The sequence below is a fragment of the Bidens hawaiensis genome, unplaced genomic scaffold, assembly GCF_021521415.1.
Source record: "Bidens hawaiensis isolate Kalapana, Puna unplaced genomic scaffold, B.hawaiensis_p1.1 tig00011186_1, whole genome shotgun sequence".
Taxonomy (NCBI): domain Eukaryota; kingdom Viridiplantae; phylum Streptophyta; class Magnoliopsida; order Asterales; family Asteraceae; genus Bidens; species Bidens hawaiensis.
The window spans coordinates 255,733-327,821 of NW_027491868.1; the positions used below are offsets into that span (position 1 = coordinate 255,733).

The 72,089-nt window shown below is 38.2% G+C and overlaps 3 protein-coding genes and 2 pseudogenes across 4 annotated transcripts; 2 read left to right on the forward strand and 3 right to left on the reverse strand.

Moving 5' to 3' along the window:
• The first annotated feature begins 3,704 nt into the window (after positions 1-3,704).
• LOC143537365 (uncharacterized) lies at positions 3,705-11,878 on the forward strand. Its single transcript, XM_077031149.1, has 4 exons — positions 3,705-4,703; positions 9,949-10,051; positions 10,918-11,460; positions 11,563-11,878. Exons 1-4 carry the CDS (start codon positions 3,940-3,942, stop codon positions 11,662-11,664), a joined length of 1,512 nt encoding a protein of 503 aa, XP_076887264.1. The 5' UTR covers positions 3,705-3,939; the 3' UTR covers positions 11,665-11,878.
• Positions 11,879-14,817: 2,939 nt separating this feature from the next.
• On the reverse strand, positions 14,818-22,070 carry LOC143537387 (golgin candidate 6-like). 2 transcript variants are annotated; one of them, XM_077031170.1, is made up of 19 exons: positions 22,042-22,070; positions 21,741-21,849; positions 21,610-21,662; positions 21,401-21,528; positions 21,278-21,327; positions 20,235-20,378; positions 20,065-20,138; positions 19,931-20,000; positions 18,794-18,943; positions 18,647-18,697; positions 18,470-18,556; positions 18,274-18,387; positions 18,120-18,191; positions 17,845-18,030; positions 17,635-17,738; positions 16,707-16,755; positions 16,525-16,590; positions 15,689-16,447; positions 14,818-15,414 (listed from the first exon to the last, which is right to left on the reverse strand). In XM_077031170.1, the coding sequence occupies exons 2-19, from the start codon at positions 21,771-21,773 to the stop codon at positions 14,851-14,853; spliced, it is 2,754 nt and encodes a 917-aa protein (XP_076887285.1). In that variant the 5' UTR covers positions 21,774-21,849; positions 22,042-22,070; the 3' UTR covers positions 14,818-14,850. The 2 variants fall into 2 exon arrangements, with proteins under 2 accessions (XP_076887285.1, XP_076887284.1); XM_077031169.1 differs by lacking the exon at positions 22,042-22,070 and having other exon boundaries at positions 21,741-22,028.
• Positions 22,071-25,717: 3,647 nt separating this feature from the next.
• LOC143537405 (caffeic acid 3-O-methyltransferase-like) lies at positions 25,718-27,690 on the forward strand (annotated as a pseudogene).
• A 1,660-nt stretch (positions 27,691-29,350) lies between these two features.
• On the reverse strand, positions 29,351-33,627 carry LOC143537388 (uncharacterized). Its single transcript, XM_077031172.1, has 4 exons — positions 33,271-33,627; positions 32,404-32,536; positions 30,656-32,334; positions 29,351-30,578 (listed from the first exon to the last, which is right to left on the reverse strand). Exons 2-4 carry the CDS (start codon positions 32,440-32,442, stop codon positions 29,423-29,425), a joined length of 2,874 nt encoding a protein of 957 aa, XP_076887287.1. The 5' UTR covers positions 32,443-32,536; positions 33,271-33,627; the 3' UTR covers positions 29,351-29,422.
• Positions 33,628-43,396: 9,769 nt separating this feature from the next.
• LOC143537366 (brassinosteroid-responsive RING protein 1 pseudogene) lies at positions 43,397-44,152 on the reverse strand (annotated as a pseudogene).
• Positions 44,153-72,089: the final 27,937 nt, after the last annotated feature.

Consider the following 72,089-nt stretch of genomic DNA (forward strand, 5'->3'; position numbering starts at 1 on the left):
AATATAACCGAACCGAAACCAAAAAACCGAAAACCGAAAAACCGAAACCGATCGGTTTTTATATATGAAAAAACCGAATTTTCGGTTTCGGTTTCACCTAAAAACCGAACCAAACCGAACAGTGCTCAGCCCTAAGTGAACGTACCCCCGCTTACTTGACAATTGGCAGTGATGTAACGCTACTTTTTGTTAGATAAAGTTCGTTTACTGCACGTGGTCTCATAAAGATAACACCAAACATCTTTATATCGGTTAGTGATACGAGTACGATGTATCATGTGATAGATTTCTACTTTAGGGATTTAAACCACATACTATAATGAAATATTTTGGTGTTTAATTGGGTTTAAACCTATCTCTCTATGATTCTATCTTCATAAAGACTCGTTTGATTACAAATTTACAAGGCAATTAAATATACACTTTATTTTATTGTTCTAAGTCATACGCCCTTTTAACTAACTGAGTTACACGAAAATCAAATATACATTTTATTTTATTGTTTCGAGTTATACATCTTCTTAACCAACTGAGCTACACGACAATAAATGTAATTTATATTTATACTTTTTAATTAACATACTAGGGTTGTCCAAGTCACCGCATGATAATCTTCATGTGAGTTGGCAAAATAATAATGATGTGTCATTTGATATGACACAAAAATTAAATGATTTGTGTTTGTCTATGTACCTTTTAAATTCATTTAGTTAATTATTCCAAAATTTGGTGTATGTTTATTATTGTAAGGGGGGCGGGGTGGTACATGATGGCCACCCCATCACGCGTGATGCTTTCCCAGACACCTCCACCAGCCCCCCTTAACGCGTGATGGGGGTCCGGTCGTGATGGCTATCACGTGTAGAAGTCCAAGGAGTTGAACGTTGGAGCTTTTTTTAATATATATATATATATATATATATATATATATATATATATATATTATGGGCTGTCGGAGCTTCGCCGGAATTGATGGGTCACAAGAAAAATGTGGGAAGAAGGAGGAGCTGCTGCGTTTTGTTATTATTATTATATTATATTTTTAAATACAAATTTACACAATTAACCCTTAACTCTCACATTTCTTTTAAATAGAATTTAGTATATATTTACGAATTAAACCTTGAACTTTTGAATGCTATAAAAATGATGTAAAAGTCGGTTAAGTTGGCGGAAACGTGACGAGACGTATATCAACCATTTTTTTTATCGGTTTTTTTAATTTATTTATCTTTGTAACATTTAATCTTGTTTTATTTTTTACTTAATTTAATCTTGTTTTAGTACTTATTATATCAAATTAAAAAAAAAAACTCATCACACCATCATACCACCCCACTAAGGTTGTGTTTGTTTTTGCTTATAAGGTCTGCAATGAGCCCGCAGACATAAGCTTCTGAAGACAATTTGTTTTTTAAAAAAATAAAGATCTGAAAATTGTTTTTATGTTCTTAAAAATAAGCTAATATCACCATCTTCACACATTTTCACACTTCTTAACATCCTACTAACACTCAATGTCAACACCACCACCACCACCCACCGTCCGCCACCACCACCACAACCCACCCACCCACCGTCCGCCACCACCACCACCCACCGTCTGCCGCCACCACCGTCAACCACCACCACTACCACCGTCCATCACCACCACCACCACCCTCGTCGCCCACAACCACCGTTCACAACCACCACCACCATCCAACACCACCAACCACCGACTGTCGCCACCACCGCCCGCCGCCACCACCACCCACCGTCCGCCGCCATCACCACCCACTGTCCGTCGCCACAACCATCCACCACCACCACCCGCCACAACCATCCACCACCACCAACCACCACCACCATCGTACAACACCACCATAGTTCACAACCCACCACCACCATTCATCACCACCATCACCCATTGTCGGCATCACCGTCCACCACCCACCACAACCTTCCATCACCAACACCCACCGTTCACCGCCTACCACAATCGTCTACCACCACCCACTTCCATAGTTAGTACATCACCACCAATTATTTTAGCAGTCTACAAACGTTAAATTATTTCTATGTACTATAATATATATGATATGTAATTAATTTTCAGCTTATACAGACGATATCCAGTTTATAAAACTAACAATATTATATTTTTAGATTGCAGACCTTCAGACCACATCTTCAGTTGCAGACATTAAATCAGATGAAATCAGATTGCAGACAGTTTTTGTCTTAAAAGACAAACAACACCTAAAATTTTATCACTAGTGATGGAAAATAATAGGATAAAGTGACACACCCCCACTAGATGTTGGGTGTGATGGAAAACAACCACCCCGAGCCCCTAACTCCCTAAGAACAGACAATCCCCTGCCCCTCTTACATGCTCACCACCGACACTATTTATCCACCCACTGAGCACCGCCGACACCTTCCCCACCTCAACCTCACTCCTTCAAAGTTAACTTTACATTGACATACCATTACCCGATAACATCCACACGTGACATTTTTGGACACAAAAGTGAAAATGCTTTCACTCAATACAAGAACTAGCGGATGGAAGCATGGCACGAGTGGGCACAATTTCTTTTTAAAAGCCACTTATTAAAAAAAATGAAAAATGAGAAACTCAATGAACAACAATCCCAACAATTACCGAGTAAAATAAAAGAAAATACGGTGACTCGTAACGGGCAACAACAAAGATACTCTATAAAGAAAAATTAACAAAGTTAAATTTGCATCATTTCTCTCACTCCAATGAAGACCGTTTGCTCCTTTTTTTGTCCTATAAAAATAAAGTAATTTTAATTTCATTTTTTGTTTTCTAAATCATCCAACACATAATCGTCGAAACCACTAGCACCGCATCACATTTCTCTATATTAATGTTGTGCTTGCTTAACGGTTGATTCATCACTGTCATAAAGGTAGGGATTATAGGTATGTTATATGTTGGTTTTGGGCTCAAAGCAAACGGAAACCAAAATCTTGAAAACAAAACATTTTCGTTTTCTCATTTTATGAATGATTTTTTAGTCTATATACAAGTATACACATAAAAAACTTGAAACGCTTTATTTAATAATGATTAGACTCTCATACCACATTTTACGATCAGGCATGTGGGTTTTTCAAAAAACTGTAGATAATTTGAAGGCGCTTAAAGGCTCTATACGACTGGATTAGGCCAACTGGCGGTGACCTTTTGTCATAGGGTCTTCCCGTACGAAATAGATAGACAATTTAAACGTTAAAAAAAGAAAAATAAAATAGTTTTAAATTTTTTATACAACCACATCATTAAAATCAGTCAAACCATCCCATTAGAGCATTCTCATCCCATCCCTTGTCTTTAAACCAAAAATTACACTAAAACTTACTACATTTCTCTCTCTATTTCAATTAAATAATAGTTTTTATACATTTTATCATTACTTTTTCTCTTTCATTCACTCACAACTACTTTCAAAATATATTAAAAAAATATAAGGAATGAACAGTAACTTTTCATATATACAGAAAAATCACTATTTTTCTAAAATATAAAAACTCTTCATTCACAACACTTGAATCACTCTCCAAATTATAAAACCACTCCCTCACATAAAATAAGGGGTTAAATGAGAATGCTCTTAAACAAACATTTAACATGTCCCTGTAACTTATTCCCTAATAAAATTTATATTAATAGTCTAAAATAGTTAAATGTTAACCCTTTTTCTGTGTGTACTTCTACGGCGGCACATACAGTTTCATACCAACACACATACACACATATACATACAGATACAGATGATAGTGATACTATGACAGTGATATATGTTCACCTTAATTCATGGGTGTCTGCAAGCTGGCACCATTGCATGCTTCTGCCCTAAATCCCCAATTAAATTTTCTTGATTTAGTCAGATCTCATACATCTGACCTCAATTCACACTCACTATGAAACTAATCCAACCCAATTCAGACAAACTCATTTGGGATCAAATGAGACCCAACCTGCCACAACCCATTTTCTCAAACCGGGTCAAACCCGGCTACCGGAAATTTACTCTGTATCTCAGCATCTTCGTTTCCGCAACCTACTTAATCTGCACTCTCAATCTTCTTAACACTTCAAATTCACCCTGTGAACAACACAATTTCATAAACCCAGTTCACAATTCTATCCAAAACGTCTCAATTTTATCAAAAACCCATTCGCCGGAGAAAACAGAGCTTAAACATATAATATTCGGAATTGCAGCTTCAGCTAAGCTTTGGGATAAGCGGAAGGAATACATTATATTATGGTGGAATAAGGGTTTAAAAATGAGGGGTATTGTGTGGTTGGATAATCCGGTGGGTAATTATTCCGGCGATGATTTACCGCCGGTGAAAATTTCCGGCGAGACTGAGCATTTTGCTTATAAGAACAAACAGGGGCACCGGTCCGCGATACGGATATCGCGGATAGTATCGGAGACGGTGCGATTGGGGATGGATAATGTGAGGTGGTTTGTGATGGGGGATGATGATACCGTGTTTGTTACGGATAATTTGATTAGGGTTTTGAATAAGTATGATCATAATCAGTTTTATTATATTGGGAGTTTGTCTGAGAGTCATTTGCAGAATATATTTTTTAGTTACGGTATGGCGTATGGCGGTGGTGGGTTTGCGATTAGTTATCCGTTGGCGGTGGCGTTGGAGAAGATGCAGGATAGGTGTTGAAGAAACACTAAGTGACTCCGGCAGATTACGGATAATCTTAGGGTCAAGTAGATGTTTCCCACGAGGGTTAGGTCCGGCAAAGATGGTTATTCTTCTGATGACCTGCAAAACAGACACCGTGAGCTCGTCACTGAGAAGGGGGGGGGGTACCTCCTTGTGACCACCCTCCAGCGTGAGAATCAGACTAGATTGCTCTGAATATAAATGTATATTAAGAGAAATAGCTAGAGCAGATAAGATATGTGATGGTATAAGATAGTATATGATACCGTTCCAAGGTGTTGGAGTATTTATAGTCGAAGGTAGGTTTCCAAGCAGGTACAGCCAGCTGTATAATATTCCTTTTCTACCAACTTTGGGCTACGCACGTGCCATGCTGGTGGTTGGTGGGTAGGCAGCGGCTGATAGTGACATGGCCGGCTGTGTAATATTCCTTTTCCACCAACTGCAGGCTATCTACGTGCCACGACAAGGGTTGGTGAGTAGGCAGCGGCTGATAGTGACATTTTGTATTAGAGCGTGCTCCTCGTCGTACTGTTGTCAGTGAGCTGTCACCCTGTGATTGGTTCATGGGCTGCTTTGGTCAGATCTTGTCTATTTTGTCCATACCTTGGCAGGTATAGTACAAAAGATCCTCCAGAAACGTACGGACTGGCTCATTTGGGCGGGAGTATTCCCGCCTTGCTCATTCCTTCTTCAGGTGACTACTGAATTATTGAGAGTTAGTGCCTTGTGCGTGTAGCCTTACTATTAGTGCGGGTAGCCTTCCCTGATGGCTTGTATCCGCAGCTGCGGGAACAGGCGGGGTACTTCACCATTGGGAGGCTTTTCCTGCGGGAACAGCTGGCGTACTGCGCGTAAGGTCTTCATCTCTCTGAGCATGGTGGGTCCTGCGGAACCAGTTGGTCTTTGCGCAGACGTCCCTCTTCAAGGTGAGTCTTGCGGGTCCAACTGGGCTCTGCTGGGACCTACCTCTTCAAGTCCACCCAGTCCAATGTTCTTCTCATGAATTGTTAATAAGTGAGGTGAACTTTTGGACTTAAGCAAGGGGTTTTGAAAAGGGTTTTTAGTTTTAAGGTTTTCCGTGGGGATTCTTCCCGCGGTTTCCCTAATGTCACGTGCAGAAATTCCCGACTTTTCTGCTTGATCTTTGGGTATGATGCGGGTAGGTGTGTAACTTCCTCGCAAGTCAGGAGCGTTGAGTTTCACTTGTGTAGATTCTCCACGAGGTTTTGGTAGTTTTAGACATAGTGATCAATTATGTTAAACAACCAATTCCATCTTGGAGCTTCAAACAATCTAGTTCTCAACGTTCCCACTATGCGGGGATGTTATTTCCCTTTCCACAAGCATGGCCCAGAAGATCCTTCTTGGTTTTAATTCCCTGCAAGTGCTAAGTATGTGAAAGGTTTCGCCTTGACACTGTACCCGCACTCGTCTTATAGTTACTTGACTTCCAAGGTATTCTTGGCTTCAATTCCCTGCAGGTGCTAAGTATGTGAAGGGTTTCGCCTTGACACTGTACCCGCACTTGTCTTACGGTTTCTTGGTTACCAAGGTATTCTTGGCTTCAATTCCCTGCAGGTGCTAAGTATGTGAAGGGTTTTGCCTTGACACTGTACCCACACTTGTCTTACGGTTTCTTGGTTACCAAGGTAAGGGGGTATATTCCCTCTTATTTTTGAATCTTTGTTTCACGCATATTTTCGTTTAACTTAGCAATTTCTTTAGTTTGGATAAGTTAACCTTTCAACGTGGCAGATGATAGGTTAAAGTTTTGCTCTCTTTCGTGATTGTGCGGGTAAGACCGTCACTTTCACTTAGTAGGATGGCTAAACTTTACATATATCTGACCTGCGTGAAGGTTTTCCTCATCTTTTCCTTAGAAATTTTCTAAGTGTTTTAAATAAGTTAACCTTTCGACGCGCGTTGTCAATAAGTTGATGTTCAGTTTCCTCTATCATGATTGTGCGGGTAGGACCGTCACTTTCATTTAGTGGGATGACCAAACTTTACCTATAACTGACCTGCGTGAAGGTTTTCCTCATCTTTTCCTTAGAAATTTTTGCCGTTTCTTGTGTTTATGCGGGTTTTGCCGCCTTCCACATGCAACGACTTACTTCCCCACTTATTTATGCGGTGAATACCGGCATATCAGTGTTTTGAATAAGTTAACCTTTCGACGCGTGGTTGTCAATAGGTTAATGTTCAGTTTCCTCTATCATGATTGTGCGGGTAGGACCGTCACTTTCATTTAGTGGGATGACCAATCTTCACCTATAACTGACGTGCGTGAAGGTTTTCCTCATCTTTTCCTTAGAAATTTTTGCCGTTTTGTGTTTATGCGGGTTTTGTCGCCTTCCATACGCAACGACTTCCCCACTTATTTATGCGGTGAATACCGGCATATCAGTGTGGTCAGATCATAAGTATAAATGTAAGACCATCAGCGTCAATGTGATAAGGAGAATCATTTCCATTAGAAGTGGCTCTAGGCCTTTTCTTTACAAGTTTGGAATTGATCTACATGCAGCCTGTGTAATTGAGCTCCCTTCCATGTTCTTGGGATGGGGGTGTCATCGAGCCTTTCGAGCCGATATGCACCTGGTTCGGAATCTCGTTGTTTACGCATTATGTATTCTCCAACATTGAAGCTGCAGTTTTATCCGTGTTTTCCCCAACTGGGGTTCTACACGCATTAGCCTGCTTAGCGTCCATTACGCCACGAGGTGAGTGAGTCCCATTTCTGACGAATGCTTCGACGACGTCCTTCAAGGATACGCATTCCTCCGTGGTATGGCCTTTTGTCCTGTGGAAGTCACAGGATTTGCTCTGATCAGCGTTGTGACGCTGTCGGATTATTGGAGCCTTTGGCCATGGGAGCCTCTCGGTGGCAAATATTTCGGTGACGCTTTTGGTGAGTGGCGTCCATCTGGAGTTCCGGTTCGATGACTGCATGTTATCCCTTCCGCCTAACCGAGGGTGCGAGCCGGATGAGGTGTCAAAGTTTACCCTTGACTGCCAAATACCAAGCTTCCTCTTTTTGTTTTGTCAGGCGGTAAGGACGTTGTTTTCTCTTGTTTTTTGAGTGTAGAGGTTTGTGCTCTGGGGAAGATCTCTACCCAGTTGCTTTTCCGTTTTCGCGAAGCGTTTAGCTGCTGTCATGATGGCATCCCACGTGGATGGCATGCCATCTTTACCCGTTAAGGTGCGGATGAGCTCTGGGTCTTCCGCGCCCTGAATGAAAGCAGCGCGAACAAGATCTTCGCTAATAGTGCCGAGACTTAGCTTCTTTGAATTGAAGCGCGTGATGAAGTTTAGTAAAGACTCATCATCCTCTCGGATGCAGTTGAGGATCGTCCATTGCTCTTCAGTATACTTTCTTTGTTGACTGAAGTGTTGGCTGAACTTCTGCTGGAAGTCTGCCCAATCGTAGATGTGATGGACCGGTAGACGGTCGAACCACGCTCTGGCTGCCCCAACAAGCGTCATTTGGAACATGTAACACCACGTGGGTTCCGTCCAATTGCTGACGGTTGCCCCCGCTATGAATCTGTTCAAATGATCGTCTGGGTCAGATATATCATCATATGTGCCTATGTTGGACATTTGTTTGGCACTTTTCGGGGCAATTGCTTCCGCAATGTCCCTTGCAAATTCGGACGTTCCCGCATTTGCAACAGTTGGTCTGAAGGTTTTAGAGAAGTCACGTGTGTTTCCACCCGCGTTTTTTGGTTTAAAGGTTTCTCCAAAATTTCTTCTGTGGAAATCTGCTTGTTTACGCTTCCCTTTCGCCCTATGGCGCGGGTTTGCGTCACTGTCAGATTCTTCCCAATCTTTATCATACTCGCACTCATTACTCATGTTGAGCTGTTGTCGAGTGCTTCTGAATTCGTCAGCCTGTTGGAGTGAACGTAAGCGTTCATCCAACTCAGCTTGGAATTCCTTCTGACGTGCTTCCGCCCACGCTTTAACTTGATCAAGTGTTTGGCGGGGGAGCCTCGTCTGTTGTCTCTCCAACTGGGTATCGGTGAATCCCAGGGGAGGATTATTTACTGCACTTGCCCCGGCTTGGGTAACTGGGGTAGTGTTCGTAAAAATTGTGTACTCGCCGGTGTTCCCCCCAGTAGCTGGGGTTGTGGTTACCGGAGTTTCTTGGTCACTCTGATGGCCTTGGCGTCGGAGTAACCTTAACCATCTTTCCAGAGGTTTTGAAAAAACTGAGAAAATTAGTTCTAGCTTTTATGCACGGATGACGCCAATGAAGAAACACTAAGTGACCCCGGCAGATTACGGATAATTTTAGGGTCAAGTAGATGTTTCCCACGAGGGTTAGGTCCGGCAAAGATGGTTATTCTTCTGATGACCTGCAAAACAGACACCGTGAGCTCGTCACTGGGGGGGGGTACCTCCTTGTGACCACCCTCCGGCGTGAAAATCAGACTAGATTGCTCTGAATATAAATGTATATTAAGAGAAATAGCTAGAGCAGATAAGATATGTGATGGTATAAGATAGTATATGATACCGTTCCAAGGTGTTGGAGTATTTATAGCCGAAGGTAGGTTTCCAAGCAGATACAGCCAGCTGTATAATATTCCTTTTCTACCAACTTTGGGCTACGCACGTGCCATGCTGGTGGTTGGTGGGTAGGCAGCGGCTGATAGTGACATGGCCGGCTGTGTACTATTCCTTTCCACCAACTGCAGACTATGTACGTGCCACGACAAGGGTTGGTGAGTAGGCAGCGGCTGATAGTGACATTTTGTACTAGAGCGTGCTCCTCGTCATACTGTTGTCAGTGAGCTGTCACCCTGTGATTGGTTCATGGGCTGCTTTGGTCAGATCTTGTCTATTTTGTCCATACCTTGGCAGGTATAGTACAAAAGATCCTCCAGAAGCGTACGGACTGGCTCATTTGGGCGGGAGTATTCCCGCCTTGCTCATTCCTTCTTCAGGTGATTACTGAATTATTGAGAGTTAGTGCCTTGTGCGTGTAGCCTTACTATTAGTGCGGGTAGCCTTCCCTGATGGCTTGTATCCGCAGCTGCGGGAACAGGCGGGGTACTTCACCATTGGAAGGCTTTTCCTGCGGGAACAGCTGGCGTACTGCGCGTAAGGTCTTCATCTCTCTAAGCATGGTGGGTCCTGCGGAACCAGTTGGTCTTTGCGCAGACGTCCCTCTTCAAGGTGAGTCTTGCGGGTCCAACTGGGCTCTGCTGTGACCTACCTCTTCAGGTGTATTCAGAGGTACCCGGGACTTTGTGAGTCGGATGATCGGATGCAGGCGTGTATGGCGGAGATCGGTGTGCCGCTTACTAAAGAAGTTAGATTTCACCAGGCTAGTAAAACTGCGGTTAAAACCTTGTGAGCGTCGTTAAAAAAAGGTAAAAGTGTTAAACTATGAATAGGTTGTACACTGTGCTAGTTTAGTTGCACACTTGTACATGTGTTCTAGAAACAGTATATCTAGAATGTTGTTAACATGTTTAATTTTTGATTATTTGTTAGATTGCAGCTTGTAAGTCAATAAGTCATGCTTGTATGCTTGTATTTAGTGATTAAGAAGGGGTTTACTTGGTGAACACATCACATTGCTGTGGCTCGGTTGGTTTTGATGTGAATTCTAAGTTGGTTTAGGGTCTAGAGTTTAGGGTTTATAGTCAGACTAGCGAGTTGTGACAGTCTAAACATGTTTTGTCATAACCATGAGTTTCTATTAAAATATTTAGAAAATGAAAATGTTAGTAACTAATAAATGTAGTACATATACATATATTTACAATAAATTCCAAATATGCAAAACAACATATAAGAGGATTAGACGGCTGTTTCTAAGTTTTAAACTATTTTGCTGGACTGTTTAATCGTCAAATAATCAAATCCGAAATGTTGATCGCTCAAACCGACAGACTTCCTTTGGTTTAGACGATTCCGACGGTTTAAAATGTTTTGTAGGACCATAAGCTTAGCTAAGGTCCATGGTAGGTAGGGGTAGACAATATTATTATTTGTAGTTTTGTACATCAATAATATTTGACTAGTTCTCTCTTTTTAAAATGTTTTGTGGTGGGAAAAGCCTTGATTCTTTTTTCATTTATTTTTTAGAATTATACATGTTATTTACATTTTAAATCAACAGTCGTTGCACATGGTAACACACATAATCCTAAAGTATTAACTTCTACTATTGTTGTTGGGTTTCAGTATGATGTGTACGGTAACTTATTCGGGCTACTTGCAGCACACCCCATAGCACCACTCGTCTCATTGCACCACTTGGATGTGGTCGAGCCCATATTTCCAGACGTGACACGGGTTGGAGCCCTGCAAAGACTAATGATACCCATGAAACTTGACTCGGCCGGGCTCATACAACAATCAATATGTTACGACTCCTCAAAGGGTTGGACCGTTTCAGTTTCATGGGGGTTTGCAATCCAAGTTTTTAGAGGAATATTATCACCCCGTGAAGTGGAAATGCCATCAAGAACTTTCTTGAATTGGTACCGAAGAGCGGATTACAAGGCGTATGCATTCAACACACGGCCTGTTGCCCGAAACCCGTGTCAAAAACCTTTTGTGTTTTACATGACCGGGGTAAGGTTAAACTCAACAACGAGTGTGACGGTTAGCGAATACGCACGTCATCGGGTGGATCATCCCACTTGCAAGTGGAAAATGGTTGATCCTTCAAGTCTTGATAAAGTTTATGTGTATAAAAGACCGGATCCACAATTATGGGATAGGGTAAGTACAATATGTTTTAATTATATGTTCTTTGATTCACTTAAAAGCGTGTTATAGTCACAAATATTATTTAATGATTATTTTTATTTTTATTTTTTGCAGTCACCTAGGAGAAATTGTTGCAGGGTTTTGGAGTCAAAGAAGACACATTTGGTTGTAGATGTTGGATTATGTGGTGAAGGTGAGATAAGTGAATTAGTATAATAGCAATATTCTTTTTTGCTTTTTGTTCTTTTCAAGTTTACCAACACAAGTAGTCAAATAGACTATAGATTATGTTAATGTATAGACTTTTGTGGCTTACATGTAATAAACATGATTATTGAGTGTGTATTACTCTCGCTAACCTTGCCATTGCCATCTTTATGTGTTCGTTAATACCATTTCTTAGTCTTGTTAAATCGACTAGCGGTTACATATTCGTGTTGATTTCTCCCAGAGTATAAGTGTGACGCATATCTTATAGCTTAAGTCGGTATAAGTGTGACGCATATCTTATAGCTTAAGTCTTGAATGCATTCTTGAAGTTGTCACAATACATGTTTTGGGGAAGAATAATTGTGCCTGTAATGTTACTGGAGATCCTTTTTTGCCTAAGTGCTAGGCATCCATCATTAATGTCTTGGATTTACATAATTATAGTAAGTAAACTGAGTTGACCATATATTTGACATTTATTCACATATTTAGACACAATCAATTAATATTTTATTGTGTTATTTTTATAGCTATCGAACCTTGACAACGTTTAGTTGAAACAACCCAATGTCTTGTGAAAGAGTGTCAATTGGCATCAAATTCCGGTCATTGTCAAGAGGAACTTTATCATGATGTTATTGTTTAGAGGCTGATTGTTGCTGATAGCCTAGGTGTTGATCGTCTTGCTGCTGTTACCATAGTTACTACTGATCATGCAGTTGTTGCTGAACATTATATGTTCCTATAAACAGATCAATTTCAAATGATAAAAAAACTGATGACCATTTTCAACAGATGGATAAAGCAACTGCCATAGACGCTGCACCTTTCAAACCTTGAGGGTTCTTATGCCACACTTGTATGTAAACAAAACTGTTCAAAGTTAATCAAAACAACTTTTGATACTGTGATATTCTATTCTTCGACATTTATATTTGTTAGAATTCTTGGTTATAAACCTTTTTTCCAACACTTCTTATTCTTACGATCTTATTCTTATGATCGAGGCTTTAAAACATAACCAAACAATATATAGATTATAGACACAAACATCACAATTTTTTTTGCTACAAATAACACCTTTATACATCAATTTCATAGTGCACAATCTACTAATCTAAAACTACAAACATAACTGTAGTATTCAAACATATGTAAACGCTCAAAATACATCATACTAATCCAAAACTACAAACATAACTGTAGTATTCAAACATATGTAAACACTCAAAATACATCATCTTCACCCAACTGCACTTAACTTCTCAACTTCACTCTGTTCTTGACCGCAAACAAATAAGCAAATCACCGGGCTCAGTTTCCAGACGGTCTCATTTTTCCCATCTAATTAAATGCCATATGCAGAGAGTAAGCAGGTGTTTCTTACAACATTTACAAGAGCCTAGCTCATATAATATTCATTTTTATTAATGTTACCTCATCAACAAGATTCTTGTCACTTGTAGAAGTAGTCTTGAATGATTTTAGTATCAGCGTTGATCTTTTGATATAAATTCAAAGCTTTTAATTTTTTTAAAATAATACCAAACAAGATCCAACACTAAAAGTATATGACCAGATAATTTCCCACGCCAAAAGTTCTCAAACTTGTTCTTTCATCAAAAAACAACTTAGAGACTGTCTGCGTGAGAAATTGTCAGGTCTTAGTCTTCTAGTATTGGATGATGTGTGGTATGATTCATATATTAAAAACTTCAAATTTGACATCAAATAATACACCGACTACTAGATGGTCAGATCTTTCGTAATAGTATTCAAACCATCAAACTACTGAAACAAGCAAATTATAATAACCTTTAATTTGAGGATCATTGGCTAGCATAATAACAAGAAAAAAAACTCCGATCATCAAGAATCATGTAATGTTGAGCAACACATACTATTTTCTAAAGTAGGAAAACAACACGAACCTGTGAATGGATGGATCGAAGACGGCGATCTGTTGTTGTAAATGTAACTGGTGTGAACCCTAAACACACAAAGCCAATAAATAATGAGCCATTGGGCCTTATAATTCACGGGCCACAGTGTGTAACACACGGCCCAAATGCCCGAAATACATATAAAGAAACTCTAACTAGGGATTTTCACGTAGATTTGCTCGTATCTGGTTTGGTTTGAAAGCGAACGGATTGAATTCAAATAAACAAGCGATACTTTTATGCTTGAACAGATTGAATTTAACTCTTTTTTAATTGTATAAAGATACGTTTCCATAAAATATTTAAAATAAAATAAAAGATTATATAAACATAATTAGATCATATATTACAACTATAGTAAATATGATAAAAGATAGAATACAATAATTATTATCATACAATAACGTACGCGACATCCAACTCCACTGATTTTAAAAGAACACGAAACCCCTAAATCAAACGCTCCTCCATCACCATCGATCTCCTCCGCCAATCCATCTCCACCAATCGCTGGCATCAACACTCCCTCGTCACCATCACCGGCATCGACAGCGAGTGTTCGGCAAGGAAAAACGCAGCTATGTACCCTTTGTTCATAGGTTTGTTTTAAGCAATTGTTTTAGCAATTGATCAATTAAACTTCAAAATTGACAAATTAATCATCAATTCATCCAAACAAACACATCTTCAGTTGAATCAATTTTTGACCTGAGCATAATTGGTTTTTCCTTATCCTTGAGCGTATTATGGTTTAGAATTCAATTGAACGTTTTTTTTTTTATTTGTGTTTTTGGCTTTGAGCGTTTTGTTCTTGACCAAAGCGTGATTCGTGTCGTTTTTGTACGATAAGGATTATAGTACGATAACTTAACCTAGTAAATATAACAACAATAAATCTTACATGCCTATGCTATAGGAGAGCAAATTTCTAAGATACCGGAAATCAATCAGGAGGCGTCACGTGTAGTCCAATAAAAGACGAAAATCTGGACGCGAAGACAAAATCCTAACACACCATTATAAAAATTAATCCTTAAACTTAGGATTTTGAGGCTTTTTAACATAACCAACTACATAGAGACACAAACATCACAATTTTTTACCACCAAATAACACCATTATACATCAATTTCAATAGTGCAGTGTCTACTAATCTAAAACCATAAATATAACTATAGAAATTCTAACAAATATTTTAGATTTCAACTTAAATATTCAAACATCCGTACACACTCAAAATACATCAACTTCATTTATCATCTTCGTCATCTTCATCGTCATCATCTTCGGCTGCACCCATATCATCACCAATACCTTCAAGCAATGCATCCACATCTTCACCTAACTCCATTAATCTAGCACTCAACTTCTCCACTTTACTCTGTTCTTGACCCAAACAAACAAGCAAATCACCGAGCTCGGCTTCACTCTCTTTCTGAGCTTCTTCCTTTGCTTCTGCTTTTATAGCCTCGATATCCAAACCCGATGTTGACCCACTGCTTTTCAATGCTTTGACTTCGTTTTCTAAATGATAGTTTGCTTGTTCTAGACTACTGTAAGCGTCTGACAAGCTTTTTAGATCATTTTCGATTTTGGCTGATAATGTTTTGTAAGAAGAAACCTCGTTTTCCAGCTTGGAATTCTCGTTTTTGAGATTATCGACCCGTTGAGATGCTTCTAGAAGTTCTCGTTTTAGTTTTTCTATTTGGACACGCTCCGAGCCACTACTGAGTCTAGGTTCGGTTTGAGATGAATCACCTCCGCTCGTTTTAGCTAGGTCCTCCGCTAATATTGTATTTCTGTTTAGGAGGTCCTGTTGAAACAGAGAAAAGGTTCAAATGTCAAAAGAGATCAAATCAAAAACTTTGCTTTCTGTTTCATCTCAAACGAGTCACATCAATATATTAAGCGAAAAGGGAAACACTTCAAATCTCAAACGGGTCAAATCAAATAGGCCAAATAATAACATTTGCTTTCTGTTTTATCTCAAAGGTGTCGAATAAAAAAAAATAAGCAAAAAGGGGAACATGTCAAAACGAGTCAAATCTCAAACAGTTCAAACGGGTTAAAAGTCAACAAAAATTTACCTGTATCTCGGAACACTGTTTCTCCAAAAACAATTTAAGCCGCTTGATATAATCCACGTCAGCTTCATACTTTCTCTGTTCCAACTCAGCAGGAATGACAGAGACATCACTCTTGGGGTGACTGTAAATATTTACAACCCCATCTCTAATACTAGATTCCAAATTCTTGATGAAGTTGACAAACTGAGAGTCAAACATTTCAGCAAGCATAGGGTGGTCCTCGTTTTTCCGGTCACCTTCCACGTCATCCTCAATATCTTCAACATCCGACATACTGTTATTGTTGGCTTTAGTCAACGGGTTGTGGGACTCAACAGGTTTTTCAGATGAAAACAAAGAGCTATTCTGCATCTCATCTAGTCTTTGAAAGTAAGACGTGAGTCCAACTTTTTGACTTATCGAGTCAACTATGCTAAAGGCGTCTTTTCCCGACTCGATTGACTTGTTAAAAATAACGCATTCCCCTAAAAGAACAGCTGCTAATCCTCTTACACAAACAGTTGTATCACTGTTTGATATCAACTCGATTATATACGTTAGATGTGGGCGTGAAGATAGAAACGAATGCACTGCATTCGGGTAATTATAGAGCCACGTGACGAGAAGTTTTAATATTATCGGTTGAATGTATGAATTTGTTGAATTTCCATCTTTACCCTTCTTGGAAAATGCAAGAGCCAGGTATTTTACCATACGGTGCAAAAGTGGTTCAGGGGCTCCCAATGAAGGTGTTGGTGACTCGATTTCAATTTGTAAAACCTGCATGAATTTGAACAGTGAAAAGGCTTATTTAGTGAGTTGAATGTTTAATGTTTGGTATGCAAATATGTGATTACCTTTTCCTTGCACTGAATATTATCTTTTAGGACATAAGAAAGAACACTAGCAGCTCTGCAAGTAGTCTGCATATAACACATCATCGGATGAGGTTGTAATATTATTTTGAATGTCGTCAGAAACTTAAAATAAAGAAAATGTAAAAGCAGATTTATTTAGAGTTTGTAGGTTTTTACAGCACCTCGAGGTCACCATCATGTTCACTCAAGGCAAGACCATGTAAAAGCATGCTGCAAAAAAGAGTAACAAAAGAGAATATTTAAATTTATAATCCAATTTCTTATGAATGCAATTCTGGGCGTGCATGAAACCGAAATAACCGAAATAACCAAACCCAAAAGTGATGGTTTGGTATTGTACTTTTTTCAAAAACTGAATGTCCGGTTCGGTTTCGCATGTACCAAAAACGGAAAAAACCCTTTATAACCATACCTAAAAAACGCGACTTTTGTTATTGAATTTAACGATTATAATTTTAACTTTTTAATGTTATGTAATTTATAAAGCATTGATAAACGTTATGTAGCTGGAAAATTTTAGACTTAAATGTATACTAATCAATTAAACAATAACTAACAAAAGAATTTAGGTACAAATTCATTATTTTGGGCTATCTTTTACGAACCAAGATTTCAAGCCCAGATGGCAAAACCAAAAAAGCCTAACCCAACCCATCGTGAAAATTGAATACCGAATCGAAACAAAACCGAATTTGCATTTTTCTTTCAGTTTTGAGACTAAAACCGCCCCATGCACACCCTGATTCTGGCTCTGTCCTATCTCAAACGGGTCAAATGTCTTTTCAACACGTAAAATAGGTGAAAGTCGCAAAATCTATCTCTAATGCATAGTCATACAACCTCCTAAATTATTTAATTCAAATTTTTAGATGACTGCAATAGCATTGTTTCTTCAGTCATGATTATCAAATTAATCATTTACAAGTTACAACAATAAAATACATGTATGTAAAAAGTGTTTGCGGCTCAGCAGTCACCCCAACCCGACCCTTAACTGTTTTGATCCTTTACACAGCATGCTTGACCCCCTCGTCTTGCCACTTATAAGCAAGAGACTTGTATAAATTTAATAAAAAAAACTAAAAATACCTTCCAAATGACATATTCACATCCTCCTCAAATGGAGCATGAGTCAATGACAAGGGTTGAGGAATTAAAGTAGATGCTAGCATTTTTTGACCATCTGCATTTCCCTGTTCAAGCAAATGAACTCATTTTAGCATCCTACAAAATCAATATTTATACCAAAAAGTAAAAAAAAAAAAAAAACTATTGACAGATAATGTTTGAATTAAGAACCTCACAAAAGCTCTTAAAAACATAATCAGCCGCAATAAACTCTTGCATGCTAGAAGTCCGTAAGATGATTCTCAGAATCGAATTCAGAGCAGGCTCCAGTTGTAGCTCATCACCAAGAAATTTGCTTGCAAGTGTGTCAAGATTCTGACGATGCCCAAATATTAAATCACCAATGCATCTAAAAGCCTGAAATATAATAAAAGTAATACACATCAATATTATTCACGTCTTCAACTAAAATAAAGCAAAACGATATTTTAAGTTCATTATCTTACTGCACAACGAACGGCAACCGATGCCCGTTGACTTTCAACTCCTAGCATTAGCAGATGATCCAAAACATTTCTCTGCAATATTACAAACGAAATAAGAAAAATGATGAATATATATTTTATTTCATTAACTGACCGTGTGATTTATGAAAAATACCTGAGCGAGAACTGTTTTGTTGGTCGATTTTTCAATTTGTTTTGCGGGATCAACTTCGGAGCCTCCATTTATCAGTAACCTGATTGTTTCTAAAACACACAGTAGATTTATTGTCTACTGAAACAACAATAAGCAGTCAAACAACCATCTATATAAAAGATTTGTTAAAATAATTGTTAAATATCTTAAGACTAACCTTTTGTTGAGAAAAGCTGTATGTGCTTCCTCTAAGTTTCAAAATAGATATTATTGAGTCAAACCCTATAGTCTCCCTCAGTAACACCTATAGCACGTTTAAACGCCAACATAATAGTATTAATATATACAAGGCCTCAACCCAATAAACCTTTTTCTAAGAAAAATAAAACAAAACCTGATTGGATGCGTTGCTGCGAATGAGATTGTTCAACAATTCAAGGCAATCCTGTGAGGTGATGAACATATTAGTGGATCAGGATTTGTAAAAAAACTTAGTACCAAATAAAGATATAGACATAAAAAAAAATGTGAACATTATCACCTGCACAACAACGCCACCATCCGAACCTCCCTCTTCCTTAATAATACTGAAAATCTTCTCAAAAGCGCCTTCAAATACCAATATTTTTTGAATTTCCTCAGCTTCACGGGTCAAGTAAGTTAGAAGTAACAATGCCTCATTTCTTATGACCTACAAAGAAACCAGTGTTATTTTTTAGAGATAATATCGCACAAATTCTTTATGCCCTCTATAGTTTATGGTAGGGGTGTGCATGAAACCAAAATAACCGAACCATACCCAAAACCGACCGTTTAGTTTTTTTTTTTCATAAACCAAAATTTTGGTTCAATTTCAGTCTTGTGTATACAAAAAACAGGGGAAAAAAATACCAAACCGTAAAATTTGAACCAGCTTTTATGACAGAACCAACCCAAAAAAAAACAACATTTGTTATTGAATTTATGGATTACAAATTTTTTTCCCTTGTGAAAATAACGTTAAAAATGCCCTGCTTGCGGTGCGCGCATATAATGTATATATGTGTGAACACTCGGGTGGGCAAAAGTGAAGTTGCACTAATTTTGACGTTATTTTACTAATCTTGTGAAAATAACGTTAAATGTGGCGGAAGGTTAATCAGGCATCATGTGGTGGCGTTGATAGCCGAAAGACAAGGGTACATGCACTAATCGGTCAGTGTCCCGATAGTTGAGTGTTATGTGTCTTTTGTCCAAGGCTTAATGCAAAACTACTATCGAGCCAGGGTTCTCACCGGAAGCAGCCTCTCTATCCCTATGGGGTAGAGGTAAGGCTGTCTACATCTCACCCTCCTCAGACCCTACCATAGCTTTGCTATTGGTGGGATATACTGAGTACGATGATGATGATGATGAAATTTTTTCCCTTGTGAATGTTACGCAATTTATTAAAAAAACAATAAATGTTGTAGGCCAAAATATGTAATTAACAAACGATATAAGAACAAATTCTTTATTTTGGGTCATTCAGCACACAAGTTTCAAGCCTGGAAAGCAAAAATGAAAAAACCAAAATCAAACCGGACCCATTCTGGAAACCCAAAACTGAACTGTTTTCAAAAACCCAAAAACCAAAATTTTAGATTTTGGTTCGGTATGGGCCCCCATGCACACACATCCCTTGTTAATAAGTTTATACCTCTCGATCCATAAGCATATCCACTAGCCGGGTTATACCACGAGGGATTGTAAGAATCGCTTCCTGTAACCTGAACAAAACCTCAGTACATATTTCTAACAAAATGAAAAAACTAAAGTATAGTGAGAGAATACCTAACATGGGAGTTTGTTAATAGTGCAGTCAAAAGTTGAAGTGTATAATATCGTACATAGAAGTCATCTTCCGACTACAAAAATTATAAGTTGCCAATTGTAGAAAATTAGCAAATGTATATATGTTTTTATTATGGCATAATTGGATCAAGATATAAAAGAAGGCTTACCAACAGGTTTAGAAGAAGAGAGATATTTTGTTCGTCTCTTGATAAAAGATCTGCATTCATCAAAGCAGGCTGTACCTCATTTTTGTGTGACTTTGATTGTGTAGGTGTTAATGCACTCAAAAGAGTTTCAACAGCCCCACGCACCTTCAACAATCCATGAATATAAAACATTATTAAATGTTATATATTATATGTATAAAATGATTAAAGAAGAAAGTCAAAACAGATTTAAACTAGTTTATTAAGACCTAAGAATGCTTGGACTGTAAATCCGATTGGCAGGCCTGTAAAGCATTAGTTAGCCATTCGGCGGGGAGTTCGTTATTAAATAAACAAACAATCAAAATAAAAAAATTGTTAATTTAGTTAAAAAGAGTGATCGCGAACAAAAACGTTTGTTTATCCAGTTAAACGAACGAACATGAACAAATTCCATATTCGTTCATTTACATTCGTGAACGCTCATTTACGTTTGTATATGTGTGTTCATTTTGTTCGTTTGCTTAATGTTTACATATTTATTTAAACTTACTTATTATTTATTAGGAATTCCAATTGACCATCATGCATTAATCCATCACCCAAATTAAAATCTCGAACCAAGCCTTGGGTAATCAGCAAACGAATTGAAAGAACAAATACACTCATTTTCTTCGTTCTGTTACGTTTTTATTTTGGTTAATCTTTGTTCACTTACATCCATTGATGTTTGTTTAGAATATAAACGAACAAACAAGAATATGTTCATTTTCTAACTAACGAACATGAACAAGAAAATTTGTTTGTTTAAATGTTCGTTTGTTCGATTAAGGTTAAACAACTGAACATGAACAACCTTCATTCGTGTTCATACCTGTTGGGACTTAAATTTAAAAAGAAAAAAAGCATAAAAATAATCTAGTCTTGAGAAAATATTTTTAAGGGAGTGGGATTTTAGTGGGTAAGTTTGTTAGCCTTAAGAAATAATAAAAGCATAAAAACTATCACATAACTACATATCTATATACTATGAAGAAAAATGTAGTTAAAAGAAGCCTTCAAACCATTTCTACATCCTCACGTTCCTGCAGAACTCCAAACAGTACAGGAAATCCTGCAATAGAAGAAACCTATTACATTACACATAAGAACATAAAATAAACACTATCTAACCGATTTATACGCACCCATTGTCCCAAAAGCAAGCTGTGCAGAATGACTGTCTGCAACGACAGCCTGCAGTTCAGCCATAGCATTCCTTCTATCCTCCACCAGCTTACCATTCTTTATACAATCTAGCAACCGCTCAACGTAACTATCATCATGCATAAAATGATGCACATCAGTCACAAACACAGAATCAATAATAATAATAAACGTGGACCGACCGACCTACCTATCTTCATTAGAATTAGAATCTTCATTCCCAAACATAAGTCCAACAACTCCCTACACATTAAGTCAAGTCATTAACATTAAGCAAATAATCAATCATCCTTTACCACATTAAAACTCAATGATTATTACCTTATAACCAGACACTAGATCCATCTTCTTCATCTTAATTGGTCACACTTTACAGTCCGATCGAAAACTAGAAACAAATTAATAATCCGCAAAATGGATCACGAACAGTCTGGTCAAAACAAACTTAATCAGAACTAGAAATTGAATCAATATGTTAAATTAACCGAATTGAAACACTGATCATGAATCGATATATTGATAGTATATGTATTCCAGTAGAATTGAACAAGTACGAATTTGATTATAGGATGAATCGATAAATAGAAAAGCCCTAATTTTCTACAATTGACCAAATACGTACCTGTCAACACAGAGAGAGAGAGTGAGTCGAAAATGTTTTGTTTTTCAATAAAAAAAACCGAGTGCTGCCCTTAGACCGGGTTTATGGATCCATATTATTATTATTATTACTATTATTATTATTATTATTTATTTTTTTTCTTTACTTTTTGTTAATAGGAGTGGGTTTTGGTTTCCTCGGTCTCTATATTCTTCACATGATGTCAAACCCGACTAAGATCAAAGTTGGTTAAGCCAACTATAAGTTGAAATTTAATTCGGTTGGTTTTGGTTTAAAAGCTGAATTCTAGTCTGAGCTGAAGGATCCAAATTTTAACAAGATAAGTTTTCATTGTTTCGGATTTCAAGTTCCTTTGATTCCTTAGTTGATTTCTGGATTTTATACTAAGCTAGATGTTTAATGGATTGTAAAAAAATTAGAAAAAAAAACATATAACTCAATTGAGTTTTTCAAAGCGTGCAATTCCGGTTTTTCAGTTTTAAAACTGAGTTGCGTTTTCTAAAACTAAAAAACAAAAATCTAATATTAAATGGTTTCGATCGGACTCAGTTTTCAATTAAATCGGTTTAAAATCTAATTATCGAACGCCATGATTTAAATTTTTTTATATCCATATAAGACCCCACACTTATTCTCTATACTATATGGACTTGGATTTATGGGCCATATTCTATATGGACCAGATCAAATACACATACAAAAATTAAATGTTTCTAAATGGGCTAAGAGATTTTAACTTCCATCCAAATGAACATGATTTTTCGTGTGTTAGTGTTGGCTTACTAGTGATGCTATATGTCATTTATGTATTCGTGTCTTGGGCTTAACTTTTATTTCCAACACCTAATATCTACGAGGTCGTGTGTTTAAACCTCTATACAAAAACAACTCCATTCAAAGCCGGCCTGATAAGTAACACTTGATTTACTTGGAAGGACTGGGTTTGTGTGGTGTATGTTGCACATACGTGATCAAGGATTGGGTTTGGTGTGGACCGTGGTGTATATAAGAAATTTTATTAATAGAGTTGCTGTATTCGCAAGCTCACACCAATGATTTACTCATGGAGGGGCGACATGAGGCTTTACACTAATTAAGAGGGGTGATTAGTATTTCATATACAAATAACGCTTATAAAATAATAAGATGAGAGGTCGCCCCCACCCCAAAAGGTAGGTCCGCCCCTAGTGCACATCTATTTTTATCTTGCAAGCATGCTAAACTAGTTTGGGGATTTGTTGAAGAAATACTAGACTTGCCAAGTTTGACCTGAATAAAGCTCATTAGAAGTTACTCCATACTAGCTAGACACACTTAGTATTTATGGAAGCCTCGAAATGAGAAAGTTTTCAACAATATAATGCATCAACCATGAAAAAACGATGCATGGATGGAAAAACATAGAGAAGACAAAATATATAATTTGTAAGGTGCGGCAGCTTGAGGCCTACCATCATGTCAACAGTTCATAGATACATAACATTTACATCGATTTCATCCAATAAATACCATAAATACTCTATGTGGATTGAGAACAGGGCCGTCTACGATGATTTAAATACATTGGCCGAGCCGAAATAAAAAGGTCCATAGCCCTAATGAGCAACGAAATATATAAGTTAATTTTTTTAAATGACGCTTAATGTTATAACAATAAACATAGAAAAATAAATCATTAAAATCAAATACCGTGATAACTAACGATTAACCGATGATTCATGAAGCTCTCTTAACATTGAAAAAAAACATAGCTTGGTCCTTGGTGGGCGGTGGCTGGCTTGGTAAACAGCGGAGGAGCTTGGTGGTCAACGATAAACCAACAGTGGTTATCGGCTGGCTTGGTCGTTGTTAGGTTTTGTTCAGCATTCGCAAAGAAGGAATGAGCAAAGGCGGAATTTCAGTCGGCAATTATTTCTCTTGTTTTGCATTTTTGTTAGTTTTTAATTTTAGTTTAAGCCCAATAATTTAAACATGATTATATAGATTATGGATAAAAAAATGTTTTTTACCAAATAATTATAAGACGGTAAATATTAAATCATATTTTATAAGTTTTATATATTTAAATATAAATTTATAAAATAATATGTATATAAAAAAAATTTGGCCCATAAAAATTACATGCCCTGGCCAAGGCACTACCCCCAGCCGGCCCTGATTGAGAACTCAAGACAATTAGATATCGGCCGGTCATCCCAAATTAGGTAGATCTAACTTTGTGAATAGGAAAGCTTCTTGTTAGGTATACAACTACAAAGAACATAATAACTAACAGATCACTTTATCTACCATTCTCCGTCTCACAGCAAGGTTCATCATTATGTTACACTTTAAAGCATCTAATAACAAACTTTTTTCTAACTACATGAGTTTTTTGAAGAATAAACAAGCACATATTAAAAATAGTTCCAATTACAATAAAGAGACAGGTAAGCGGGTAACAAGCTGCGCCGCCACCCCCTTTTGAATAGCAAAACCGATCCTACTGAAAACAAAGTTATCGTTCTTCGGCGTCGATGAGTTACTGTGCACGACCCGCTGAACTCTTTTTAGAAACGCAACAGTATCGGGGGCAAGAGACCCAAATGTGTCAAAAGCAAAAGGAATGAAGGCGTGTTGATTCTCCACACACGCCTTCTCGTGTTTAGCAAATTTTCATGCTTCTGCCTTAGCACGGCATGCCTAGCAACAAACCCGGTGTCCCTAAGCCCGACAAGAGGGGACACCCCAGTAAGGTCCACACAAGCATGCTTCCCCCCGCCCATCCAAACACAAGAATGTTCGCTGGTCGGAGAATAGACCTTTCTTCACGTGATATGGTCAAAAACACACCTGTTACAGTCAAAAACACACATGCAAATATAAACATAAATAAAGACGCCCTCCTTACACATGACATTTAGCTTAATCATGTCTTAACTTCACAATATTGTTCATACATTGTCCAATCCAGATCAAAACAAAAAATATAACATATCATATAATTATCGGAACATCACAACTTTAAAGTGGATGCGTAGGTTGATTAGAAATCGATGTGATATGGTTGTGTTTGTAAAGTGGATAGGGTCATGGGTTATATAATACAAAACGGGTCCGTGTACCTTTTTTTTAAACGGTAAACGAATTATTTCTTTACCTGATTTAATGTATTAGATAGAAAGAAAGAAAACAGTTTTAGGAAAATAGTCTACGTCGCGCTTATGTGACACCCTGCTGCAAAGGGGACAAGCAGGTTCAACATAATGTCTTCTTTAATAGTGTAGATAGATCAACATAGTATCAAAAAGCATTTGTCCCTATGGTATATTGGTGTGCTCTATGGTGTTGCCTCCCTTAAGGTTGAAGGTTCAAATCCCATAATAGACTTCGGTGTAGGATAATAATAATAATAATAATAATGATAATAATAATAATAATAATAATAATAATCAACTTATACTATATTTAACAATCAACTCTTTTGAGAAGTGGCAAATAGCCTCATACGGGCAGTTAAAAAAATTTATCAATTTCAATTTATTGCATTCCATCAGATGTTAAAAAAATATATCAATTTCAATTTTTTGCAACCCTTTGGTTAGGTACAGTACAACCACATATAACAAGAATTTTAAACTATTTAAAGGAAGCTTTCTTTGAGATCAAACACAACTTCATTATTACCAAAGCAAAAATGTCACACGCTGAAGAGGAACACTTCAATCACGCAATGCAACTTATTTCCACTATCGCATTGCCAAAGGCGTTGTTGAATGCAATCAAGCTCAAGGTTCTTGAGACTATAGCCGAGGCGGGCCCAGATGCCCGACTCTCGGCTCAAGAGATTGCACGCCGTTTGTCAATCTTACCCAAACGCCCCTAATATGCTTGACCGTATGCTTCGGTCACTTGCGAGCAATTCCATTGTCACTTGCAGCCAACATGTCCACGATTCTACACCAGTTAGAGTTTATGGACTTGCACCCGTTGTTAAACACTTTATCCCAAACGAAGATGGAGCGTCTTTAGGATCATTGCTGGAGATGAACCAAGATCATTCGTCGACACTTGGTAGGTTTTAAATTTTCTTAGGGTTTATATAGAATGGATCCTTAACCCATGAAATTTAGATTAAGAAATCAATGTTGAGATCATAAAAAGCTTAAACTTCCATCAATTTTGCACATAAAAAAAGGACAAAATGGTAAATTAGTATACCTTAACATTATTGACTTTTTCATATTCAGTCATTTTACAGGCATTCCTAACTTTTTTAAAATTACACCATAAAATCGAGCATTTTGTTTTCTCTTCGGTTTAAGTATAGTCTTGTTATACTTTTTAAAAAGCTATTTTCTATTCAGAGGCGACTGTTGTGTGCATATAACGTGCGTAATTATGTATATGTGTTTATATAAAATTAAGTTGTGTGTGTCTAAAGGTTGCATAATTATTCAACTTTCTGTGTAATTATGATGCGGACGAAATAACCTATTTCTCATGCGCCATGTGTCGCTTCAAAGTGGTAATATGTGTAATTTTTCGTTTATTGACCAAGGTCTAAACTTCAAGATTCAGTGCTCGAAGGTGGTACTCCGATTGAAAGGCTACACAGAACAGGTGGATTTAAAAACAAACAGCGTTGGATGATAAAATAAATGCGATTTTCAACAAGGCTATGGTGGATACATCTGTTATCCTCGTCAAGGATATGCTCAAATGTTACCATGGTTTTAACAACCTCAAATCACTAGTTGATGTTGGTGGTGGCCTAGGAATCACACTCAATATGATTGTAACTCAATACCCGACCATTAAGGGCATTAATTTCGATTTGCCACAAGTGATAAAACAGGCGCCGCTCTATCCCGGTATATATGTTCATATGAATCTAGACAATAATAACTTAAGTTGAAACGAGTCTTGTTTGAAATACCTTCATTTTATTACATGTGTAGGTATAGAACATGGTGGGGATATGTTTCAAAATGTTCCAAAAGGTGATGCCATTTTCATGAAGGTATGCAATTCTACACACATGCTCACGCATAATTGCATACACATATAATATATTAACTGACAATAAACTGTGATATATGTAGTGGATATTGCATGGTTGGAGTGATGATGATTGTGTGAAGTTGCTAAAGAAGTGTTACAACACTCTCCCTAGTGATGGGAAAGTGATTATTATAGAAAAAAATTATTCCCTTTATACCTGACACAAGCTATCTCACGAGAGCAATCACGTATTTGGATCTCACCTTGATGACTCACACTACTGGAGGAAAAGAGCGCACCGAAGATGAGTTTCGAGCTTTGGCTAAACTCGCTGGATTTCGTGAGATGAAAAAGATGTGTTTTGTCTCCACATGTTGGGTAATGGAGTTCAACAAGTAGAAGCATATATATAACACGTTTATTGCAAAACTAACTTGGAGTATAGAGAACTATGATAATTGTATAATGCATTTGTTTTGATGGTTCTTCTAGTGCTTTATTTAAAAATTGGTTTTGTATTAATGTGGATGTATATTTTCTACCATCATATATGTAACCTTTTTATTACTATCAAATAAATTATGGGCAATAATTTGGAGTGGTGGACTGGTGGTCAAAATTTTGTTTTGACAAACATGAACTAGTTATTACTCCTAAATGTGAATTGAATGGTGCACACCATGTATTTATGAATATGCCTAGTGAAGTTTGAATCAATCTAAACAATATTTATTGTGTTAAAGTAACATGAAGTGGTGGTAAAATGTCTCTCCTATGGTTGATGGTCCAAATCATACAAAGTAAAAGTATTGGGTAATTTATAGTAGTGTATAGGGTAGTTTAGTTTACCGAAAAGAAAAAATATTTCCTTGAGACTAATGCGAAAATCGAATTAAAGCAAGATTTATCAAGACAAGGGTTTGTCAAAATTTTGATAATTTTCACCCACAACAATTTGACAAACACCAATTTGTTAAGCGTCTCATACTGAGCTTGCCCATAAGCGTCTCATATTGAGAATTTTTATTATTCTGATTTAGGTGATATATCTGGTAATACCTAACCTGGTTAGTGACTGACGTTTCACATTTATAGAAGTCGGATTACAAGCATAACCACATTGATGCATACAATGCTACATGTATTAAAGGTGAAGTCAGCGAGTACTTCTCATGGCTCATCTTATGTAAGCCTGATAGCCTAGGCATGTACAAGGTGAAAAAACAAGAAGCTAGCGTTGATCAAAATAGCTAAAGTTGAGTTGACAAAGATAATAAAAATGGCACATAAGTAAATATAATTTCAGATTTGAAAATCATATCACATATCGAATTCAATCATAAAAGGTTTTCATATAAACTTATATAAATTCTCAGATATCATATCTAAATCAGCCCATGTCATAGTGATATTACCAAACTCTAGACATTCCTTTAATTATAAAGGTTGATAAGAGTATGGAATATGGATGAAGTGTTAGCAAATCAAACTGACCGTTTTTTATTAAAAATATTCAGTTTTTCCTAGAATCGATCCATCCGACTTGTCAAGTGTCAACTACCGAGCGTATTTGAGAAACTCAGTAAGCAAATATGCCTTTAAGGTTTACCTTCAAAGGTGCCCAAGTATTCAATATATTTTATCAGATCATTTAGTTCACTGGTTTTATAACATCCTCAATATCCATCCCTCTTCAAAACTCTTTGCGAAACCGTTCAGTTTGAGATCAATAACCTGGTTAGTGACCATTCCGGCCCAAAACCCGCATCCGACCCAACCCAGAACCTGTCCCGTCAGAACTCCTTCTACCAGAAACCCATCTCGAACCGTTCCGGCCAAACCTGTTTCGACCCGCATCCGACCCAACCCAGAACCTGTCCCGTCAGAACTCCTACCAGAAACCCATCTCGAACCGTTCCGGCCAAACCTGTTTCGACCCGGACCAAATTGACCATTCCCAAGGTTTTTCTTTTAACTTTCTTTTTTAAAAGTGAAGAAAATTCTTGAATTCCATTGAACAAGGATTTCCCATGAATAAGTTTCAAATTCCAATTCCTTCTCTATCCAAACGAACACACCATGTTTGAGATTTAAATTCCAATTCCTTGATATTGTTACCAATTCTGTGAACCGAACACACCCACAACTAGTTGTTGTGGTTGTGTAAAATTATTTTTTAATTTTTAGTAACATTTTTCTATCATTAACTTCAATAATTTTTTAGCCTTGGATAACTCTATAACCAAGGATTCTCAAAACACAATATGCAGATTACTACGTTAAAAAAAAAATTAAATGAAAGCTAATTTCAAGATAAACCAACCACCAAGCCCAACATAAGCATCCGTCTCTCTCAAGTCCCAACAAAGGTACTAATAATCTGAAACTGTAGCCTAACCTAACCTAAGTACCCAACCCAACATTGGTTTAACCATGTTCCACTTTCCTTAACCACTTCATTAGCAACCATCAGGTCATGGTTAGCCGTAGTCGATTGGTCTTTCACTTCTCTAGTCCTTCTTTCAGTACCATCAACCATATGTTCACCTTCTTCTTTTCGGTCTTTCCCATCTCGAGACCGCCTTCTAAACTCACCACTATCCTCCCTCTGCCGCCTCGGAAAGTCACGAAACCGGCTATCGCTTCCATCACTGCCCGATTTCAGGCTTGATCGTGCATGGACTTCCAAAGCGCGCCTGTCACGAGCATCAAAACCAATACCCCGACTGCACCCGTCTTCGTCATCATAGTGAAACCTCTTCGCGGGCCCATCCACCTTGTACCGCCTAACAAACCCGCCACCTCTAGACCCGTTATTATTTAGTCGAACACCATCATTATCCACATACATGGGCCCGCCTCTCTCACCTTCATAAAAGTTTAATCGTTCTCCCTGTGGCCTACCGGTCCTCCTTGGTGGAGGTGATCTGTTGAAAAACGGACGCTCTTTATAATGATATTCACTCGGATGATCTCGATAACCAGGGGACCTGGGTCGTCGGATTCTGAAACCCGGGGATCTACTACGACGTCTAAAACCGCTAGGAGATCTTGAATTGGATCGATGATGTTGATAAGAGTTATTTCCCCTTCTTTCTATAGGTGAAAAGCATCGGCGTCGCCTCGGGAAATGTAAATATTCTGTCATCGGTTCATCACACTCATCACGCGCGGGCCCACGTGTGTCATAACTCATGAACCTCCCCTGTCCTCGTTCTCGTCCTCGTCCTCGTCCCCTGCCCCGTTTCACAAATCTGTCACGACCCGTGTCTTCAGTTGGTCTCAAACCTAAGCGTGCACGGAATTCGATTACTTCTCGATCAGAAGGCGACCTGCCTCTGAGTGGTCGACGAGTGACAAACGAAGGAATATTATTATCACCATCATTTTTCAAGTTATCCAAAGCACTAGAATCTTCTAGAATTGAACGATTCCACATACCACCTTCCCGATCACTAGGACGATTATGTGGCGAGTATCTTCCCCTTCTGAAGGATCTTGATGCACTGGATTCTCTCTCAGGTCTATAAGTTATACAGTCACCTTCTTTAGAACTGTAGAAACAAGTATCATTAGTAACAAGAATAAAAGTGACCAAATTCAAGGTCAACAAGAATGTGGAAAACAATACCTGCGTCCTTGTATCTGAAATCTACCTCTGCTAAGAAACACATCCCGTGTTGGTGATCCTTTTCTGTAGAATCTTGAGCCTTCAGCCTTCATTTCCACATACTCGGCACCAAATTTATCTTTTTGTTCTTCTCGGTATGAGAATTTCCTTCCTGTGAAGTTTCTGGTTTTGTTAAAATTATTTGAATTTATTCTTTGACTTTCAGGCAAAACATCCCATCCAGAAATGTTCGTCTTCCACTCGTCTGATTGGCTTGCAAGCTCCTCCATATTATATTGTCTTTCACTCTTATAAGGACCACCGATTAACTCATTCAGTTCTGGACCGGGTAAAACCACACTTGGTCCACAATGAATATTAGTTTCGTGGGCATCTACATTATCCAGATCTAAACTGTTTTCGTTGCTCATGTCATATTGATTTTCATACCCGGTCAACTCGTATCCTTTCCAAGCATTTACAGTCCATTCCCTTAACTCCCCATCTTCATATTGAGAATCACATCCAATCCCACTTTCTGCTTTGTTACCATACTGAGAATTATAATAATCAAAACCGTTGTCAATATCAGAATGAGAAACATCATGAATAGAAGAAGTTGCAGCAGATTGGTCTTCCATCACCACTTTGGAAGCTATTTTATCAGTTTCTTCCTTGTTGACCAGATCATCGTCAACTTTTTGTTCATTTTCCACATGGGTTTCAGTCTTAAGTGACAAATCATGTTTAGTCATGGCTGTTTGTGTAGTGGGCCCAACATTTTCTTTGAAAGCATGCAAGTTAAGACAATGGTCAAAACCAGGAGGTATAGAGCAGTCACTTGAGAATTTGGTGTCAACAGCCTGCGTGCCGCCAACACATTTTGAAAAAATACCATGTTGTGTTTGGTTCTCCAATAGGGTTCTAGTAACAGGAATACAATAACTAGCAGAATTTGTCTGATTATAGTGCAGAGATTCTGTTTTCACGACCACAACATGTTGAAAACTATCAGATTCATGAGACAAAAGTTCACATTTTTCCACCTTTAACTCTTTCTTTTCATGAGCCAAACTGTTCAACTCAACAGGTAAAGTTTGACTTACAGAGTTGACTTTTTTCTTTTCAACGTAGGTGGCTTTAGCATTTGAAATTGCATGGCCACTTACACTTGGTTCTTCCCATGTATCCATAACAGTATTTAAGTCCCAGCTGAATCTCACATCTCGGGCAGGAGATTTCTGTATGTTTGGTTCTTTAGTCAATGCACTTTCATCAACTTCAGAGGGTGCTGTTATTGTATGGAAAACGGGCTTGTTTTTCACATTTTTTTCATTAAATTCAACAGTTTTTGGAACTTCAGAAGTACGGTCTGTTTCAGCTACCAAACTGTTACTGCAAGCCGCAGCAGCAAGAATAGATATACCAGAAAAGTCATCATCTTTCACCAACTCCTTTTTATCCAGTTTATAATCTTTACTACCTTTTTCACATATTCCAGCAACTGCTTCATCTGTAGCAGGCAGAAAACTTAAATTTGAATTTAACTTGGGACTTGTTTCATGTCCTTCTGCATCCTCCAATGGTGGATTAGTGGAGTTACGTGGCGGAGACGAGGTCTTGAATAAAAATTTTCTTTTCTTGATCGGGATGTGTTCAGCTTTCTCACTGAAATGACACCCGAGAACAAACACTCCCAGCTGCAATTTCACAAAAACAAATGATTAAAAGTAAAAGTTTCTGTAAACCATATGAGAAACTGAATTTACCTTTTCTGATTCAGAAACAGGCATATCTAAATCTGACATATCGTTAGTTAGCAGTTCTTCACAGGCTCAATCAACTGTTTGAACTTGAACTAATAGTAGAGATTAAACGTCCTGTGCAGATACACAAATGAATCTGCAAGTCCAAAACAATAGCCTCCATCAAATTGTACCATTATATGTGGCCCTCGACCCTCGTTGTTTGTTATTGTCGTGGAAGATGAAATTAAGTATGTAAAAGCTTTAACAACCTAAGGTACTTGAATTCACAGTCTGTAAAGAATCAAAGACACACGATATGCTAATATATAGAGCCTATGTTGACCCCAACATATTGTTAATCAAACATTTATGTTCAAATATTAGTATAACTGACCAACCTAAAATTAAAACAAAACAGATGGCATTGTATATAAAAAACAGAGCAATAGAAACAACATTAGGGATCGAAAGCTTAAAGAAAGTTTCTACAAGAAACCATCTTTAATCTTAGTTTTTAAAAGGTGCCGAGGCGCAACTGTGCAAGGTATTTATTTAAAACTTTTACATTTCTCAATCCATTTCGTCTATCATCATGTACCCAAAACTTATATATAAACAAGCTCCATTTATGATTTAATACATAAATAATAACCTACATGTACAACATCCTAATTCACCTACACTGTATTCAATATCTTGTAAATAGACAAAAATGTTTCAAATAACCAAACAGAAGCTACTGATTCCAATACTGTATATTGTAAAAGCAAGCTAGGGTTTCAAATAGACACAATCAAATAGCAATCTAGGGTTTCAAATAACAAAATGTGAAACAGATGCATCAAATACACATATAATAGCAAGCTAGGGTTTCAAATAATGACTCACATTAAGCAATCGTTGAAACACTGCTTATATTCCACACATTTGCCATTCTGTTACGTCATTCCAAGCTTCGATTGTGTGTGTGTGTGTGTGTGTTCGTTTGTATCTATATCTATATATATATATTCAAGTGTGTCACCAGCAGTGTACTACCCATTTGTGCTGCTTAGTTTGTTGACGATTATGTCCTTGGTTTGCATTGGTGTTTTACATTTTTACCCTTTGAAGTATCGCGAATTTTTGTGAGAATAGCGTGTTAGCTGAACCTCCTCTTCAACTTTTAATTTTTAAATATTATAATCACACCGACACTCATTATTATAGGAGGTTTAGTTATTTAAGATATTGTAAATTAATCATTATTCTTAAATTAACTAATAATGAAAAGTTGTATTAAACTGTAATTACTTTATGTCAAAATACAATAGCGTGTAATAAGTTTTAAAATTTTATTTTTAATTAATTACATGTACCGTGAAAATATTTATTTCGACGGGTCGTTGAATAACGAGAATACACATGGTAATTTAATGAAGATTCTCGCTTTTTAAGAAAAACAATTTTTTTTTACTTTTTATGATTCAAACTCAGGATCTTTGAGCGTTAAAAAAAAACTATCATGATAATTGATTTGTTTTATGTTTTAAATTATAATAATTGTGTGATCTTTCTATTTTATTATTGTTATTATTATATTTTTTTACCAATTGCTGTGTGATTGTATATTTTATACCTTCTTTATGGTAATGGTGATATTAGTATAACGTGATTATTTTTGCTAATGTTGTGTGATTATATAATGTATTTTAGAAATGATATTGAATGGGTTAAGGGTGACAAGGATGAAGTTTTTGATGTTAGACACGTTGAGTAGTTTGGAACCCATGGATGAAGGGAGGAAGGAAGAGAACTAAAAGAAAATTGAACAGATGTGAGATGGGGAAAAGGTGCAAGTGTTTAAGATCGTTTGGCAAGGGGCGGATATTGTAAAAAAATAAAATTTGATCGTTTTTCATGTTACGTCACTCATGGAAAAAAAAAATAACATTATCCCTATGTATTTTAAGAAAAATCAATTTAATACTTAAATCCAACAAAAGTCCACTTAAATTATAAAGCCCAAACCAAAAAACAATAATCCAAATAATCCTTTTAAGTTTAACAAAAAAAAAGACCGGATATTGTGAACACAGATACACAACCGACTGCTCTCTTCCTCTCTGGACTCCGTTCACCACACACCACCAGTAGTACAATTGTATGGAATATGGGAAAAAAATGTTAACATTGTATGAAATATGATAAAAAAAAGTTATATTTGTTTCGTTAACATTGCATGAAAGAAAAAAATAAAATTTAAACACCACCCATATGTTTCAAATTTAGATCCGCCACTGCAGTTGGCTCTATGATAACATGGAATAGTTACTGGTTTGAATGATTATTTTCATTTCTCTCTTCCTCGTATATAGGCTTTACAACACAGTCTCTTACTTAGAGATAAGATCATAAGATTTACAATGAATCGTAACTTGATAGTAATTCCTAATTTACATTAATTTTATTAGACATATATGACCATAATGTGATTATTTAAGAGGCGTTGTTAAAAGAAAAAAAAATCATGCGTGCAATACGATGGCAGAATGTAGCGTGACTTAATCTAGGGATTTTAACTCTAGGTGTCACACGTTAAATTTCTGTTGGTATTATCAGCCTATTTTATTTTCCTGTTATTTATAAAATTGTTAGCTTGCTTCTACTAACCATAGATGAAGCAGAATCAACGGTTAAGGAGCACTTGGTAAACTATGCATGTTCTTTTTTGTACGGTAAAAGGTTATTAATAGGGGGGCATTGTAGTAATTTAGAATAATTTGACATGTTTGTCCCTATGGCATTGTGGTCACACTATTTAAGTTGTTTTTTGATGATAAGTCAAATGAAACTTTCCTTATCTTCTCTGGCCCCTATACAAGACACATGTGTGTCGTTTTCACACAAATAGGTCTACATCAATTAGAATACAAAGCCCACTGGTTATTGAGACAATGGTTTCTCTAGGGTCCAAAAACGACCTTGGAATATTTGGAACCGCGTTTTTGTTTTAATAAAACATTTAGTTATTAATAATTGCCAACTGATGTGACACTTAGTAGTTGTTCGGTAGCTTCTTAATCTCTGAATTAGTTAGAAATACAGTGTGTTTGGTTTACTGAAAAAAAAAAACGATTCTTAATAACTAAGTTTTAGAAACATATTGAATGACTCAGGGGATGCCTCTTAATCGGTCAGGCCTCTTTATGATTTAACACAACATTGTCAAGCAACCCCTTAAAAGTAATCGTTTAATTACTGCTATTATCAAGAACGAATTGATAACGGAAACACAAATGAGTACACAATATTTAGGGTAAACTCACGTATTATTATAATCAAGAAACTACACAAAACTTGAATACAATAATCCCTCTCACTTATACAATAACCCTAACATGGCTATGTATTTATAGGGATACCCTAGCTTGGTTAACAAGTAGTTACCAAATATAAAAGCCCAATTGTAACCCCATAAACCCATTACATCATTAATGAGTTCCATAGGCCCAATAGGTCCAACCCGGTCACCGACATGTGACGGGCCTGGTAATATGGAAATTACCAACAATCACCCCCTAATTTCCGACTCGAAACTAGGAGATCTTCAACACCGAGCAATCTTCTCATCTCGTCAAACTTGATTCTTGCAAGTGCTTTCGTAAGAATATCAGCTCGTTGTTCCTTGCCACTAATGTGCTCCACCGCTAACTCCGTCCGCTCCACGCATTCCTGTATATAGTGAAATCGGGACTTTATGTGCTTGCTCCGACTATGAAAAACGGGATTTTTAACCAAGGCAATCACCGATGTGTTATCAATCTTTAACACCACTTCTTTAAATTTCCTTCCGGTCAATTCCGCCAACAATTCACCTAACCATACGGCTTGTCCCGCAGCTGAGCTCGCCGCCATGTATTCCGCCTCACATGATGAAAGCGCTACGGTGCATTGCTTCTGTGAGAACCAAGAAATCGGGGCTCCCCCATAATAAAACACATGACCGGTAGTGCTTCTTCCATCATCTTCATCAATGTTATAGCTGATATTACTATACCCAATCAACTCCTTTGATCCACCTCGTTTATACCTGATCCCCCATCCAACAGTTCCTTGAATAAACTGAAGAATTTGTTTAATTACTGCCAAGTGAGACTTCTTTGGAGTTTGCATATATCTACTAACCATGCCAACCGAAAACGCCAAATCAGGTCGAGTGTTTAACAAGTAACGAAGACACCCAACCAACTTTCGGTACTCCGTTGCATCTGCATCAACATCATCCTCGGCTTTAGACAATTTAACATAAGGATCCATTGGTACACTTTTAGGATAACAATCCTCTATCCTGGCTTCTTTCAATAACCTTCGAGCATAAGCACTTTGATGGATTTGAATCTCATTCTCCAACTGTGAGACTTCGATTCCGAGATAGTAAGTGAGCATTCCCAAATCAGACATTTCAAACTTCTTGGACATCGCAAGTTTGAACTGATTAATGTGATCGTTGTTCAAACCCGTAATGACCAAATCATCGACATACACGCCGACAATAATAATATCGGTTCCAATCAATCTCCGATACACCGCTTGTTCATTCGAACACCTCACAAATTTCAAACCCGTAAGAATTCCGTCAAGCTTGGTATTCCACGCTCGTGGTGCTTGCCTCAAACCATATAAAGCCTTGGTTAGCTTATAGACCTTGTTTTCCTCCCCGGGTTGAACGAACCCATCTGGTTGAGAAACAAAGACCTCTTCTTGTAGCTCCCCATGTAAAATTGCCGACTTTACATCCAAATGATGTAATTGCCATCCCTCGGTAGCTGCAATGGCAATGAGCATGCGTACGGTTTCAAGTCTCGCCACCGGAGCAAAGACCTCGTCAAAATCAACTCCGGGTTGTTGCACATAACCCTTTGCCACGAGTCTTGCTTTATATTTATTAATCGAACAATCTGCATTTCTTTTCACTTTGAAAACCCACTTCAATCCGATAGCTTTAGCCCCTCTCGGTAACTCTGTCAACTTCCATGTGTCGTTTCGTTTAATGGATTCAAGTTCCGTTTGCATAGCCTTTATCCATTCCGGTTTGGATTTTGCTTCACCAAAATTCCTAGGTTCACCTTCTTCTAACAAAAGAAGTTCAATGTCCTCGACTTCCGAACATAGGACATAATCATTGAACTTAACCGGTGCGATCGGAACACGTGTAGATCTTCTCAGGTTACTTTCTGGTTCAATAAGTGCTGCTGTCGCTAAACCATTTGCTGCTGGTGTCGCTAAATTGGATGCTGATGTCGCTAAACTTGTTGCTGAGTTGTTGGAATTAGCGACCAGAGTGTTAGATGCTGTCGCTAAAGGTGCTGATGGGCTGTCTGAATTAGCGACAGAAGTTGTCGCTGATTCTGTTGCTGAATTTGGCGACAAAGCTGAATTTTCGTCGCTAATGTTGTTGCTTCCCATAGGCTCGGTTACAACTTGCCCAAGTCCGGTATCAATAACCCCATTCCAATCAACCCAAAATAAACCCGGTGCTAGCTCCGTTTCTTCATTGGTTTGACCCGAATTAGACCAAACCCATGTCTTCTTCTCGTCAAAAACCACATCACGAGCTATCACAACCTTCTGGGTCTTCGGATCGAACAACCGGTAAGCTTTGGACCAGGTCTCGACTCCAATATGCACTAAGATTCTCGAACGATCATCGAGCTTTTCCAAGTGAGTGCCCACTATCTTTGCATACGCCACACAACCGGATACTTTTAAATGAGCATCGGTTTCTTTTCTTTCAACATCTCATATGACGTCTTCTCTTTTAGGGCACGAGTAGGAATCCGATTCTCGATGTACGTGGCATGTCGGATTGCCTCACCCCATAAGTAATTCGGAACACCCATTGCTTTTAACATACTCCGTGTCATCTCCAATAAGGTTCGGTTCCATCTTTCAACCACCCCGTTTTGTTGAGGTGTGTATGGTGCCGTTAGATGTCTTTGAATGCCTTCCATGTCAGAAAACTGATTGAACTCATGTGAGATAAACTCACCACCTCGGTCGGTACGAAACGTCTTGATCTTTTTCCAGACATCACTTTCAACCAATTCCTTAAACTTCTTGAAAGCTTCAAACGCCTCATCTTTAGCCTTCAACAAATAGGTCCAAACAAATCGTGAGTAATCATCGATTAAAACAAAAACGTACCTGTTACCCGCTATTGTTGGAGGGATAATCGGTCCACACAAATCACCGTGCACAAGTTCTAGGGCTCGAGTTGCCCTAAACGCCGACGAATTAGGAAAGGATTGCCTCGTTTGCTTCCCGACCAAACAAGATTCACATAACTTGTTTTCATGGGAAACGCCACGCATCCCTTCAACCATCTCCCTACTAGCCATTAGCTTTATTGACTCAAAGTTCAAGTGGCCAAGCCTAGCATGCCACAACCAACTTGTTTCTTCAATTCGGCTAAGTAAATTAACCGGTTTACCAATCTTTAATTGTATCCGGTATAGCCGATTAGGGGAACGAGTCACCTTCATCAATAACCTACCTTGCCCATCATGCATCGTAAGGTAGTTATCTTTTATATGAATATCACACCCACCCGTGTTCCGAGGCTTGACCGAGACTAATGATATTGCTACGAAGACTCGGTATAAAATAAACATCCGTAAGCAAACGATGTTCACCACTTTTAGCTTCAAATAAAATCGACCCTTTACCGCTTATATCAACATAAGAGTCATCCCCAAACTTAACCTTTCCCGTGACACGATTGTTAAGTTCAGAAAAGAAAGACTTGTTACCCGTCATATGGTTACTTGCGCCGTTGTCTAAGTACCATTCATCAACATCTTTGGTCTTATAGTTTTCAGGTATAACCTTCTTTTCATTCAAGAACACCGTTTCCTGAACACTCTTAATCATAAACAATGATGGAGTTCTTGTCTCGGACGCTTCAGCTAACTTTGCTTCGCCTTTAACTTTCTGTTTTCGGTTGGGACACTTATGGACAAATTGTCCAAACTCATCATATCGATAACATTGAACCTTTGAGAGGTCCCGGGTTTTGCCCTTATGCTCATGGTTTTCCCGGTTCATGGCATTTTCTTGATGACCGCGGTTTTGACTCGACCCGCGACCACCATGTCCTCGCCCTCCTCTACGTCCACGACCTCCACGAGTGGACTCACGATCATTGTATCGACTACTTGAGGATTCAGACCTTTGAAACATAAGCTTACCTTGGGTTTCGGAATGCATGTCTTCTTCCCGAATCCACTCCTCGTATGCTTTTAAACGTCCCACCACGTCTTCAAACCCAACAGTTTTGAGATCCAAAGTTTGTTCAAGAGACGCAACAATTTGAATAAACTTACTTCGGGGTAGACTTGAAAGGAACTTCTTGATCATCTTAGTTTCCTCGATCATCTCTCATAAACTCGCCGCCTTTGACGCCGTACACGAGAGTTTCGCCACAAACTCATCAATGGTCTCCGTCTCTTTCATCCTCATACCATCAAACTCGTTCATGAGAGTTTGCAATCTTGCCTTCTTAACCCGATCAGCCCCAAGATTACGCGTCTTAATCGCATTCCAAATCTCCTTGGCCGAATCAAGATTACCCACTTGCATGATTGTCGCTTCCGGGATCGATTGATAAATCAACGCTATCGCGATGTTGTTTTTATCAGCATCGGTTTCACCCGGATCAATGGTATTCCAAACCTTATGCACGTTCAAGAGTACCTTCATTCGAATAGCCCATACCGTGTAATTGGTAGAGGTAAACATGGGACTTTGGAACGCATTCGGGTTCCCACTCCCGCTTCGCTCATACCGCTCGTCTTTGTTGTTTCCTTATCACCCATTGTTCTTCGTCAAACTCCAACCGCGAAAACAAGATGAACCAATAAAACAAAGAAGAATTAAAAACCAACTTTTATAATTCTTTGTTCTTGAACTTCTTGTCGGCAAAAAAATTACAAAATCAACCACTTTTGGCTTCTATTGCCAAGAAACCAATCACAACCTTGTTTGAAGCAATGTACACCTTTTCTTGATCGACGGTGGGTTTAAATGTGAAGCATCACCTTTTCGCCTTTTGAGTTTTGACTTCGATCACCACTTCATCGATCGACGGTGGTGGGGTTTGTTATTACTATATTTATTTTTTGAAATAGCACTTTATACCAATTCAAGAACGAATTGATAACGAAAACATAAACGAGTATACAATATTTAGGGTAAACTCACGTATTATTATAATCAAGAAACTACACAAAACTTGAATACAATAATCCCTCTCACTTATACAATAACCCTAACATGGCTATGTATTTATAGGGATACCCTAGCTTGGTTAACAAGTAGTTACCAAATATAAAAGCCCAATTGTAACCCCATAAACCCATTACATCATTAATGAGTTCCATAGGCCCAATAGGTCCAACCCGGTCACCGACATGTGACGGGCCTAGTAATATGGAAATTACCAACATATTAAACTATGATAATAAAATATGTGACTAATTTGAAAACTTTTATCAGTCAAATAAAGTAAACTCTAGTGAAAATTAGTTAGGCCGCTAGTTACATATTACGTGTCAAAACATTTCAAGTCGTATTTACTCAAGTTATGTTTGGGTCGTCAAATCGATTAAAATAAAGCATGTCATATATAAATGGGCTGTATATAAATGTGTACAACTGGTTTGGATTGCAATTTAGTGGGTTGGACCGTTTAGCTATAGGTTGGTTTCACATAACTGGGCTTGACCGGTTTGTAAAGCAAGCTAGCTAGACTAGATACTTAGCCGAAGCCCAAAGAGACTTAAATATGTACAATTATTTTATGAATGTTTCACCTAAGTCCTAAGGTCCTAAAGTAAAATTCTTCAATTTATAGAAAACCAAATAGTGTTGGAGTAATGTACAAGTCGGCTGGTTTTGAGCCGGTCCTTGTTCATGCCACCGGTTCGATCCATGTGGACTAATTTGTAGATTTTGATTTTAATTGGATATAGAACTAATTCTATGAACTGATGTGTTGTTTCTAGCAATTCTTGTAGTTGTGAAATCAACTCTTGGACCTGTAGATAACGAGACGACAGGGTCCCAAGAGAATTGGTATCTCATAGGAATAAAATGCATTCTGAATTCACGAGCACACCCGAAAAATCATCCATTAGTTTGCTACAGGATCACTTTGGTATATACATCTTCTTTCTTTGTATCAACCACGTAGGCAAAAAAATCCATACATCCATGCATAAACTACTTACGAGCTACAGGATCTTATCTCCTAGTCTATGTTGATTTTTTTTATTTGTTTAACATAGATTCAACGGTTACCCTTAGTATTTTTATTTTATTTTATTTTTATTATGTACTACTAAATCCCTATTGCTAGAAAACCATTGCAAATTCAAATTATCGAAAAAGAACACACGATTTCACATAACGAGGGTGGGGAACACACAAGGAAAATCTTCTCTGCTTTCACACGTGCCATAGAACTAACATTTGGTTTTTCCTTTATGGTTACATTTGGTTTTTCTTTTATATATGTTCGATCATATAACATATATAATCTTTGTTCCGTCATGCTTCAACTAGAACTATGGCATATGCTACTTTCATAAGAACTTACACGCCATCTAATCTACTCATAACAGTACCCCAAGATATGATTATACATCCATCATGCTTTGTTCATTTTTTTATTGTTTTGATTAATATAACCTTAACAGATGTCATACTAAACCTTTTTGGAGTGTATTACATATTTAGATGACATAATCAATTATCATCAGAGTATAAGACTATGTTTGATGGAGGGTTTGATCATCACTTCACGTCACCGTCATATAGAAAACAGGGATTTAAAGCCCCGTTGTGGCTTAAAGTTTTCTTTATATAATGTGTCGGTGTACATGTGTATTAAAGAGAGTGAAAAGGTGTGACCCCCCCCCCCCTTCTCATATTGGCCCCCATTATGCAGCCTCGATGTGGTGTGCTGGGGCGTTAAAGCCCCCAGTACTGCCCCTATGCAGCTCACACCACAAAAGTCTAAGAACATATAATATAAACATTAAAGAAAAGTAGAAAACTATATACAAACAATTATAAACAGCAAGATCATGGAACTACGTATGCACCGTTACAATTTGCTTTAGGTGATATACATTTTTTTTCTAAAAGTCCAACTGATACGGATACCTACCATTGCACTAGAACCCTCAAATATTTTCAAACATCTCTTTCTTCATCACACAAAATATGGTTATCCTATAAGATGTTCATATTTTGTCTACTATCTTTCTAGTCCTTTTAATAATAATAATAATAATAATAATAATAATAATAATAATAATAATAATAATAATAATAATAATAATAATAATAATAATGCCGTTATTTAAAAATATATACAGTTACCGTACTTCTCTGTTTTATGTATATTAAAAAGAAGTTGCTCACACTTTAAGACAAGATCCGATTAACCCGGTTGGATCCAAGCAATACCCAACAAGCTCTGCTTTACGTAGGACCCAAATATTTGGTACTCTTTTGTTATTTCCTAAGCAATTTTGGTAAACTATTATTCTCACTTGCTACAAAACCAAAAGTTACTCACTTGTCAATTACATGTTGCATTTTGGTTTAAATACAACGAAAATTTTGTATATACTTTTGAACTTTAATAATAATATGATAGTTATCTATAACATTTCAGTCCGTAGTAGGAGTGTTTGAAATATAAGAAAAATAAAAGGATCTAGTGATAGCTTTTAACAGCTTATTTAAATTATAATCAAAGTTATCAATATCTGTTATAGTTTAAAATAGTATACGTTACGTAGATTAACAATTACCTCATTTGTCACACAACATAATACATTTGTATGAAACATTTTATAATTTATGTGTTATAAATAAAATAAAATAAAAAAGATTTCCATTAATTCTATTTCTGTCCATTGTTTTGTCAATACAATATATGCTTCTCATTTTTTTTCTTTTGTAAAATATAATCCTACAATCTATCCAACAAAAAAAAAAGACCTAACATGCATCAGTATTATAAACCACTAACCATCAATGAATCCCCATAATAATCAGCAATCCCAGAAGCCTCCCACAGCCGTTGATTAAACGAATTCTGTAAATCATCTGAAACAAACGGTGTCCGACACAACGGACATGTTTTCTGATCATGGTCCATCCAACGGTCCAGACAGCACCGGTGAAATATATGTCGGCAGTTAGTTAGCCGCCTTATTTCATCGTCCACGTCGAACTCATACAAACAAACAGCACAACTCTCTGGTGGGTCCACTAGCTCCGAGTACTTAACCACTGGAAGGAGTTCACGTATTAAATCAGCAGATACTGAGTGATAATGTGTAACGGGTTCGGTTCGGGCTGGGTCGAGTGAGTATTCGGGTTCGATGAAATCGCCTAGACCGATTAATTGGAAAGTGACGGAGATGAGTTTGCGGATGAAGCCTAAAATGGTTAAGATGTGAAGGAGGAGTTTGGGTAGGAATAGATCGGTGTAACCAACTGGGAAACCCATAATTGTTGTATAAGTAATATGGGTGTGTGTGTGTAAGAGAGTAATAATGTAGTGAGATTTATGTTGTATGTGTATATATATGAAGAATGAAGGGGTTGAAAGTGTAGTAATGGGAAAGTTGGAGGACTAAATTGTGATTTGGTGATAAAGTTATTATGAGGTTTATTAATCATCATTATTGTCATGCCAGGCCACTTTAAGGAGGCTAATCATGGACTAATTCTAACCATAAAATAATAAATTCATTATACAAAGATAATGTGGGTATAAAAAGATAAATGATTGTTGTTTTGTATGATATATAGGTGAGGTATATAAAGTAGCGTATAATCGGTGATAGATTTATGAATTTTTTTAATGATAACGTTTTTTTAGAAGGTTAAGTGAATTTATATAATTTTAGTGTTGGATACGAATATAAACATAGAAAAATATAAGATATTATAGAACACGTAAAACTTTTGTTGGGTCATTTCGTTACAATACAACTTAAGTAAATCTGTGTACATGTATAACTAGAAAATGATATTTGATTGTGTAGTGATATAAAAGAAAGATTATAATATTAATTCATATAGGGATGTAAACAAACCAAATTACTATTGAACTACTTGGTATTATCTCGGTTAAAGTTTGAAATGAGCACGAGTTCAAGCTTGAGCGTAGAATGAACTTATGCGATAGACGAGTTTGGACTTGACTCGAACCGGTTATACACTTGTACCCTATTATACATTAATGTATACCACCAAAAAAATAAAAGAAAATAGATTGACACTTGGAACAAACAAGCCAAAACAAATGAAGCATGGGTAGTGGGTTTTCATTTATGGTGTCATGGTTGGCCCATAAAGTTTGGTTTCCTTACATCTTTGGTAGGGTTGTTTCCAAATTATTAGCTTTGTCCTTTTCAATATTCATTTAATACTGTTATAATAAATATTATTAATTGTAACCAATACTTAAAACCATATATAATCCTTGGGGTCGACAAGTTAGCAGTGATCAATACGTTTTTGATCATGTAGGTACGGACCTAAGTGGTCCAGTGGATTCCTTGAACACTCCCAACTAAAAAATTGCATATTTTTATAATTAAGTGATTATTTAACAATTTGTTTTCGATTTAATTAAACAATTAAGTACTTTTTGTCATATTTTAATAAGTGAAAATGATGTTTTATGTCAATATTAGAGAGTATAAGCCCCATCGAATCTCATCTAAGATATGTTTAATAAATCCAAAACATAATGACCCACATAAGCCAAGAAAAGTTTGAAAGAAAGTTATAGAAAATAATTAAAATGAAATAAAATAATATATAAAGTAAAAACATAAAATAGACTACACATTGATACCTAAATATACATCCAATGCCCGACCGGTTGGAGCAAAGCTCATGTTATCACCACACCGGTCCACTTACTTGTGTCTCCTCTTTCTTTTTTAGTCTTGTCTCTTCCTTTGGCTTTTATGTTTACAAATGACAAAGGGAATCGTTACAACATGATATGGTTTTGTTACGCATGTGTCGGGGATATAACCTTTTGTGTTAAGACAGTTATTTATGCGCTGTTAAATTTTGTTTTACAATGCACAATCACATGATATAATATAATATATGAGGAGATACATAAAAAAGACATGTTGTGTGTAACTAATACTTTAGTGATGTATAAATCAATTATCAACTCTCTTTGTTTATGATTTATGTTTGCCTTGAATTTTAATATTGTTTTATAATTTTCCCCTTTAAGATCTCTTTTTCACATTGAAAAGCTTTACTCATTTGTATTTCTACTCGATTGTGAAACTATATATGATCGACCAAAAAACAATGAATCAAGTGTCACGAGTTGTTCTATAACGATCCGAAAGCCCGTTTTCCAATTAAGTGATAAATATTAAATTTACAAAGTTCAAATATAAGGCATGAAACGGTAAAAATATGAATTATCATGTCCTCAATCTAAAACAAATGATTGAAAACAACAAATAAATAAATAGAATTGATGAGATCCTGCACAAATAAAATTAACATGCTAAACATATAAATATATAGAGTAATTACAAATTTGAAATACTGTAATTATTATGTTATAAAAAATAATATAGTGTAATAATAATTATTCTAGTTCAAAAGTTACTGAGTAATTATGTTAACTTAATTACTTTAGTTATTTCTACATTTTTTGATATAAAAAGTTCTTTGTATTTAATACAAACATTAAAAGAATATACTTACTTGAACTAAGCTAAAAAAAATATTCCCACTTGCTTAATCTTTGTTCTTTACTAATATTTCTCTACATGTGCATTGTACACGTATATTTGGCTTTAATTAATTAAAACAAGATTATGTCAAATTGATTACTTACGAAAATACCCCACCTCTTAAATTAAAATATGGCATTTGTGAATCCAGCTTTGTTAATCAGAATTTGCCTCACCTCATGAAATAAATGTATTAACCACGATGCCCAAGTGCTTGGTAAATTTATTCATTTATATTCATCGTATAATCTTCACATGAGGTCTCTAAACAAGAGATAACAAAGGCCAAAATGTTTAAAAAAAAACCCGTAAGACTCCATCTAATTGTAGCCCAACCAAAATGTTAAAAAACGTGCAGTCATTTTAAAACTAGTGAGAGTTTAAGGCTTTAAGTTGCATTATAAGAAAAATGACGTACATTAAGAGAGTGTGAGTTTGTTGTTCAAAATATTTTATAAACAACGGTCAATTTGGTATAAAAAATATTTTGCTTTATTAATAAATTATGAATTGTATCTGAAATTGAATATATTCATTTAGAATTTTCTCATGTAAACTTTTTTTATTACGCATGTCTATCTAAAAAGTTGTTTGCATATATCTATGAGATATGGTTATCATTTTAGAGGCTAAAGCCAAAAGTTTTCTTGTTGAAGGTATGCTAAAAGTGTGATTGTTGAAGTTGTTATAGGCTTATAGCCACCGATGCCACATGCCAAAGTTACTATTGATCATTGATTAAACTTTTGCACAACAAATCAAAAAGAAAAAAAGAAAATCGGAATAGTGCATCTGCATTATTAATATTGCAAAAATAGTAAGATTCGGGGTTTTCAACTCTCTCTCTCTCTCTCTCTCTCTAGACCACATTCCCAACAATTTTTTTATCTTTCTCTCCATAATTAGTTTTTTTTTTGAAAATTGACTTTCATTAAAAACAAACACAACCAACGACTATCACCAAGACGGAGAAAGACGCTGAAATCCAAAAACCAAAACCGACAACCACGTTACATCAAATAAACACCAACTTTTCCAATCCACTACCCCTATCTTAGATCTATTTTTGTACCAAAGAAAACCCAAAGATTTTATATCCGCAACCATTTCTGCCACCTTAGTGTTCTTGCCCGAAAAAATCTTTTCATTCCTAGCCCGCCAAATCCTCCAACAAGTAATGATGACAATTCCATGAATAATCAATCTCTTATTCCCCGTCGCACCACAAACCTTATGCACTTCCACCAAATCATTGACATGAAAAACAAAAGATCTAGGGATGTTGCACCATGAACCAATCGCATTCCAAACGGCCATAGAAATGAAACACCCGGTTAACAAGTGCTCGAGCGATTCCTCATTACTCTCACATAAAGCGCAACTATGATCATCACAATGCAAATGACGTCTAGCTAAAGCCTGCTTGGTTGGAAGACTATCCAGAACGGCCCTCCACATAAAAATATTACATTTTTTCGGGACCCAATCGCTCCATTGGAAACTGGAACTCCCAGCATCCACAACGGACCGCACCATCCATCTTTTAATCGCCGAAACCTCGAACTCTTTGCAGCTACCAACCGCCCAAGACCATGAATCTTCACGGTCAACCATCACCACCCCATGAAGGAGATCTTCCAACTCCTGCTTCTCGATCACCTCCTGTTGGGAGCAAGGAGCTCTAAGCCAATCCCACACAATGCGACGAGAAGATCCAGTGACCACCAACCGATCTGCTAACAAGACATTTTTATGTTTTTCTACCGCATATAAGGACGGATACTTGTCCATAATCGGCGCCGAACCCAACCACAAATCCGTCCAAAACCGAACTTGGCGACCATTCCCAACTGTGGCCCGGATCACTCTATTAAAACCCACACCATCAACCTTAAATTTGTTCCAAAACATAACACAATTCTTCCAAACCCCGGGAACTCCATTATTAACCGGAGCAAGCCCCCAACAGCGCGAGGACCCGTGAATAGACAACACTACTCTTCTCCACATCGCGTGATGATCATTTAGAAATCTCCCAAGCCATTTAGTAATCAGCGCTTGATTATTAACCTCTAAACGAGCGATACCTAAACCCCCTTCTTTTATAGGTTTGGTGACTACCTCCCAAGCCACCCATGACATCTTCCTCACTTCATCCGAACCACCCCATAAGAACCTTCTCATCAAAGCTTCTAAATCATTGGTAACCTTCTTGGGTGCCTTAAAAAGCGAAAAATAATAAGTGGGAAGACTATCCAGCACCGATTTAATAAGGGTTAACCGACCGGCAATAGATAACGAATTAACTTTCCATTTAGATAGCCTCTTCTTGAACTTGGACACAACCGGTTCCCAATTAACCACCCTATTCATGTTAGCGCCAACCATAATCCCTAGATAAGAAAACGGGATTCTACCCGGCTTACAACCCATGAAACCAGCTTGGATATCGATCTCACCATCTTCTACACCTACTCCAAATAACACTGATTTATGGAGATTAATCTTTAGCCCCGAACACAAGTAAAATATGCGAAGAATACGTTTCAAGTTATCAAAATTAAAAGAAGACCACTCTCCCATAATCATAGCATCATCCGCATAAAAAAGATGGGATAAAGTAGGACCATCATTAGGAAGAGTAATACCATGAAACGCACCTATATCACAGGCTTGTTTCAACATACCTGAAAAAGCCTCCATCAGAATAATAAAAAGAAAAGGCGATAGCGGGTCACCTTGACGAATGCCTTTATGACATCCAAATTCGAATGTAGGAGATCCATTAACAAGAACAGACGATCTGCTCGCCAACAAGATACCACTAATCCAATCGCACCAGACCGAAGGAAAACCCATCTGAGAAAGAACCGACAACAAGAACTCCCAATTCACATTATCAAAGGCTTTATCGAAGTCAATCTTGAACATAAAAATTCTTCTCTCCCTCTTCTTAGCCCAGGCAATAACCTCATTAGCCACCAAAGGGCCATCAAGAATATATCTCCCGGATAAGAAAGCCGACTGATGCTCTGAGACAATCTTATTCATAACCGTTTTGAGTCGATTCACTAACACCTTCGACACAGTCTATAAAATACAACCAATGAGACTTATCGGTCTAAAATCCCCCAAAGAAGACGGATTGTTTACCTTAGGAATTAAGGTGATAAAAGACGAACCAACCCCCGAGCAAAAACTTTTAACCTTATGAAAATGATCAAGAATATCCACAAAATCCTTCTCGAACAACTCCCAATAAAACCGAATGAACCTAAAATTAAAACCATCCGGCCCAGGAGCTTTGTCACCACCGCAATCAAAAACCGCCTTCTTGATCTCATGCACGGAAAAATCACTGATCAAAAAATCCGCCTCCACCGAAGACAAGACCGAAAACCCATATCCAATCAACCGAGGCCGATGTGTAATAGATTCTTTAAACTTACCAGCAAAGAATCGCAAAACTTCCTTTTTAATGAGAACCGGGTTTGTTTCCCACGCCCCATTCACTTCCAAACCCGGAAAATAATTTGAAGCTTTACGTTTATTAATTAAACCGTGAAAAAATCGAGAATTTTCGTCTCCATGAATCGCCCAATTACACCGAGCCTTTTGCTTCAAATCCCGGTAATAATGATTATCCAACTCGCCTAGCCGTCTTTTAATTTCGCTTAAAGACCATGTCTCTTCTTCCAACAAATCCCGGACCTCCAAGGTTTGGTCCAAGTCACGCAACTCTTGCTCCAATAAAACCCTCTCCTCCTTTTCTTTGGCTTTACAATCGATCGCCCATCTAGTGATAGCATCACGCAAAGCTTTAAATTTATACAACAATCTCGCGTCCGGAGAACCATGAAACGAGCCATCAACAAGCGTCTTCTTAACCAACGTCCCAAAATCCTCTCTACCAAGCCATGAATTGAAAAACCTAAACGGTTTGGGACCATAGTTCTTGGAAGAACCAATTTTCAAAACCAACGGACTATGATCCGGCTTATTCCTTTCGAGAGCAATATACTCCGCACACGGCCATTCCATAAAGAAATCCCAATTAACGAAGATTCTGTCAATACGGCTTAATTTATTTCCTGCGACAAAAGTAAAACGCCTCCCTTTCAAGGAGTACTCGTGAAGATTCGAATCATCAATGAAATCGTTGAACTCATTGGCCTCACCCACATTAAACGAAGAATTCCGCCTATCCTCAGCACACCGAACCGAGTTAAAATCTCCTGCCACAATCCACCTCCCGTTACTCTCCTCGATCAAATCACGAATTTCCCCCCAAAGAGCTCGTTTAGTAACTAGATTTTGAGGAGAATAAACATTGAGAATATGATACGAGCTACTCTTTCCTTTCACAGTGCCCGAAACTAGAAGCCAATTATTATTCTTGACCACCCTTTCCATATGAAAGACTTGAGAATCCCAGATCGATAATAACCCACCCGACCTTCCAGACGAAGGAACCCAATCAAAAGAATACTCACCATAACCCCAAAACCGTCCCACATCCACAAAATCCAAGGAAACAAATTGCGACTCTTGTAAAACAATAAAACTAACCTCATGATGGACTCGAAGACCTCGAATCCAATCGGCTTTGCTAGAACTCCCTAACCCACGAATGTTCAGAGAAAAAACATTCATTGAACACCTTCTTGATAGCCTTCGGAAACAAGAACCTCTTTAACATTAGAAACAAAATCTTGCAAATTCTCAACACCTAACGCCTTACTCAACTCAATGGTCTTCTCCAACTCCACCTCAATCGGACCTTGGTGTTGCACCGGATCTATACCTCTACCAATCATCGAGGGCTCCGCAGTCTCTCCCTCGATGTCTCGAACCACCTCCGTATTAGTAGACATCCCTTTGTTAAGATCCGGTGTTAAGAACACTCCTTCAACACCTGTCTCGATACTCCTAGTAACATCCGAAGGCACGTGCATAATACCGATAAACCTATCAAGATCAAACATATCTTTATCCTCCCTTGGTCTCTTCTTAGGACGCTCCTTAGAACCACTACCCCCACTCCGATTAGAAAATAAAGACTTCCGTCTGAACTTCTTATGTCCCTTGCCTTTCAACACAGAAACATTAGTACTATCAACGTTACCATTCTCGACCGCCTCCTCATTAGAATGATCATAAGAGTTCGAAAATTCACCGACCATCACGTTAGAATTATCGTTCACACAACCATCCAACCCATTAACAGCATGTTCCCTGACAGAAAACTCATTAGCTTGAGAACATTCGCCCTCTTCACGATGCACATTATGGAACTCATCCTGCACGATATTATCATCACACTTATCCTCCTCCGGTAAAACGGAACCATCATCCTCTTCATACTCTACTACACATTCCGGTATCCATTCCCCAACATCTTCATCCACCCACACTTTAAAAATTTTTCCCCTCCAATTAATGTCCACCCGATCCACAATCCGTTTGCACTCTTTACTCAACACACCGATGAGAGTATACGATAAGTTGTTCTCTTCACCTGATAAGGAAGCCGATTGAACCACCTTGCCAAATCTGCTTCCAATCAAATCGAATACCTCGTCTAACACCAACTGAGCCGGAACCCCATGAACTTGGAGCCAGGCGATCCGACCCTCCTCCACTCTAGTTCTATCGGACCAAGGTTCTAAAAACTCAAACCAGTCTGACCATTTGTCTTTGTCATTCAGGAAGGTATCCCTATCCCCACTAACGTAGAATACCAACACCACTGAAAGCCCTCCCAGATACTTAATCTCTAATGATCTCCAACCATGCTTCCGAACCAACTTTTTCAGAGAAGTTAACGTGTGAAGATTCACCACCCTCCCCGTAAGAGCACATCCCTTCCAATGAGAAAACCGTTCCACCGAATCATCCACCTTAATCTCATCTACTTTGTTCCGATTTAACAAAGAATCAACAAAGGAACGCCCATTACCAACTGATGCATAGGGAACCCCAATCCTATCGGATCCTTCGGAACTAGGGTTTGTTTGACCATTAGGTTTTGCATGACTATAAACAGGAACCGAAGCCGTCTTCCTCCTATTACCAGAATCGGGTCTATGTAGATTCTCACCATCCACAAACCGAGCAATCGCAATAAACAACTTATACGAACCGATCCATACGTCTGATAACTCATCTCCCAACCGTTTGACATCTTTCACCTCGGAAAACGATACGAAAGCAAACCTCTTGCCCCATTTATCCAGCTTCCTAGCTATATAGGAACCTTCGTAACGACCAAAGCTACCCATAACATCTTTTAAGTCTTGCGAAGAACACTTTGGGGGAAGATTTGAGACAAAAAACTTCGATAAAACCTTGTTATTACCTTGAGTCTGATGACCATTCCGTTTCCCTTTCCGATTACGTGGATGTTCCCATTCTTCTGAATCCATGCCGCCGTGGATCGTGGTCAAAGCAGCGGGGTGGGAGGCTGTGGAGAGGGGTTTCCGGCGACTGTGGATGGTTTTCCGGTTTTCCGGCTGGGTCGGTTGGCGGCGACTGTGAAGGTGTGGAGGCTGAGGTGTAGAGGCTGAGGTGTGGCTGAGGTGTGAAGGTGGGAGATTAGGGTTTCCCGGTGAGATGTGGTGGTGGCTGAGGTGAGGTGGCGGAGAGCCGGTTTTCCGGCTGGGTCGGTGGCGGCGACTGTGGAGGGTGGTGGCTGAGGTGGGAGATTAGAGTCGGTTGGCCGGATCGTCGAAGCGGTGAGAGAAGAGGGTTTTCCGGTGAGGTGTGGTGGCTGAGGGAAGAGTGGCGGCGGTGTGGTGGAAGAGAGGGTTTTCTGGTGTGTGGCAGAGGTGTGGTGGAAGAGAGGTGTGGTGGCTGAGGTGAGGTGGAAGGGAGGAATTTCCGGTGAGAGGGAAGAATGGCGGCGGCCGGGAGGTAGGGTTCCGGTGAGGTGTCCGGTGAGGTGGAATAGTTTTAGTTAATCTCTCCATAATTAGTTAATTACATTAAAAAATATTATATATATATATATATATATTTTACACATTTATCATTATCTTTTATATTTCTTCCACTCACAACTAATTTCAAATACATTAAAAAATAAATAGATAATGAATAATGTTCCTTCAAATTTACTCATATTTTTAAATTTTTCTCGCTCCCTCATTCACAACCAGTCACAAACCTTTATAAAAAATTAGAAATTCCTCTCATATAATTATAGAGGAGCTGTTAAGAATACTCTTATGAAACATGTTCAATCCAATGCGTGTGAATTACATGAATATACACGACAATTTTAAGCTATCAAAGGCCACAAAATATGTTTAGCATTTTAGGTATAACAAAACTTCTATATGAATATTTCTTAATACCAACCTTCATTTCTTGCTAAGGATTGTTGTAACATCACTAATCAATATCCTAAAAATCTAGGTTATTCAAGAAGATGGTGTTCTATAGAAACTATAGTAAAACGGTAAGTATTAGTGGCATCCTTCTTTGAGACTCACCATTCACAACCCTAAGTGCCTTCTTTAATGAACTCTTCAATTGTTGTTGATTGATGATTTTGACGTCGAAATAAACACGAGTTCATCTTGCGATGTTACACACGAGTTTTATAAAGGCCCTAAGACCATGTGTAGTGGATGGAGATAAGGACGTTTTACGTTATCTGACGCCATGTTACTATAACGCTTAGCTTAGTCTACATATCAAGCTCTCACCCCTTTATTACTACTGCAATTGTTTGTTGCATTATTTGGCAATCCTAAGGATACTTCTTTGTAAAACACCCTTCACCTCCCTTTCAATTAGTAATGGCCATAGAAACTTACTAGAGCTTTATCAAATTAGTTTTATAATACTTTTGTAGTTATTTACCTAGTGATTGACTTGTGCCTGTCGGGCTTGATTGTGCGGTAATTGCAAATACATAGTAAGTATTACTATTTGCATAACATTAAATAGGGTTTAGAAAACATTTAAGTATTTTTGAAATATCACATATTATCAGTCCTAACTTGCAGGCTTGTGATGCATTTAACTGTCTTCTGCAACATGCATGCATATGGAGCTGCACCCACTTCAATTCTGCAGAGAAATAACGGTTTCCATAAGTTGAAATCACGTTAAAATCACATATTTTGATTAAGATTGCATCAAAAGTTAAGGATGTAAGTATTCAACTTGAACTTAAAATGTAGCATTGCAATTTGGAAACCGCTCACTATTAAGTCACTGTAGCGGATATAGTTGAACACGGGTATATTTTTAGGAATTCAAATATATATTACGTTTAAACAGAAAAGTAGATTTTTATCTTATTAATATAAGTGATTTGCTTACCTTTATATGAACCTTCCCATGTAGTAGCATATATCTAACTCAGAAGAAGCCACCTGATGAAAAGCAAAGAATACATTGTTTACATTCACTAATAACTGGCAATCCAACATTATGGGTATGTCAAAAACACAACCCCAAAGATGAATACAAATATGTAAGGCTAGATACCATTTCATTATTATTACTATTTTTTAGAAAAAAACAATTTTTGAGACTTTACAACGATTGAACATAACATTGGTTTTTTAAACTTTTCATGCCATTACGCTTGACCTGTCACACCCCGACCAAAGGCGGAGGAACATTCCGGGGTGCAACCGATTGCCCAAAAACACAAGACGCTATTAAAGTGAAAATATTTAATCAACTCATTTATTTCATAAATCGATAAACAACACATCTTGTTCGTACAAAGCAAATTGAATACAAGTAAGCAAATATATATGTTCGTTTTGCTAATATCCTAATAGTCTTGCTAACGTTTTTCGTCAAGTCCTCAAGTCAACCAAAGTCAAACCTATAACATTGTATAAAATAGAATTTTTGTCAACACAAAGGTTGGTGAACAATTTCATAGTTTTGAACGATAAGTATGTAATAGGAAATTCCACAACTTGTATACAAAACAATAAATAATAGCAATAATTTGGATAAATGAGATTGCTAATAAGAATACATTAGCGACACCGTCTATAAGAGAATACCAAATAGTTTCGGATTTCGTATGAGATCGTTAATAAGCATACATTAACGATACTGTCTATAAGAGAATACCATATAGATTCGGATTTCAATGAGATCGTTAATAAGAATACATTAACGACACCGTCTATAAGAGAATACCAAATAGATTCAGATTTCTATGAGATCGTTAATAAGAAACATTAACGACACCATCAATAAGAGAATACCAAATAGATTCAGATTTCTATGAGATCATTAATAAGAACACATTAACGACACCGTCTATAACAGAATACCAAATAGATTCGGATTTCATGAATCAACCAACCAAAAGCGGTAAACACATTAGCATTTAAGCATGTAAGCATATAACACCAAATCGAGCATTTATTTAAGTAAAGTATACAATAAAGTTTGTAGTTTAAGACTCAAGTATAAAACATTTAGTTTGAATAAGTATGTAATATCACCCCAAAAACGAAAGATGGAAAACGGGGGTATGAAAAGTACTCACATTCAAGTAATAAACTTGATAAGTAAAATGACGAGTAGCCGGAAGGATGAGGTTTAACGAGCAAGGTCTAGATGAAAGGAAGTCTTGTATTAGAAAGGTTGTCTAGGAAGTCTTTAAATAAAATAAATGATAATAAATGCAAACAACTTAAAGTTTAAGGTTAAAAATGTAAATATTTAATAAATTATAATACTAGTATTTTTAAAATACAAGTTTGCTCGAAACCGGGTTAAAGTATCTAGCCCTTAATATTTACTCAACCTATGTTAAGTAATAAGGTGGGTAAAAATGCAAGAATGCAAGTCCCTATATAATATAGATACTAAAACGGGTATTAACGAGTGTTTCGGGTTGCTGGTTCGGGTCTTGATAATTGGTCAAAACCAAAGTCAACTTTCCAAAATAATGAATGTTATGAGATAACTCAATAAAATTTAATAAGACTTAACCAAGTATGTAGTTCTATTGTTTTAGAACTAACAACGTCCGTTAAATGAGTGTTTGGTTTTGTGGGTCCAAACTTTGTTATGAGATCAAGTTGGATCCAACATTTCCAAGTACTTAAGAAAATAATTAAAATCAGTTTATAAAGTATTTTTAAAGATTTATACAAGTCTTGTGTGACATCCGTCAAATTCGGGTCTCGAGTCGTTTTCGTTTTGTAAACTTTTATTACGGGAACCCGACTCAACATTTTTAGAACTTTATTTATTTATTATACAATATTATATTATATATTTCGATCACCAATAAATCGATGTTTTGTCATATTAAAGTGTCGTTAAAGAACAAAAGGGATTCAAACTGATTTTCGTAAACTCGTTATAAGCTCTTGAGAACCTTTGATCTCGTGTTAAACAACGATTGAAACTTGAGGGGCCAGTTTTGGAAATATGTGATGCATATAAAAAGAAAAGATTAACCTAACCCTAACATTATTATCATCATCGCCCCCCTCATCTTCTACCTCCTTTCCGGCACCGATTTCCAACCGCCGCCGCCCCCAGCCACCTCCGACGAACCCTGACGCACCACCACCGGCCTCCAAACCCTAACCCTAACAAACATGCCCAGCCGCCACCACTCCCCTAGCCGTTTCCGGCGACCCCGAACTTCCGGCAGCCCCTTTCCCCCTGACCCGGTAGCACCGCAGAACCCCCCCTCATTCTCTCTTCTTTTGCGATTTTCCGGCGACCGGAATTCCGGCCGCTGTGGTTCGTTCCGCCGCAGCTCTCTCCCTCTCTCTTTCTTGCGTCGATCTCTCTCTCTCTGTTTCTATCCCTCCGTTTCCCTCTCTCTCCCTTGTCGTTGCCCTCGACTCCGGCAGGTTTAACTCGGGTTCTTTCCGGTGTAGAGCCACGAGTATATACACGTTTTATAGAAAAAGAAATTTCGGGTTTTAGTGTTATTAGTTTTCTTATATCAATTATCAAATTTAAATTTTTAGTAATCGGATTAGTTATTGGTTATATTCTTTGAAACGATTCGGATGAGTATCGAGTTGGTTTGATTTTGGGTAAAAGACGAACAACCGGGTAATGGATATAATTTTCCTTATGGGTTTAAGTTAACAATTATTATTTTGGTTCGGTTGATTTGTACGTTAATTATTAAACTAGAGGTCTCGGGTTCGAGTCTAATCCTAGTCCGGTTTCGGTGTTATTTTTATATTTAACAGATTGTATTACTATTAATACTAACATTACTACATAAAAACTATTATTAGTATTAATATGTTAAGTTTACTATTATAGGTATTTATTATTAATATTATTTTTATTATCGTTATTATTATAAATATTGAAGTTAAAACTATTATTAACAAGATTATTATTATTATTATAAATATTAAAATTGTTATTAATATTATTAAAGGTCATATTATTATTATCTATTAAAAATCATACTTTATCATTAATTACTAGCAATAATATTAATATAGTTATTTTGTGAACTCGTTTAGAAATCGAACCGACATCGAGTATAGTATCATTATTTACTATCAATATCATTACTTATTATTATTACTATTCTTATCAACACCACCTTAAAATTTATACCAAGATTTTATTCTTTACTATCATTATTAGTATTATTAATAATAATTATTGTTATAATTATTATACTATATTAGTATTATTAAAAATAATTATTGTTATTATTTACATCTTTATCTTATATATATACATATATATATATATATCATATCTTTTTAGATTTATTATTATCATTAATAATATTATTATAAACTTTATTATCAATTCTTTCTTTTTATAAAACCCGGACCCTTTTAAATCCGTCTTGCTTATATTTAATATTGGTTAATTATTTAAAAGCTCAATAAAATAATATCATTTTATTTTAATTGTCATTTAAGTACGAGTCCCTAACCATTAACAAATTAACCGATAATCAGATTTACAACTGAACCTTCTCGTCCAATGTTTCCAATATAATTTCATTATGGTTTCAAGTTCATTAATATATATTACGTTATTTATTTTAGCTAAGGTGTTTACCGTTTCAAGCTTCATTTATTTCTTTATAATATAATTTCAATATAATTTCATTATCGTTTCAACCTTCTCGTCCAATGTTTCCAATATAATTTCATTATCGTTTCAAGTCGGGTCTTTCGTTTACCGTTTCAAGTCGGATCTTTCGTTTACCGTTCGAGCTTCATTTATTTATTTATTTATTTTTCGGTTCATCAGTCGAGGTGAGTACTTTCATACCCCTTTTTCCATCTTTCGTTTTGGGGTGACATTTCATACCTATCAAACTAAATGCTTTATTTACTTGAATCTTAAACCCACAAACGTGATTGTATACTTTACCTAAATAATTGCTGGATTTGGTGTTCTATGCTTACATGCTTATTTGCGTATGTGTTTATCGCTTTTGGATGGTGGAACTATAAATCCTAGACCATTTGGCAACCCCTCTTGGCAAGGTGTCGTTAACGTAATGCAATTAACGATAACTATTAAATCCTAGACTACTTGGAAACCCCTTGTAGCTAGGTGGTGCTAATGTGTTTAGCAACTGTCTATAAAATCCTAAACTATTTGGCAACCCCTTATAGTTGGGTGTCGTTAACTTGTTAGCGATAACTATTTTATCCAAATCTATAGCTTTTATTTATTGTTTGGTATACAAGTTTTGTGGCTCTTTATTACTATATACTTATATGCTCAAACTTATGAATTGCTCAACAACCTTTGTGTTGACAAACTTTATTTATGAAATGTTACAGGTTTGATTTTTGTTGACTCGAGAACTTGATGAGAACGTTACCAAGACCTTTAGGATATTAGTAAAACGAACAATATAATTGTTACTTGTATTCAATTTGTTTGTGTGAACAAGATGTGTTGATTATTGGTTTATGAAATAAATGAGTTGATTAAATATTGTCACTTTAAATAGTGTATTGTGTATTTGTTCAATCACGTTGCACCCCGGCATGTTCCGCCTCCTTTGGTCGGGGTGTGACATCTTGATAGCTAAAAACACACTTGTGTGTCTTAAGCGAGTAAAAATCGGTTTAGTTCGGTTTGGTTAGGTTTCCATCTCCTAATAAGTTCATGGATGGTTGCCACATGCCCAAATATCAAAGAACTTGTATAATAATTTATAAATGATGATACTTAAGTTTTACAACCAAAAAGTTAACAATAAAGTCTTTAAACGAAAGTTTGGTTTTCGGTTCGGATCTTGTTTCGGGTTAAGACCGAGGTAAGATTCTACAAACCAATAACCATAGAACTTCATAAATATGATATACAAACTAAAATGAGCAGAATTTAAATATTGTCACACCCGGCCCTGAGCGGCGGAAACAGCCGGGCGCGCGCGAGTGGGGATTGATAATTAAGCACGGGCCATTGCAAACATTCAAAGATTTTCATTGCGCGTGAAATGTTTAATACAATACATTACATTGTTTAAAAATTACATAAAAACATCCAAGTATAAAACTGTTGAAGATTTCCACGCCATATCCCCTTGCGCGGCGGGTACAACCACGCGCATCGAAGGGATAGAACTAAAATCTTCCAAAAAGCTAGTTTTAGATGTTCAGCGTGAGGTGCTCTAAGTGTGACTCCATGCGCTACCTAATTATCTCCTGAAAGACACGTAAAAACATTTAAATCAGTATAAACTGAGTGAGTTCACAAGTTTTAGTAACTTGATAAATCGTATTGCATCATAATCTTGATACAAATCATTCTGAAACATAATTCTGATAGCATTATTAAACACATGCTTGGTAAAAACATAGTTCTATCAACACATTCTGATAAAATCGTTCCGCGGGTTACGCGCGAACATTTCTGGGAACTGTGCTCGTCCATGCAAAGTGGCGCTGCCACTACGAGCTAAAATAAGTAATACCGTCCCGCGGTTTACGCGCGGACGTTTCAGGAACATGTGCTCGTCCATGCAAAGTGGCGCTGCCACTACGAGCTAAAATAATGTATTATCGTCCCGCGGTTTACGCGTGGACATTTCAGAAAAACTGTGCTCGTCTATGCAAAGTGGCGCTGCCACTACGAGCTAAAATAACGTATTACCGTCCCGCGGTTTACGCGCGGACGTTTCAGGAACATGTGCTCGTCCATGCAAAGTGGCGCTGCCACTACGAGCTAAAATAATGTATTATCGTCCCGCGGTTTACGCGTGGACATTTCAGAAAAACTGTGCTCGTCTATGCAAAGTGGCGCTGCCACTACGAGCTAAAATAACGTATTACCGTCCCGCGGGTTACGCGCGGACGTTGTGCCGGAAAACAAGGCGCTCGTCCATGCAAAGAGGCGCGACCCCTACGAGCGGGCTCAAACCCATAGTACTGCCCCATGACCATACTAGGCACTCGTCCATGCAAAGAGGTGCGACCCCTACGAGTGGGTGGATCAAACCAGCAGTCCCTACCCTTAGAGTTCCAATGGTAAAGTGATCACTTACTCGAGTTCTAGCGCACATACATTGAAAACCTTAGATAACCGTTTGCATTGCTCATCGTGAAACATAACTTAAACACATAATCGCTTGCATAGCTTGTAAGTATACCATGATAAAACATTATTTAAGTACGTGTCCCTCGCCCCGAAAGCAGTTTAAAAACAGTGAAAACAGTGAAAATAGGGGCTGTGAGACTCACCTGTGGTTCTTGTTAAGGGATTAATCGAGATTCGGGTTTTCTTGGTGTTGGCCTCGGAATCGAAGGTCTAGAATACGATTAAATAACAAGAAATCTATATTAAGATCAAGATATAAGGGTTGGAAAGTAGATCTCAAGGTTATAATCTCGGCTTACCTATTAACAGGAACGGAATTGAAAATCAAATAGATGCTTGGGAGATGATTCAGAGCAGATTTGCAGTTTTAAGAGAGAAGTTTGAAGTGTGTTGAGTGATAATTTTAGGTTACATATTTATAGGCAAACTCAATGGAACACAATCCCTTGATTTAGGGGATTGTAATCTTTTCATATCTAGGTGTGATGATGATAAAGTATGGAAAGTATTATTATTTATTCAAAAGTGGAGGAGTGGGTAAAAGATTCTGATTTTCGCAGGACATGCAGGTCTGTGGTTGGTGAGAGTAGGGTGGCTGATAGTTGACTGTTCATGCCACAGTGTGCTTTTGCCAGTGCACAGTAAAAAGTAGAAATTTTCTGAAACACGTTACTGTTTTCTTTTGGGCGGGAATAATCCCCTTTATTCTGAAGAATACTGTGTTTTGTGCGTGTAACCTTGCGCGTACAGCCTTATGCGTGTAGGATTCGGCGTGTAGAATGTTTCTTTGCTGCGGGTAGGTACGTAACCTTCTCGCAGTCAGGGACATTGAGTTTCATTTGTAGATTCTCCAGGTGGTCTTGGTATTTCAACATAGTGATCAGTTATGTTGAAGTCAATTCCATCCTGGAGCTTCAGACAAACTAGCTCTCAATGTTCCCGCCATGCGGGGAGGTTAGTTCCCTTCCGCACGCGCATAAACGATTTAGGGTGCACCCGCCTTAGCATCATGCGTGACGGTCAACCCATTAGACATCATAACGTTAAGGTACATGAAAACATAAAGCCAAAACATTCGCGCATGGCGCATATAACATATGCCCACGCTGGTTCTTAACATGGTGCGCTCGCGCATGGCGCAAATAACAAATGCACGCGCTGACTAACATGGCGCGCTCGCGCAGGGCGCACATAACAAATGCACGCGCTGACTAACATGGCGCGCTCGCGCAGGGCGTACATAACAAATGCACGCGCTGACTAACATGGCGCGCTCGCGCAGGGCGCACATAACAAATGCACGCGCTGACTAACATGGCGCGCTCGCGCAGGGCGCATATAACATAATTACCTAATATTTAGGTAATTTACTTGGTTTAAGGGATTGGGATTTTACCGGGTGTCACATTCTCCCCTCGTTAAACGAATTTCGTCCCGAAATTTAGGAGACGTTGCTGGCAGAAGCCATGTTCTGAAAGAGGTGTGGGTATTTCATGCGCATCTGATCTTCTCTTTCCCAAGTGAATTCAGGCCCACGCCTCGAGTTCCATTGAACCTTTACTAACTTGATTTTGCTCCTGCGTAACTTTTGTTCTTTCCAATCGGTTACTGCTATGGGTTCTTCTATGAAGTGCAGCTGTTTGTCGATGTGAATCTCTTCCATCGGCAAAATCAACGTTTCGTCAGATAAACACTTTTTGAGGTTGGACACATGAAACGTATCATGAACTCCACTGAGTTCGGCGGGTAAACGAAGTTTATAAGCAACCGGACCGATCCTTTCCAGGATCTCAAATGGTCCAATGTAGCGCGGATTCAACTTTCCTCGCTTGCCGAAACGGGGAACTCCTTTCCATAGAGAGACTTTCAACAGTACTCTATCCCCTACTTGAAACTCCAATGGTTTCCTTCGCACATCTGCGTAGCTCTTCTGTCTGTCGCGCGCTGTCTTAAGGCGATCCCTTATCTGAAAAATTTTGTCTGTTGTTTCTTGGATCAATTCTGGACCAGTCATTTGCTTGTCACCCACTTCAGCCCAGCACAGTGGGGATCTACACTTGCGCCCATACAAAGCTTCGAACGGCGCAGCCTTAATGCTTGTGTGATAGCTATTGTTGTAAGAAAATTCAACCAATGGGAGATGAGTATCCCAGCTACCTTCGAAATCGATTGCGCACGCGCGTAGCATATCTTCCAATGTCTGGATTGTTCGCTCGCTTTGCCCATCCGTTTGAGGATGATAAGCTGTACTCATATCAAGGCGAGTACCTAGAGCTCCTTGTAACGATCTCCAAAACCTTGATGTGAACCGACTATCTCTATCAGAGATGATGGACACTGGGACTCCATGTTTTGAAACTACTTCTCGAATATACAATCGGGCTAACTTTTCCATCTTATCGGTTTCCTTGATCGGCAGGAAGTGCGCTGACTTAGTTAGCCGATCTACAATAACCCAGATCGTGTCGTAACCCCCAGGTGTCCTTGGCAGTTTGGTGATGAAATCCATAGAGATTTGTTCCCACTTCCACATGGGAATTTCTGGCTGCTGAAGCAACCCTGATGGTTTCTGGTATTCAGCCTTCACCTTCGAACACGTTAGGCACTTACTGACATACGTCGCGATGGCGCCTTTAAGATTGGGCCACCAATACTGCGTTTTAACATCTTGGTACATCTTGTCTGCGCCAGGATGTACGGAATACCGCGTCTTGTGAGCTTCGTTCAAGATCTGTTCGCGCAATCCTCCCTTGAGAGGGACCCATATGCGGTTAGCGAAATATAGATTGCCGTTCTCTTTAAGTTCCAAATTCTTAACCATACCCCCAAGGCATTCGTTTTTAACAAACTCTGGTTTCAAGGCTTCTTGCTGAGCGTCTCGGATGCGGGTAGAGAGATCTGCGTGAATGGTCAACCTTAGAGCCTTGACTCGTAGCGTTTTTATTCGCTCCTTCCTACTTAGCGCGTCTGCTACCACATTCGCCTTTCCAGGGTGGTACTTTATTTCACAATCATAATCGTTCAACAATTCAACCCATCTTCGTTGCCTCATGTTTAAATCCTTTTGATCAAATATATGTTGAAGGCTCTTGTGATCCGTAAAGATTATACACTTTGTACCATAGAGGTAATGGCGCCAAATCTTTAGCGCGAAGACAACCGCTCCAAGTTCCAGATCATGCGTTGTGTAGTTCTTTTCATTGGTCTTAAGTTGGCGCGAGGCATACGCTATGACTTTGTCTCGCTGCATAAGGACACATCCGAGTCCTTGGTGTGAAGCGTCGCAGTAAACGACGATGTCATCTGTCCCCTCGGGCAGAGATAGAATTGGCGCACTACATAACTTCTGCTTCAACATTTGAAACGCTGCTTCCTGGTTTTCGCCCCAAACAAACATCCTGTCTTTCTGAGTTAGCGCGGTCAGAGGTAGAGCTATCTTGGAGAAGTTCTCAATGAAGCGTCGATAGTAGCCAACTAGTCCTAGGAATTGCCTCACCTCAGTTGGGGTTTTTGGCGCTTCCCAGTTTTCGATGGCCTTGACTTTGGAAGGATCAACGTGAATTCCTTTCTCGTTTACAACGTGACCGAGGAAGTGAACTTCTCTAAGCCAAAACTCGCACTTGGAAAACTTCGCATACAACTTTTCTTTCCTCAACAATTCCAAAATCGATCTCAGGTGTTGCTTATGTTCGGCCTTGGTCCGAGAGTAAATCAGAATATCATCTATAAACACAATCACAAACTTATCCAAGTATGGTTTGCACACGCGGTTCATCAGATCCATGAATATAGCCGGCGCATTAGTTAGCCCGAAAGGCATCACTAAGAACTCATAATGGCCATATCTAGTTCGGAAGGCTGTCTTTGGCGCGTCTTCCTCATGGACCCTAAGTTGGTGGTATCCTGACCGTAGATCTATCTTCGAATAATAACTGGATCCCTGCAACTGGTCAAATAAGTCGTCAATCCTCGGTAAAGGGTACCGATTTTTGACTGTCAGCTTGTTCAGCTCCCTGTAGTCAATACACATCCGGAAGGAACCATCCTTCTTCTTTACAAACAGTACTGGAGCTCCCCAAGGTGAGAAACTTGGGCGAATGAAACCCTTATCCAATAGTTCCTGTAACTGATTGGATAGTTCTTGCATCTCAGATGGAGCTAATCGATAAGGCGCTCGTGCTACTGGCGCAGCTCCTGGGACCAAATCAATGCGAAATTCGACTTGTCGCGGCGGCGGTAATCCGGGCAGATCTTCAGGAAAAACTTCTGGAAATTCGCGCACTACTGGTAAGTCTTCAATTCTTCGCTCATCTCTCTTCTCTACTACATGCGCCAGGAAGGCGTAGCACCCTTTCCTTAGGCACTTACGCGCCTTTAGGCACGAAATCAGTTTCGTCGCAACTCCCTTTCTTTCCCCTTGAATCATCAAAGTTTCTCCGTTCAACAGTGGAATCCGGACCTGCTTCTCATGACAAATAACCTCTGCGAGATTCTCGACTAACCAATCCATACCTACCACAATGTCAAAACTTTCCAAATCTATAGGCAACAAGTTAATATTGAACTCGTGACCTCCCATGAATAAAACACATTGCTCAGCCCTTTCGCTCGCGCACAACTGCCTACCATTGGCCAGTTCTATAGTATAAGGTATGTCTAGCCTACTGGTTGCTAGACCTAAGGAGTTTTTAAACTCAGTGGATATAAAACTTAGATCAGCGCCAGTATCAAATAAGACAGATGCAAAATGGCCGTTAAGTAAAAACGTACCGGTTACCACATTCGGCTCTTCTTTTGCTTCGCCTGCGCCGATCACAAAAGCTCTCCCACGAGCTTGGTTCCCCTTTTGCGGGCAATCCCGACTAAAATGCCCTGGCTTCCCGCATGCGTAGCAGTTGTCGCTTGCTCCAGCTTCTCTGATACGGCAATTCATCGTCTTGTGCCCTGGTCTGCCACATTTGGCACATTCGATTCTTGCGCATTCACCCTCGTGGTGGTACTTGCATTTGTTGCACCATGGGCGAGGCCCGCTGTATCCTTTCCTTGACGACTCCGCGGCTTGGATCGCGTAAGTCCTTACGCTCTCCTGCTTCTTGAACGGTGGCTGCTTGGAGTCGGACCCTCGGTGGTGAGAGTTCCATTTCCTTTTGGAGTCAGAGGTTCGCTGCTCGCTTCCGCGCGTAGTCAACATACCCGCACGGACCGTATCCCTTGTAAGGGTGATGGCCCGCGCAACCGCCTCATCGAAGGTTGGAGGCGCTGCGGCGTTGAGCGGAACCCTAACAACAGGAGGCAACCCAAAGATATACCTCTCGACCTTCTTTTCCTCTGTGTTTGCCATATCTGGCACCAACTGACAAAGCTCGTTGAACCGGTTGTTGTAGGCGTCGATATCCGTTCCTACCATGGTGTGGTTCCAGAATTCTTGTTGCAGACTCTGAATCTCTGCGCGTGAGCAGAACTTTCTCATCAACATTTCCTTCAGTTCCTCCCAGGTCTTGTGGAGAGCAACTTCTCGCCCCAAAGTTTTCGTTTGAAGCTTCCACCAAGACGAAGCTGCCTCTTGGAACATGCAGGTCGCATAAAGGGCCTTCTGGTTCTCACTACATCTGCTAATGGAGAGAACTGTCTCCATCTTGTCAATCCAGTTGTAGAGCCCAATGGCTCCTTCAGTTCCCTTGAATGGCCAAGGCTTACAGGCCATGAATGTCTTGTAGGAGCATCCTTTGTCCAAGGCTCATGATTCGGGTTCTGGGGTCTCGTTCTGACGACCCTGACTTGATTCGGCCTTGCTGGCCTCATGTGTCGCAATCGCCTGCGCGATTATTTCCGCGAGTTCCTCGGGTGTCATGGTAATTCCTTTGGCTTTAGATGGAGGCATTCTCGCTTTAAAAGAGTGGAAATATATCAAACTTAGCGCATGTACTCTGAGCACATAATGTTATCATTATTCACTAGACACTGTGTGACCCGTGTTCCTAAGTGTGTGTATAGTTTCTTTTGAAAATATTTTCTTTGAAAAGTATTTCATGTGATTCCCCAACGGTTATAGTCTAGGTTAAAACTTCTTTTCCTAGTTCGCTATAACCAGTGCTCTGATACCAATCTGTCACACCCGGCCCTGAGCGGCGGAAACAGCCGGGCGCGCGCGAGTGGGGATTGATAATTAAGCACGGGCCATTGCAAACATTCAAAGATTTTCATTGCGCGTGAAATGTTTAATACAATACATTACATTGTTTAAAAATTACATAAAAACATCCAAGTATAAAACTGTTGAAGATTTCCACGCCATATCCCCTTGCGCGGCGGGTACAACCACGCGCATCGAAGGGATAGAACTAAAATCTTCCAAAAAGCTAGTTTTAGATGTTCAGCGTGAGGTGCTCTAAGTGTGACTCCATGCGCTACCTAATTATCTCCTGAAAGACACGTAAAAACATTTAAATCAGTATAAACTGAGTGAGTTCACAAGTTTTAGTAACTTGATAAATCGTATTGCATCATAATCTTGATACAAATCATTCTGAAACATAATTCTGATAGCATTATTAAACACATGCTTGGTAAAAACATAGTTCTATCAACACATTCTGATAAAATCGTTCCGCGGGTTACGCGCGAACATTTCTGGGAACTGTGCTCGTCCATGCAAAGTGGCGCTGCCACTACGAGCTAAAATAAGTAATACCGTCCCGCGGTTTACGCGCGGACGTTTCAGGAACATGTGCTCGTCCATGCAAAGTGGCGCTGCCACTACGAGCTAAAATAATGTATTATCGTCCCGCGGTTTACGCGTGGACATTTCAGAAAAACTGTGCTCGTCTATGCAAAGTGGCGCTGCCACTACGAGCTAAAATAACGTATTACCGTCCCGCGGTTTACGCGCGGACGTTTCAGGAACATGTGCTCGTCCATGCAAAGTGGCGCTGCCACTACGAGCTAAAATAATGTATTATCGTCCCGCGGTTTACGCGTGGACATTTCAGAAAAACTGTGCTCGTCTATGCAAAGTGGCGCTGCCACTACGAGCTAAAATAACGTATTACCGTCCCGCGGGTTACGCGCGGACGTTGTGCCGGAAAACAAGGCGCTCGTCCATGCAAAGAGGCGCGACCCCTACGAGCGGGCTCAAACCCATAGTACTGCCCCATGACCATACTAGGCACTCGTCCATGCAAAGAGGTGCGACCCCTACGAGTGGGTGGATCAAACCAGCAGTCCCTACCCTTAGAGTTCCAATGGTAAAGTGATCACTTACTCGAGTTCTAGCGCACATACATTGAAAACCTTAGATAACCGTTTGCATTGCTCATCGTGAAACATAACTTAAACACATAATCGCTTGCATAGCTTGTAAGTATACCATGATAAAACATTATTTAAGTACGTGTCCCTCGCCCCGAAAGCAGTTTAAAAACAGTGAAAACAGTGAAAATAGGGGCTGTGAGACTCACCTGTGGTTCTTGTTAAGGGATTAATCGAGATTCGGGTTTTCTTGGTGTTGGCCTCGGAATCGAAGGTCTAGAATACGATTAAATAACAAGAAATCTATATTAAGATCAAGATATAAGGGTTGGAAAGTAGATCTCAAGGTTATAATCTCGGCTTACCTATTAACAGGAACGGAATTGAAAATCAAATAGATGCTTGGGAGATGATTCAGAGCAGATTTGCAGTTTTAAGAGAGAAGTTTGAAGTGTGTTGAGTGATAATTTTAGGTTACATATTTATAGGCAAACTCAATGGAACACAATCCCTTGATTTAGGGGATTGTAATCTTTTCATATCTAGGTGTGATGATGATAAAGTATGGAAAGTATTATTATTTATTCAAAAGTGGAGGAGTGGGTAAAAGATTCTGATTTTCGCAGGACATGCAGGTCTGTGGTTGGTGAGAGTAGGGTGGCTGATAGTTGACTGTTCATGCCACAGTGTGCTTTTGCCAGTGCACAGTAAAAAGTAGAAATTTTCTGAAACACGTTACTGTTTTCTTTTGGGCGGGAATAATCCCCTTTATTCTGAAGAATACTGTGTTTTGTGCGTGTAACCTTGCGCGTACAGCCTTATGCGTGTAGGATTCTGCGTGTAGAATGTTTCTTTGCTGCGGGTAGGTACGTAACCTTCTCGCAGTCAGGGACATTGAGTTTCATTTGTAGATTCTCCAGGTGGTCTTGGTATTTCAACATAGTGATCAGTTATGTTGAAGTCAATTCCATCCTGGAGCTTCAGACAAACTAGCTCTCAATGTTCCCGCCATGCGGGGAGGTTAGTTCCCTTCCGCACGCGCATAAACGATTTAGGGTGCACCCGCCTTAGCATCATGCGTGACGGTCAACCCATTAGACATCATAACGTTAAGGTACATGAAAACATAAAGCCAAAACATTCGCGCATGGCGCATATAACATATGCCCACGCTGGTTCTTAACATGGTGCGCTCGCGCATGGCGCAAATAACAAATGCACGCGCTGACTAACATGGCGCGCTCGCGCAGGGCGCACATAACAAATGCACGCGCTGACTAACATGGCGCGCTCGCGCAGGGCGTACATAACAAATGCACGCGCTGACTAACATGGCGCGCTCGCGCAGGGCGCACATAACAAATGCACGCGCTGACTAACATGGCGCGCTCGCGCAGGGCGCATATAACATAATTACCTAATATTTAGGTAATTTACTTGGTTTAAGGGATTGGGATTTTACCGGGTGTCACAAATATGGTTAATATGTATAAACAAGTTTTATATATATATATATAATATATATATATATATATCAAGAACTACGAAATTCCTCCATGAAGCCTTGCCTTACGAGGCCCGACGCTCCACCGACCGAGACCGGAGAAGTGACCACCAAAGGTAACAAGGGGTGTATATTATATATATGTTGTGCCTTAAGCTTCATATATTAATTAAGACTAAATAAACAAATTAAAATACAAGACTTGGTTAGTTTGACTTTGAAAGTCAAACTTATCAAAAACAAAGAAAAACAACCTTAAAAAACAATGAATTTGAATGAGAAAATGAAAGGAGAGCAAGGATGGATGTAGGAAAGGGTCTTGTATATATAGGATAAGGTTAGAAGGGTTAAACAAGAGGTTTAATGGGTAAAAATCCGGATTGGATAAAAGCATAAACAACCAACAAACAAAACAAACAACTTACATTAGGAGGGGGTGGCGCGGCGCCCCTATAGGGGGGGGGGGGTTCCACTTTTTGATAATTGACGATCTAGGCCCCCGAAGTTCATTTTAATTCGTTTTTAGTCATAAAGAGGTGTTTTAACGCACTGAAAAAGATGTTTTCTTGATCTGACACTTGTGTAACCTAAACGGACATAAAACCCAAGATTTTATTAATAAAGACCGATCCAAAAGATCAAAACGTGTCGGGTTTTTGATACAATACAAATACAAGTTAATCCGAAAATGACAAATGTTACACTTTTGTTGGAAGTGGCTCACATAATCGGTTTCTACCCCAAAGACGAAGCCGTCCACGGTCACTAAAAGCTTAACTACCACACCACCGCCGTCCGACGCCACCAAGGGTCTCGAATCGGAACCAAGTAACACCACATCCCATTTAGGAACATCAGCGGCGATGTAGTAGAGAGAGACATAGCCAACGACTCCTAGGGCGGTAAATACGAACCACCATACGACCGCCGTCCATCGTCACCGAGGATTCCAAATCAGAACCAACAATCGATTTATGAACGTCGATGAGGAAACAATTTAGAGAATAGAGGGTGAATAGAGAGAATGTGATGGCAACGTACAAAACTGAAACTAAATATAGAACTCGATTAAGCAAAAGAAGATGGTGGAACAGAGGGAGTCACATACACGCGTAATAGCCTCATACCCGTGTATAAGACACACGAACACTACAAACCAAAACGAAGCCTTAAAACCTGTCTAACCCCACCGACAAACTTTGTGGTGCCAAACTTGGTCTTTATACTAATTAGTAATTACATTTTACTGGTTTTAGCTCTAAATTAATTTTGTTTACCTTGATAATTATTATGTATTGTATTCTCTTTTTATGTGAATAGATACTTACCACTTATTCAACACTAAAAAAAAAAATTCTACATCAATCTTGTATTATCTTTCTCCTTTGTATTCTTTCATACAATCTTGATGACCAGATCATTTTCCTTTAGAATAGTTGTTTTCTTAAAATTCAGAGAGTAAGGGGGTGTTTGGGATTGCTTATTTTTACTAACTTGTAACTTATTAACTTCTTGAAAAGTAATAAGGTGTTTGGGATTGCTTATATTGTGAGAGGAAAAGCTATGTTAGTTACATTTTTGTAACTTATTAACTTAATGAAAAGTTATAAGAATGTAAAATAAGGAATCCCAAACACCTCCTAACAATAAGTGTCTCACGAAGTTTAGGTGATGATAAATGTGTTAGCGTTACATATCTCTAGACTCTAGCTAGGGTTCAAGCCTCCAAAAGGGGGAAAAAGACGGAGTTAAAAATTAGTTGTTCAAAATATTTATATATATATATATATCATACCATACACTCATCATGAATTTAAAAAACCGGAACAAATTATAAAAGAATATTAACCATGAATATTAAAAGTTACGACGACGACGTAGAGATATAATATCATACAAGCACAACAACAAAAAGTAACGTTGATGTTGTCAAATTTTAATTTCATCTTTCGTTTTCGTTACAGAAAAACCTAGAATTTGAATTTCGAATATGTGAATCTAGTCTTTAGCCGAACCTCATTCCTAATTTGGTTTTCTAATTGAATTCAAAACTATATATTTCGAACCAACCTTTTCATATGTGTAATTTACTCCTTCGGTTATTGAAAAACCATAACCGATCAACAATGTTTAAGTTGGTTATTGGTCTTTAAAGGGTTGTTCTATTTAATCTTTAACCGAAAATATGACGTCGTGACATATTTTATTTCGTTAAATTGTTTCAAATTTTCCCTTTAATTTGGTTTACGGGTTTTAAAGAGAGATTCAGTTAAATTATTCTGTTACATACCACTTTATCGGTTACTTGCATGTATATATTTCTTATATGAATGTACAAGTACTATACCGAAACTCGGGGTGTGCATGGATCAATTTGATTTACACTCTAACTGAATCCATAACTAAAAACTTCAATTATGAAGTTCAAACTCACCATCGGTTAAGTTGGTTTCGGCTATCCTGTTATGAAAATGTAATCCACTAGTTTACTTGGTAACCACCAGTTACGAAAACCATAAATGAATGAGTGTTGCTAAACGTACCCCCCCTTCCCTTCATTTTTA

What these genes read in the sequence shown, in the direction of transcription:
- LOC143537365 (XM_077031149.1), top strand. Translation starts at nt 3,940, where the DNA reads ATGAAACTAATCCAACCCAATTCAGACAAACTCATTTGGGATCAAATG. An exon ending in AAGAAGTTAGATTTCACCAG is followed by an intron (nt 10,052 to 10,917) that starts GCTAGTAAAACT and finishes GTTGGGTTTCAG; the next exon opens with TATGATGTGTACGGTAACTT. An exon ending in ATCCACAATTATGGGATAGG is followed by an intron (nt 11,461 to 11,562) that starts GTAAGTACAATA and finishes TATTTTTTGCAG; the next exon opens with TCACCTAGGAGAAATTGTTG.
- LOC143537387 (XM_077031170.1), bottom strand. Translation starts at nt 21,773, where the DNA reads ATGAAGAAGATGGATCTAGTGTCTGGTTATAAG. An exon ending in GCAGCAACGCATCCAATCAG is followed by an intron (nt 18,557 to 18,646) that starts GTTTTGTTTTAT and finishes AACGTGCTATAG; the next exon opens with GTGTTACTGAGGGAGACTAT. An exon ending in ATATTCAGTGCAAGGAAAAG is followed by an intron (nt 16,448 to 16,524) that starts GTAATCACATAT and finishes AAATTCATGCAG; the next exon opens with GTTTTACAAATTGAAATCGA.
- LOC143537388 (XM_077031172.1), bottom strand. Translation starts at nt 32,442, where the DNA reads ATGTCAGATTTAGATATGCCTGTTTCTGAATCAGAAAAG. An exon ending in CTGTTTCTGAATCAGAAAAG is followed by an intron (nt 32,335 to 32,403) that starts GTAAATTCAGTT and finishes GTGAAATTGCAG; the next exon opens with CTGGGAGTGTTTGTTCTCGG. An exon ending in TTTCAGATACAAGGACGCAG is followed by an intron (nt 30,579 to 30,655) that starts GTATTGTTTTCC and finishes TTGTTTCTACAG; the next exon opens with TTCTAAAGAAGGTGACTGTA.